Raw genomic sequence first — 69,186 nt, 5'->3', positions numbered from 1 at the left:
TGCTCTGCCCTGAGGGCATAAATAAACAAATCAGAAGGAAGCAGCATAAGGAAGCAAAACGAACGGACTGGTCCTGCATGCAACTTTTTCATATGGGCATAATTGCAAGACGTTGTGTAGAACACCAAATTACAGTAGACTCATTAATTCAAACCCCAGGTCATTACATATTTTTGTTCAAATTGTCATAAATTACTCCAAATATATGTTGCAGCTCACATTTTTTTGCCTTTCCTCTGAAGAAGTGCTATTATGAGTGGGGACACAAAAAAGCAGGCATAAGTTAACGAATGCAACAACTCAGGGAAAAAGGCGCTGATGCCAGGAATCGAACTTGGGTCTTCTGATTTCCGGTCAGAAATGCTAACCACTACACCACACCAGCACGACATTTCCCTTTAGCCATTGAGTGATTTCTGGGCGTTACGTGTTTGTGTCGTCCCTAAGTGTGGTCTGCCTCGGCCAAATCTCGTTGTTTACGTCGTTAATAAGTTAACAACTGCAGAGATATTCAAAAGAAGCATGTCGATGGTTACTAGCTTAACACGTCAGTCCTCAAAACTAAATGTCTGATGTCAGCTAAAGCCCAAGCAGTAAGGGTGACATTCCTTAGGAGACTGGCATCTGTAGGTGTTCAAAGGAGGGTGTCTCAAGAGATGGCGTCAGCAACATGCGGAAGCCATCTTCTGCCCGTAGGAGCGTTTCACAAGGGAATGAAAAATGTTGAATAGGCAAAAATGCCATTCAGTTAATAAGCTTTTCAATACACTGAAAACTGTGGGCTAAACATGGAGGTGACATGAAGTTTGTGTGAAGTATGCAAAAGTATGAATTGTCGTAGCTCGAAGTAATGAGAGAACACCTACATTAAAATGTAGCAGGTACCCGACAAGTTTTTGTCGGTTGTTTGAGGTCTATCTTATTAACTGCCGTGAACTTGCCTGGGCTATGCTTGTATGGCATTAGCACCAGACATCATAAAACGCAATATATTTTCTCTTTCTTGTGCAATGATGCCCCGCTTAAAGACATGTCCTGAAACTCACTAACACAACTGTTACCTGATAGCCATAGTACTGTACATGTTCATTGCATTGCCCTTGGTGGTTTGTTTTTCTCTTTGTTTGCCTTCTTTGCTGGGAATAGCAACCCGCCATGGTGCAAGCTAACCTTTCCCTCCTATTTTTTACATACTACATAATAAAGATATCCCTCCCACCCACCCTGGTGACCTTATACGACTAACCAATAGATGTCTGTGTTGTTGAGGCTGTGTTCTTCGAGTTTCCCCTACAATCTGAACGTTATAGCAGTGAGTGGGACCAGGAATTCATCAAAACCATGCTCTTAAGCACAGAAAAATCAACACTTTTAAAAAAAATCTCATCGATTTAAAGCTTTCTGGCAGGTGTTTGCACAGCCTACAGGAAAACCAAAAAGTTGTAACTTTAGTGATACGGTGCTACCATAATTGATATGTGGTTTGTGCACAGCAAACTGAAATATTAAAAGGCCATTATTAGCGGGAAAACATGGGGAATACAGTTGTAATGTTTCTGTACTACACGGAATTAGGGACTTCACTGTTGCCGTCTAACTACAACGACATGCATGAAGCCCAAGCAAGTAATTTATCCTGCAACATATGGGGGTTTCGTGGAAACGACATTGCTGTGTGACATTGCAAGTATTGCTCTAGTGACATGAATAAATTTATTTTGTTTGCTTGTAATGAAAAAAGAAGAGAAATTGAACATGTCTCCCAACTTGTTCTGCTGCTCCTAACATAATCCCCCCCCCCCCCACACACGCACACACTCCCTAAAAATACTGCTCATGTGCTCTGCTCGCAAGTTCGGTATTCACTATGCACATGTTCGCTGTTCAGAAGTCCACTAGCCATATGTTCACTAGCAGTTCACTATTCACAATTATCCCAGGATCATGCATAGAGAATCCTAAGGTTGTATCCATCCCACAGCTCTGAACACAAATGCCGCCAAGGCATCATCCCTAGTGTTCGGTGCCCAAAGTCCACCACACCTTCACTATATTGAAGACACTGCTGTCTAGTCGAGCCCTTTTTGTTTTATAACCTGGGAGTGCATGCTACTGTTTTATAGAGCTGCAGTGCCTTTGCATTTGTGAGCAACATGTTGTACTTAAAGCTCAATTTATGTGCATACATACATATGGCATGTGATGGTATGGGTATGATCAAGATTGGGTCAAGTGGGTGCAAACACTGGCACTGTATTTTTTTTAGTTGACCCTTGCCTTGATCAGTAAACATGTGAACCTAGACACCTTCCCGTCTTGATAAGTTAACCAGCTTCTAAGCTTGCTAGATACCCCTTTGTAGAAACAGTTGTATGAGAGGTTTCCTAAATAATAAAAACAAGAGAAATGTGCCATGTGTTAGTTGCCAAAACAGAGGGCTCCCAGTACTACCCAACCAGCAGTGGCCCCAGCCAAAAATGAAAAGCAAATTGTAGTCTCATGACCATGTCAAATACATCTTGTCACTATTCCTAACCAAAGTAATTTAGACATGTTTTTCTGGAGCTACAATTCTAGTTATGACTGGTAATGATCAATGGTTGTCTCCATTGAACAATTCTGTGGTGTATCTGATATGTGAATGTGGTATGAGAGAGCAGGGTTCTTAGTTTTCGGGTTAAACCCAATTTTTCACAATAGTTCCCCCCCCCGCACAAGTTTTCAAGAGTCCGGGTAAAACCCGATATCTACCCGAAATGCTCGGGTTCCTTCATCTTGTCGTCCTCGGTAAACTGTCCGAAAAGTGAATCATAACATCAGCAAAGACAGCTATTTGTGACAACCTATTTGTCCTAATATAAAGATTCTTGTTTCTCGTCCACGTGTAAAGCAATGGCTTGTTTCATATGGCTTTCGTTTCACCCGAAAATTCCCCGATGACATATCAAATAGAGATCGTAGCGCCCGATTTCTGCCCGAATTCTCGTGTGTAAATAGCGCCCGATTTTTACCCCCCGAATTTGAAACCCGAAACTGAAAAATCATAAAACCCGAAAACAAAGAACCCTATGCATGAGGTATTGCATAAACAGGTGCCTGGTGAAACTGATCATCTTTCGTCCTGAGGTGATAACCACTATTGTCTCTTTGTCCATTACCATCACAGTCATGAGCAGAGATGAGAGTTGACCATGAGACCCAGAGACTATCATAGCCATAGGATACAGAGTGAAAAATAAAATCAGATAACATAATTTACACCACAAATGACGATTTCAATATTGCTCATGGAACGTGCAATGTGGGCATTTGCTAAGTCACAAAGTTACAAAAGTAATGTCTTGCTGAGCTGCGTAGTAATGAACAAGTAACGTAACAGAAGCGTATACGAAGAGGGGAGTCAAGTCCTGTAGATCACATAAACAAAATACAGAAGCCGACACTGAAGATTTTTGTTTAAGTTTAATTTGTACAAGCTTTCGCGTGGAGGTCCACACTTCCTCAGGTACCGTACCTGAGGAAGCGTGGACCTCCACCTGATGCAGTGATACTGACTTCATTATTGTTTTTGCTTTTACTGGTAGCTTTTGTAGAAGTGCGCTTTTCATTCATTTTAGTCTTTCTATTTTGGTGCACTTGCTATCTTTAGGTATGCACGTGTACATTATGCATAATGTTTTCTCACGTTCAGGCCACAGCTCCCTGTTAGCAGTCAGAAACGCTGAATAAAAGACAAAATATAGCAATATAAAAACCTGCGTACATTCTTTGTCATACTGTGTACATTTATCCACAACATTTAGTAATGAAAAGAAAGTGTAATCGACTTTTTGCCAACATGTAACCACAAAAGTAAGCTGCATCAACACTGTGGTCATAAAAGCTTGTAAATATTGGTCAGAAATATATGTGAAGTGCACTGAAATGCATCATAAATACAGCCTGATTACGTGTTATACCCGATTCCACCCCAGAACCTGAAGAGTTCCTGTTAAACCAAGTATCGCCCCAAATTCAATCACGTTTCAATCATGAACTAAACTGGGTGCACATTATTTGGATTTGACACCCAAGACCACTACATGTAACCTTCTCTTCGAGGGAAAAAAAGACAAAAGGAATGTAACCTGAAAACGTCAGAACTCTAGTCACTATTAGTGACTCTAGTCGGAACTACACACAGTCTTTGTGCACGCGCTACGCACAGACTTCACTACGGCGCCTTTGCTTTTGCAGATTCACTTCAAACTTCTCTACACGCCACAAGGACCCATTTTCAGTTTCTGTCCCACTTTCACACTCGAAGATTTTCAACTTCCATGCCGTGTATTAATGGCAACGACCACCCAAACAGAAGCACAACATCGCTCTCATACACTGAAAACACCGGCTCTCTGTGGACTCACGCTTTCAAACACAAGGAGCATAAATGTTGGAAGAACTTGCGCGTAATCTCAAGGCACGTCAACCAGCAAGCCAAATCTATCTGTTTCCTTTCGCTCAACCCATCTGTCCCAACCCAACACCACAAAACGTAACACTGCCTACAGCCGCCATTATGTCAGCAGCAGCGTCTTGCGCCAACGCGACGCATAGGGTTTTCAGGGTTTTCTGCCGCTCTTCTGTATCGGTCAGGGTTTCGAAATACGCCTCCTCGGGATGGTGCTACCCGGCCTCGTTACTCAGGGTTCACCGAGGACCTCCGGAGTTCACCGGAGTTGACTGGACGTTGGAGCTCGGACGGCTCCGGAGAATCTGGACGTCACAAGGTTGGACCAGGCTCGCCAGTACCACCGTCGACGTTGGACTACGGCGTTGGTGGCCTCGTCCTTCGACGGACTCACCCGCTTAGTGATGCGTCACGAGGCTTTGCAGCTTCACTTGCAGATAGGTGGGATGGCCCGTTCGAGGTAAGTGCGTGCTCCTACGGCCTCACTTACAGGCTTCGTCGCTGCGACACCGGCGAAGACACTGGGCCAGTTCACATCTCGGACCCATAGCTGGGCGAACTCACTCATGAGGGCCCTCATGAGTGCCCCTCACCCTCACCTCACGCCTTTGAGGTGAGGGTGAGTGAAGGCAAGCCCGCGGTCAGGCCATCTGTGAGTGCACTCATGAGGTTCTTACCCTCATGAGGTCTCCTGTGAGTGCACTCATGAGGTCTGAGGGGCGACAGGTCTGTGTGAGTGAAGTCACTGGTGAGGCCTCAAGGGTGTAAGGTCAGTATGAGTGCATTCAGAAATGAGGTTAAATGACGCTTACGAGACGTGGGCAAATTATGAAGGCTCTAGTGATATGGTTCCAGCGATCCAGCTACTGGCCCTTGCAGATGTTCCCGTTTATAGGAATTTCGCTACGTCGCGCTGGGAACACAGCCAAGCGTCCTGAACTGACGGGTTAGTTGGTGATATGGTTACAGCGACCTAACTACACGCAGTGTGCACTTTAAAGAGCTGATGTGCCCATTTTTAGCAATTTCGTCTACGTCGCGCTGGGAACACTGCCAAGCGTCCTGAACTGACGGGTTAGTTGGTGATATGGTTACAGCGACCTAGCTACACGCACTGTGCACTTTAAAGGGCTGATGTGCCCGTTTTTAGCAATTTCGTCTACGTCGCGCTGGAAACACAGCAAAGCGTCCTGAACTGACGGGTTAGTTGGTGATATGGTTACAGCGACCTAACTACACGCAGTGTGCACTTTAAAGGGCTGATGTGCCCGTTTTTGGCAATTTCGTCTACGTCGCGCTGGAAACACAGCAAAGCGTCCTGAACTGACGGATTAGTTGGTGATATGGTTCCAGCGACCTAACTACACGCAGTGTGCACTTTAAAGGGCTGATGTGCCCGTTTTTGGCAATTTCGTCTACGTCGCGCTGGAAACACAGCCAAGCGTCCTGAACTGACGGGTTAGTTGGTGATATGGTTACAGCGACCTAACTACACGCAGTGTGCACTTTAAAGGGCTGATGTGCCCGTTTTTGGCAATTTCGTCTACGTCGCGCTGGAAACACAGCAAAGCGTCCTGAACTGACGGGTTAGTTGGTGATATGGTTACAGCGACCTAACTACACGCAGTGTGCACTTTAAAGGGCAGATGTTCCCGTTTATAGGAATTTCGCCTACGTCGCGCTCGGAACACAGCCAAGCGTCCTGAACTGACGGGTTAGTTGGTGATATGGTTACAGCGACCTAACTACACGCAGTGTGCACTTTAAAGGGCTGATGTGCCCGTTTTTGGCAATTTCGTCTACGTCGCGCTGGAAACACAGCAAAGCGTCCTGAACTGACGGGTTAGTTGGTGATATGGTTACAGCGACCTAACTACACGCAGTGTGCACTTTAAAGGGCTGATGTGCCCGTTTTTGGCAATTTCGTCTACGTCGCGCTGGAAACACAGCAAAGCGTCCTGAACTGACGGGTTAGTTGGTGATATGGTTACAGCGACCTAACTACACGCAGTGTGCACTTTAAAGGGCAGATGTTCCCGTTTATAGGAATTTCGCCTACGTCGCGCTGGGAACACAGCCAAGCGTCCTGAACTGACGGGTTAGTTGGTGATATGGTTACAGCGACCTAACTACACGCAGTGTGCACTTTAAAGGGCTGATGTGCCCGTTTTTGGCAATTTCGTCTACGTCGCGCTGGAAACACAGCAAAGCGTCCTGAACTGACGGATTAGTTGGTGATATGGTTCCAGCGACCTAACTACACGCAGTGTGCACTTTAAAGGGCTGATGTGCCCGTTTTTAGCAATTTCGTCTACGTCGCGCTGGGAACACAGCCAAGCGTCCTGAACTGACGGGTTAGTTGGTGATATGGTTCCATCGCCCCACCTACACACAGTGCGCTTTAAAGGGCTGGTGTGCCCGTTTTTAGCAATTTCGTCTATGTCGCGCCGGGAACAGAGCAAAGCGTCTTGGCTGACTGATTACTTCATGATATGGTTCCAGCGACCCAGCTACCAGCAGGGTGCACTTTAAAGGGCTGGTGGCCCGTTTTTAGCAATGTCGTCTACGTCGCTCTGGGAACTCAGCCACGCGTCCTGAGCTGACTAATTACTTGGTGATATGGTTCCATCGACCCACCTACACGCAGTGTGCGCTTTAAAGGGCTGGTGTGCCCGCTTTTAGCAGTTTCGTATATGTCGCGCTGGGAACAGAGCAAAGCGTCTTGGCTGACTGATTAATTGGTGACATGGTTCCAGCCACCCAACTACCGGCAGGGTGCACTTTAAAGGGCTGGTGTGCTCGTTTTTAGCAATTTCGTCTACGGCGCGCTGGGAACACAGCCAAGTGTCCTGGGCTTTGTTGTGTTCCCAGCGCGATATAGACGAAATTGCTAAGAACTGGCGCACCTGCCCTTTACCCGCACCCTCAGGACTTGCGTTTGTGAGTGCCTGTGCTCGTGAGGGCGATTGAGGGCATGTGTCTGTGAGGACCGTGAGGGTGAGTGAGGGCCTGTGCTCGTGAGGGCATGTACCCGTGAGGGCGAGTGAGGTTTCACCAAAATGCCCACCTATGCTCGGACCTGAAGTCTTGACCCGGACGGAGAGGAGCCCGATTTGCAACCTGCCTCCCTCCAGGACCTGAACCCAGATCCCGTTCCCGGACCTGCCTCTCCGCAGGCGGCGCACGTACCATCACTATCTCCATCGCCAAGCATAGTGCCTTATTAGTGTGGTTTCTGTTGCACAGTTTTCCGCTGTTTGTCCTAGGGAGTGCCCTTCCGGCACTCGCGGCTTGGGGATACCCTCTTACCGTGTTCCATTTTTCTCTCCTCTCATTCAGATGCGTCGACGTTCCCGGCCCTGCCAGCCCTGGAAGAACCCGGGGTACTGCGCACAGTCCCCCCGGACAGACTCCCGCTCACAAGGAAGTTCCGCACGCGCACCTGGTCCTGCCTTCCCCCAGTGCCACTCCGTGGACCATCCTTGCAGACGGGCAGCCAGTATCTTCGGCATCCTGATAGCGTTGGACCAGCCAGCTGCGGCCTCTCCGAGGTGATGAGTTGGCCCTTACTCAGACTCCCTTTTGAGGCCACACCCTGACTGAGCGGCACCCCGCGGACCCACTCCAGCCACTCGCGGCAGATGAGCGACGACTGCTCTGCCCAACCTGCCACGTTCCAGAGTTGCCACCCATCGCAGGGGCACCCTCCACCTCACCCGAGCAGCCGATATCAGCGCGGCCCTATCAACACTGAGACGACTCAAGCCAGAACTGCTGGCAGAAGCAAGGCCTCCTCAGACCGCAGCCACCATTTGACGACGGAGTCTTAGAACTGTAGGACCCTCTAAGGGGAAGGGAGGTATCGGATACCCTCCGACAGAGGGCCCGTTATCCGAGGGGGCCTTTTTTGGGATGGCCTGCTGCCGAACGTACAGCCAGACGAGAAGTTGTGTTGACTTTTGTGCTGCTGCTTCCTTCACGTGCGGAATGGACGGGCTGACACCCCAAGGTTGTAGGAACTTAGGTTTCCACAATGTGTTGAATGGAATGTATCTCTCAGCGCAAGAGATACATGTATCTTCGGTACTGCCCATGACTGTTTGAGTGTAACTGTTGGACTTTTTCTTTTTTTTCTTCTGAGGCGCAGAGTTCAGGCGTCGAGGCGAGGTGCTTCGCGCGGTCGAGTAAGGTGTTTATCACGCTTTGTTTATGCTCGGGGGGAATGGTGGGAACTCGAGTGCAAGAAATTCCCTCTCTCACAGGGTTTGCGATGTACGGTTATCTCGGTGGTGCATATTCATGGCATATATCTAGATGGTCTCGTATTCGCACGGTATTCGGATATTTTCCTTTTTTGTTACGTCAACACTCCGGGTGAACCAATAAAAAAAAACACCAAACAGCATTCAATTAAATATCCCGTAACCCGTAAGGAGGCCCATTATCTAGAATATGTTGTCACGTCGTATTCAACGGGGACAAAGTTGACGCGCAAAGAAGCGCTGACCTGACACCCCCTACAAGTCGTCTGCTCACTTCAAGGCTGCACTCAGCTACCCCACCTGCTTTTCACGTCACAGCCAGCTTCGTACGTGCGGTGGTAGCGTCGAAGCCTTTTTTGGTTCGTACTCCACACGGAGAATGGACCAGCGGCTAGGAACACTCGCAGAGATTCTTCATTGAGTGTAGCCCTGCAGGCTGGGGGGTGATCACAGTGGCATTCCCCGAAGGAAATATTTTGCATTCCTGAAGGTACACGACGCAGTAAGAGAATATATGTTCCTTCCATCCTCCTCTACAAGACATTGCTACAAGAAGTATGTGACGAAGGTTCGAGAAAAACAACTTTACTAAAATGCTATGCTTAGTAATGATGCATTCGCCTGGCTGGTAGAACATGAACAAGAGATGCGTCGATGTCCTGCAAAAGAGAGAAGAGTAGGTCCTTTTGTCCAAAAACACTGTCTGAAGGGGAACTCAGTAACAGGGCACACAACACAAGTACCTACAGAAACATTTTAAATGCACTAGTAACACTCTACAACCAATGATGCTCTATTACGACGACGTGTCAATGTAAGATGCAATTGCTAGTGCAGATGGCATACCAAATGTCAAACCGTTCGTCCCTGGAATGAGTGAGAGGAATGAGTGGGCCTCGTTGTTGATAATGAAGTATAATATCGTGTGATCATCCATTATTTGGTACATGAATTCGAGATAGCGAGTTTTACGTCTACTCTGTAGTTGTGGTAATCCCATGCGCACTGAGGATTGTTGGTGAATCAGAGAAGCGGTATTTGTTATATACTGGCTGTGTGCTACGGGCCGGGCTGAGACTGGGCCGGAGTACACAGCCACTAACAAGACCGGGCTGGGTCGGGGGCCCGTGCAGGGCTGTATGGAGCACTGCTTCCAACTGTGGAACATTTTTGTCCAGCATTGCATAGATAATAGGGATGGAACAATATCGATATTCCTATCAACCTTATCAATATTTTATGCCCGCAATATTATCGATGATTTTAAAATATCAATATTTATTGGTTAAAATAGATATTCACATTAATATGAACATCGATATTGCATTGAAGATATTGTCACGAAGCGAAATGGGTCGGCGAGTCATCGAATAGACAGCGAACGGTTTATTAGACTACTTGGTAGCATAACACAAGAGTGATAGCTCTCTGAACACAACTGAGTCCAAAGAATGAATGCTCCAGCTTGGAGCGCACAAGCATTTAAGCGTCGCGCCGAAAAGTCTAGAAACAGCACGTGCGTTTGCCAGAGAGCAGGCGATGTGTCTGGAAGCTTCTTGCTTCTTCTTCAGCATGCGCCGGGATGAGACGTACCGTTTCGTGCCTGCCCTGGAAGTTTCGCGATGATGATTCGTGGTAATATCACTATGCATGTTGATAGAAATATCAGTAATTTGGCAGCTTCTGCATGCGGACAGGATATGAAAGGACCAGGTCAACGAGTCTATGAACCAAACTTGACAGCTTTTATCCCACTCTCCCTCTTCATTTGGTTTTGCGACACAATGGCAATATTTCCTGTAACGACGCGATGCAAGTTAGGGGAAAACTTTGTGGATTGTCAAAGGCTGCATTTCATGCTGAACGAATTCACAGAGCGTGCGACATACATCGCAGTCAAAACCGAGTATTTGCTCCATATTTGCAAACCTCTATTCCTCGAGGAACAAAGAAAGAGAAGGTATGCAACCTAGTGTGGATCACCCTCCGCACTCACCTAAATTCTTGCACTAATTATTCCCCAATCTTTTGTCACAATTATTGAGGACATATCCTCCGTGGTTCTCATAACAGGGAAGGATAACGGACATACGAGGGTGGTTCCGTAAGTTTCCGGCCTGAGGTGCGCGTGAATTTGAAAATGCAATTAAGGACGCGTGGCGCCATCTGTTGGAGGGCAGGAGCACCACCCTCTACCCTCTCCATGCTTTTGTCGGTTGGAGAGCGGCATTTCAAACAACCAGGGTGCACTCTTCAGTTAAAATGGAAAAAAATCGAGTACCGCGCTGTGATAAAATTATTGACAAAAGAGGGACTTTTACCTAACGAAATTAAAGCGCGACTGGACAACGTGTACAGGGAAGCCTCTCCGTCGTACACAACTGTAAAAGACTGGGCTAAGCAGCTTCGACTGCGGCCAGAGTCCATTGAAGATGATCGACGCGATGGTCGTCCAGTGGAAGTGGTGACACAAGAAAATTTGTCTCTTGTCGAGGAGGAAGTGCTGAGCGACAGGTGTCTGAAGGTGAAGGAAATCTCAGAAAGGCTGGGGCTTTCCAAAACAACAGTTTTTCGCATCATCGGCGAGGGCCTTCACATGAAAAAGGTCAGTGCGAGATGGGTGCCACGACTTCTCTCGTCAGTTCAAAAGAAACAGCGCGTCGTCTGTGCCAAAGTGTTTTTGGAGCTCTGTCAAGAGAACGAAGTAGAAATATTGAAGTCAGTTGTCACAGGGGATGAGACTATGGTGTTCTACTATGATCCCCTTTCGAAAAAGGAGTCGATGGAATGGCGCAAGCCAGGAGAAGCACCCCCAAGAAAAGCCAAGGTCACACAATCCACAAAGATCATCATGGCAACAATATTTTGGGATTGTCACAGGATCGTCCTCATTGACTTCAAAGAGAGGAACACCACAGTGAATGCAACTTATTATGCTTCACTCCTGCACCGACTGCGAGACGTCATCAACGAAAAGAGGCGCGGCAGGTTGAATCGAGGTGTCCGGTTGCTCCAGGACAATGCCCCTGTCCACACGGCTTCTGTTGCCAAGGCTGCACTGAAGGAGTGCGGCTTCGAAGAAATCTACCGCCCACCCTACAGTCCAGACTTGGCACCGAGTGACTACTTCCTGTTTTCAAACTTGAATAGGGATCTTAGAGGACGGAGATTTCAAAACGATAGTGAGGTGCAAGAGACAGTTTTCCAGCATTTTGCGGACAAAACTTCGGACTATTTTTTCGAGGGTATAAGAATGCTGGTTGAAAGGTGTCAAAAGTGCATCGAAGTTAAGGGTGACTATGTCGAAAAGTGATACACTTGTTTCGTCTCTATTAATATTAAAAGTTGGTTGGGCCGGAAACTTATGGAACCACCCTCGTATTTTCGTTACCGTTTCCATTATCGTTACCGTTCCATTTTCGTTTCCGTTATCCGTTTCCGATACCACCTTTTAATTTTGTTTCTGTTAACAGGGGTGTGATTCGACTTTGCAGTTTTAGAGCAGAAATACAGAGCGGAGAAAATGCCTGTTTGGAGCAACAAAAAGTGGTTTGGGAGCAGCTCCATAAACCGACAAAAGTGCAGTGAGGATAATGTTTCACTAAACGGTTAATAATGAACACTTTGTTAAAGCGGCATACAATGGAGAAACTGCTTAAAACAATAAAATCTAGTAATCAAGTGCCTCGGAAGTGCCTCAGTGGCTATCTCTATTGCACTACGCCTTTCTGTCCCTTTCTTGATCTGCCGGGTCTACTACAAGCTTCGTTCTGCTTTGTGATAGGAGGATCTGCACGCTCTTATGTCTCTAAAGATTGTTGATTTCATACCGTTTGGGACCCTCGGCATGACATGACATTCTTCTTGCATTTTCGATGTCATCCCTCAGTTTTCGCTCCATATGTTTTCTCATTTGTACCACTTCATAGTAAACAATTAGGATACTGAAAGTGAATTTTAAGGACAAATGCACAGCTTAAAGCACAGTGACACAACTGCCTTTGATTTTGTTTGAATTGATGAAAACAAAACGATCTAGCAATCTGCAGAATGACATGAATTGAGCGTGCATTTTTTAACAAATACAAGTACTAAACAATATGAGTATGAATGCAACCTACATCTATGTAAACAATTTTATGCAAGGACATGATTTTTAAGCAGAAGCAGACCAATCGAAAAACCCTTCCGTAAAAAATTATTTTGTGCAATGAGGTTCTAATACTGAACTGCTGTAAGCCCTCGAAAATAAGTTGATTGTGCTAGAAAAAAAAGTGCGACCGAGAGACGCACAGCATGTATTGATGGAGGAGACTCTACTGGGGATACGGCTGTAATATCAGCTATTAAGGTAGCTGCTAAAGTGTAGTAGTGTGCGTGTGTAAGTCTCACGTATTCATGTCATGTAGCCTGTTGCGCTGGGCCAGGTGGCGCAGCAAACCTTGTGTGTCAGCGCCGCTAGTGGCGACCTTTTCAACAGATGGCCGCTCCCTAGCAGACGACACTCAGTCTACGCTGACTAACTTGGTGTGGTGTTATCGTTTATCATCTGTTTTCCGGATAGAAAAAAGTCAAAAGGATCGACAAATTCTTTATAAAAAATCGCTGAAACATGTGTACAAGGCGCGGCACGATGTACATATGCAGAACGCGTGTATGTCGCGGATGACGCTGTTTGTTAGGGTGTTTAGTGTGCTTCTCTGGTGCACTGGGGGTGCCAAAGTATAAATTTCATCCTGAGAAAAATCAGGCTTAACAAGAACGTGGCAAAGATTAATTCGCAGAATGCTCATCGAATTCAATGGGGACTTAACAAAACGCTCGCCGTTATAATGAACGGGACATCTAAAAGAAACAAATTGCTTTGTGGTTCAACACCCAAATAGCTTATCTTTCCTGGGACCTCTGAGCGAACTTCTTGACTATTTAGATTTGGAATCAGCTATCATACGTCCCCCTCGTTCAAACAGACGTCTAACGGAAACTAAGGTTGTGCACATATACAGGAGGCTATAGTATATTGTATATGTATATGCTTGTAAGAGCTCCAAAGAGCTCCAGCTATATTTTTTCCTTGTATATATGGAGTTTCTGGTGACGACGACCCAGTGAAAGAATTGATAAAAACAAGTCAGCTGGTGAGTGTAATTCATGACAGTAACACCTGGAGACTAGGGACGACGAAAACAGACACATACAGATGTCTCCAAACTCTGTCTGTGTCGTCCCCAGACTAGAGATCTTACTGTCACACAGCGACAATTATCCGAAGCATCGGCTGCACAGCCGACTTTAATATAAAAAGCAGAAAACTGCAAAGCAAATACAAGAAAACGAAAAGTATATCGGGTCAAAGTCTTTGCGTTCTATTTCATTAGAACGGATGCCGATATTTGTCTACTGCAATAATTATACGAAGGCAGAAAAATAGGCGATGTCAAGTCGCCGGTGAAGAGTAGATCAAAGAGTGATATTAAACGGTAGGAGCAACATATTTATTTACACATGGTAACGAGTCTTTCGTGCACGAGACTGCACTTCTTCAGGTTACACAATAATAATTATACCTGGATATTACATAGCCGCAATGTAAGTCTATGACTGAAAACGGTAAACGGCGGCAGCAGTCAGGAATAATTATTTCAGGGATTCATATTTTAAGAATTACCTAGTTCAGGAGTACAAAAGATAATACAGCCGCCTGCATATCGCCGGCAGCCGGAATAGCGCTGCCAGTCGGGGACATCTTTTTCGAGGACTTTTCTTGGGCGGGCAAGCTTTTGCCGTAGCCATCTTCTTGCTGCTATGCGTACGACACAACAGCAGTTTGCAATTTTTAGTAGAGTTCGATTTCGAAAAAAAAAAAAAAAAAAAAACGGCGCACTCTTTGACGCGTCCTACCCGTTGCTATCAGTTATGCATACGGACGAGAGCGGCCGCGTGTCGTAGCATTCCGACGGTAGGGGTGAGTGTGGCGCTCCAGTCGCCCTCCTCAAACTTTAGTGCAACAGCCCTATAGGTAATGTCATGAGCAGGGAAGCAAGTGATGCATCCTGGATATCTGTCGTGTAATACTTAGAGCATTACAGAGGAATGGAGACAAAAGTAAAATGAAAAGTCACTGAAATGTCATCGCACAACAGTAATAGTCGTTACCCGGATTCAATATAGGATGATAATTTTCGTTTCCGTTTCTCTTTCCGATAATGGAGGACAGTGGTATGCATTTCCGTTATCGTTACCATCGCCCAATTTCTGTAATATACTGTTTCTGTCTCCGTTATCATTAATGTTACCGTAACCCTTCTCTGCCTCATAATGCACGTTGTGCCTCATTTGTAATATGCGTGGAAGATACTAAAACTTTTTTCTATCGTTACGGAAAGTTTTGCAATGGCTTTTCAAACATTGATATATCAATATTTGAATCCATTTTATCCATTTGCTTACAATGTTGATATTTATTGACATTGAAAATAATACAAATACTCAAAAGTATTACTATTACTGCCCATCCCTGCTGTGTTTGCATATTTTGTCAGCCCAGGTCTGGTCCCACATGAGGCACACAGCCAATTACAAGCCCAGCCTGCAGGCCGGTTCAAGGGCTCGTGTGGGGCCCTAATGGCTGTGTTTGAAAGTGAGATACCACTAAGCCGTGCGCATGAAATGCACATTCTAGCGACGGTTACCCAAAATTCTACAGTGGGTACAGTGGGGTACAAAGGTGGGTAATTTCATTTTAAATCGACAAACGTCTGCCAGTGACATTTTTTGATTTCAGTGAAAAAAAAAAAATATGTTGTAAATGACCTTAAGTGAAGACAAAAGCTTCCTACGGTCAACCAGTGCACAGATGGAGAGGGGGTAAGGTGGCGCTGTCTTCACGTCACAGCCCTTATAGCTAGCACACGTAAAGTATGGGCACTCTAGTATACCTGTACGGAGTGAAAATGGCGTCACTTTAAAGGGACGCTTAAGGAAAAATGTCAGCAGATATGACAAAAATTGCACGTATTCTAGCGCTCATTGCTCCTCGACAGCAAGTCACATATTCATGAATGACGTACGCTTTTAATGCGTACTCTATCGTTCAATACATAGCAATAATATCAAAACCATTCTAACCCGTTTCATTGCTGAAAGAGATGTCAGTCAAGTTAGGTGAGAGCAGAAAATTGGCGATGCTTGGTACGGCATACCTCAGCCCATGCAATACTTATTCCAATAATTTTGCGGTTAGTGAAAGGCACACATATCCCCTAAATCCAGCTGCAAAAATATGTTGCACTAATTGATATTAACATTGCCTTGAGTTTGAGGGGAAAAACACAGGACGAGATGAACAGATAGACTCACGAACCAGCAATAAAGCTTTAATACACAAAGGGCAGGGAGGAACAGGATAAAAAGAGAGAGTACACTCCGGCGTCTCAGCGTAGGTGAATATGAGGTCTTAACGGTCGGTGGTAGCTTCGATAACTGCATAAGGGAACGTGTGTGCTTGCAGAGAATGGAAAGATATTCCAAAGCAGTACAGATTGCAAAAAGGACGATAAAAAGTAAAAATATTGGTAACATAGTACAATATATAAAAATATAAACATACAAACAAAACTCAGAAGTGAATAAGGTACGGAATAAAATTAGTCAAGATTAAAAAAGTTATCCGGGGCTAGCAGAGCTAAGGAGAGTGACCAAGCCTTCTGGGATGACAATGCTAGGTTGGCTCCTTTTGTAGTTGCTATTAGAGAGGATTCTAGTAGAGTGCGGGACAGTCTGTCATTGCAGGAGATTAAACAGTTGGTTCCGGGAAGGCCTGCCGAACAACCAGAACAGCCCTCCAGATGTTTAGAAGTACTTGATTTGTTTTTGACATTATTAGCATGTTCCCAAAGTCTATCGTTCAGGCAACGGCCACTCTGGCCAGTGTAGGAACCCCCACACCGAAGGGGTATACGGTACACGCACGACTTTTTGCAGTCTACGAACTTTTTTGTGTGGGATGTGGTGCATCGCTGGTGTTGACCAGATTTCAAGAAAGGTGGACAGCTTGTTGTGAACAGAGTAGGCTACTCTGATTCCTTGCGAGGTTGCAAATTTTCCTAAGGCATAAGAAATACCGTGGTAAAACGGTAGGACCACACGGCGGTTCAGTGGGCGTTCAGGGTTTGTGGGGATTCAGGAGATTTTGCAGGTGTGTATAGAGGGTGTCCCAGAAAACGTGTCATTGAATTATAATAAAAAAACTACACCACCTAGAGTCATGCGGTCAGCGGCGTTTGTTCTTACTGGGTTTTTGCCACCTCCTCATGTGAATGTTCTGTAACGTAAGTTTAATTATGTAAATTTTTGCGAGCTTAAGTCGCAGATTTGCCCAGTAAAGGTCACTTTTTTACCCCACCAATGTGAAGAGCGTGTCTAATTTAGTCAAATTAATTATAATTGACAGGGATATTCAGGAGCCATTCCATCTGAAAAAATAGCCGAACATCATGCTCTACGGAGGTCGCACAGAATAGCCCGCAATGAATTTTTCAGCGCAATCTTTGTCAGTCCGACGAAAGGAGGTTGGAAACCCAGCCCTTTCCGACATTCGCAGAAAGAGATAACACAGGCACAGCTTATCACGTCCGACTTTCGCTGTGATAATGCTTTCCCTCTCCCAATTTTAGGAACTGTTACTTTTTCTACTATCACTCTGTGGGCTGGCTTCGCAACCTCCTTTCGTCGCACTGGGAGCGATTGCGCTCAAAAAGTCATCGCGCGCTATTGTGCGGTGCTCCGAAAAGCATGATATTCGGCTATTTTTTCCGATGGGATATCTCGTGAATATCACTGTGAATTATCATGGATTTGAGTGAATTTGGCAAGCTCTTCATATTGGTGGGGTAAAAAAGTGACCTTTACTTGGCAAATTTCCGAGTTCAGTTCGCAAATATTTACATAATTAAACTTTGAGTACACGACATTCACATTAGGAGGTGGCAAAAACCTAATAAGAACAAATGCTGTTGACCGCATGATTCTAGGTGGCGTAGTTTTTTTATTATAATTCAATGACACGTTTTCTGGGACACCCTGTATATTGCATCCGACTGGAAGCCAGCTTCTTTGATGCGGCTGATTTGTTGGGACACAGCGGTAGGGACTTTATGGATACATGATTTTTTAACAGCAGAACCCAAGACAGAATTCATTACACCTGACTTTACGGCTTTGGGATGGCAGCTCCACCTTGACAGTAGCGGTTTCGGGTCAGTACGGCCATACTCCCAACACAAAGTTGGACTAAGGATGAAGGTTACGTCTAGGAAACGTAGACGGCCGTTTGAGGGGACTTCTGAGGTAAAGACGAATTCAGGACAAGTCTTTTGAGCACAGGCCACGAGTTCAGTTATGGAGTCTGAATGAGAGGCTAAAATAATTATATCATCAACGTATCGTCGGACAAGAGTTGTGCCATGACATGATTTGGAACAGGAGGATAGGGATCGGTCGAGTGCGGAAAGGTCAATCTCGCTAAGCTTAGGTGCGACAGAAGAACCAATGCAAATTCCCTTTGATTGTGTGAAAAGACTATCGTTGAAGTTGACAACTGTAGACGAAAGGTAAAGTTTGACAAGTTCTAGAAAGGAGGAAAGTGGGATTTGTTTGAAAACAAACCAAATTCTTCTCAATGATGTCCCGTAATCTGGAAAATAGGATTGCGGTGTCGAGGGAGAAATAGAGGTCTTTGATATCAAGTGACATACAGTGGAAAGTTTGTGTGTGATAAGGCACAATGTCATCAAGGAGATCCTCAGAATTTCGAATACTGATAGAGTCTGGCATGAAAATGCATCTCAAAGAATTTTCAATATAGTCGGAGATAACCTTCTGCCAAGTGCCGTTCTCATTTACAATGACTCGAAGCGGTTGAGAAGGTTTACGATCCTTAACTACAAATTTTACGGAAAAGGTATCAGCTGAGGCACTGGAAATCTTTGTAATTGTTGAGGGTTTGAAGTGCAGGAATCGTAAAAGATCTAAGGCTTTTCGTTTAGCAAGTTTGAGGTTGTCCTCAAAAGGCTTTAGTACCGAAGAGATTGCGGCAAGAGCTTTCTCATTAAAGCTTGACTGAGGTAAGACAAAGAACTTGGAACCCCTTCGAAAGAACCCCTTCGGTGTGGGGGTTCCTACACTGGCCAGAGTGGCCGTTGCCTGAACGATAGACTTTGGGAACATGCTAATAATGTGAAAAACAAATCAAGTACTTGTAAACATCTGGAGGGCTGTTCTGGTTGGCCTTCCCGGAACCAACTGTTTAATCTCCTGCAATGACAGACTGTCCCGCACTCTACTAGAATCCTCTCTAATAGCAACTACAAAAGGAGCCAACCTAGCAGAAGGCTTGGTCACTCTCCTTAGCTCTGCTAGCCGCGGATAACTTTTTTAGTCTTGACTAATTTTATTCCGTACCTTATTCACTTCTGAGTTTTGTTTGTATGTTTATATTTTTATATATTGTACTATGTTACCAATATTTTTACTTTTTATCGTCCTTTTTGCAATCTGTACTGCTTTGGAATATCTTTCCATTCTTTGCAAGCACACACGTTCCCTTATGCAGTTATCGAAGCTACCACCGACCGTTAAGACCTCATATTCACCTACGCTGAGACGCCGGAGTGTACTCTCTCTTTTTATCCTGTTCCTCCCTGCCCTTTGTGTATTAAAGCTTCATTGTTGGTTCGTGAGTCTATCTGTTCATCTCGTCCTGTGTTTTTCCCCTCAAACTCAAGGCAATGTTAATATCAATTCAACACCAGCTAGCTTGCCTCCTCCTGCTATGTTCATGTTGCACTATTTTAGTAGGGTGAACGCAGCGAATTTTTCTCTGTACCCAGGTCTCGCCGTTGCGGCCTTCGCTCAGACTCCACTTTCGAGTGCCATCGCGCGTTACCCATTTCACAGGACCTTCGATCTCCCGCCGGCGGACATGTCCACGTCGGCATTTTTATTTACGTGCAACCCTTTTATATCTTGTTGCTAGACCAACTGATGTCATCTGTCTATTATACCGCAGTGACTGAGAGTGGAGTACTGACTTACGTTATGTAGCTGAGTACAGCAACAACTTTTGAAACCGTTTCGTCAATGCTGCATGAGGTGTGAGTCTGTAAATTAAATTAAAATTTGGGAAGCGCAGCGAGTGGCTGACTGCTGGAGGTGCCGTCTTTATTACAGCCGCAAAAAGAAGTAACACATTGCATAGGTATCATGCCTTTCTGCGATGGAAATTATCCTGACAGCCACTTGTGACATATATTAATAAAAAAAGTGTGAAGGACGCGTTCTCACGACAAGGGTTCGCCTTGTCTGGCGTGGTGCAACCTTCCTCTTTATTGACCAAATCCTGTCTTGAAAGGGCTCGGGGGATGCATATGCAATGTAGCCTGACCAGTTTTTGTTACTTCCTTTTGCAGCTGTAATAAAGATGGCACCTCCAGCAATAAGGCACTTGGTAGCACTTCCCCGTACAGCGACTATAGACTATTCGCGTTTCTCAAAATGGCGTCGGATCGCAGAGTTGTTGTGTTCTATCCATATGCGTAGTTGTTTCGCTGGCTTGCGTTCAGTGGCATGACGTAAAACCTGAAAAGAAGTGGCTGAGAGCTTACTTCAAGTGCTATTTTCGCTCACATATGTGATAACGATTCGACCGAATCAGGATACGTTCTACGAAGACAGGCATGGATGTGCAGCTCTACATAGCTTTGCGCAAGAAAAGATGCTTTCATCCAACCATGGAGGCTAACCTGAGGACCACCCACACGAACGATACTGACAGTGCGAATAGTCAAGTCTTCATCAATAACATATTATCTTACTTGGTATCTAGTGTTGTAAATAAAGTTTTCTATCAAGTAGCATTTTACGACATTGGTCATTTTAAAATTTATATATGCTCACTACAAGAGGCAGCAACCTCTGTCTGTTACGTTTATGGGAGTAATGTTGCCAAACAACAACTTTATTGCAAGATGATGGATGGGGAGTTTCATCGCCGAGGACGATACCCGCCAGAACTGCAATGCAATGCCAGATCTGCAATGCCAAAGGAACAACAACAAATAAATCATGACTATGATCTGGGGTGATTCACCACTGGAGAGCATTACACTACCCCATTACACACCAAAGGAGTCTCTATGTCAAGTCACGATATCTGTCTCTTTATTCGAAGGTTGAAGCGCAGCTCATAGCTGTTAACAGGGATGACCAATACATTACTGAAATGACCAGAAGGTGATGCTGTATGTACTCCTCTGACATTCTCCCTCACGTGTCATTATTTTAGGTGTCACAGGTACTGCGCGAATACAATACCAAACAACAGTTTTTAGGTCTTATACAAACATTGTGTGTGTGTGAGATGTGAGAATTACCACTGCAATGTTTTCGATTATTTATTCGAGTCACCAGTGCACCAGGGCTTCATATAGTTATTCTGAGAAGTGCAATATTTTGTTGTAGCTTGCTTCGCAAATAAATTCGGAATATTTTAGCAGCTCTTTATATTGTGCAAAAAGAAAAACTCTGTGGCTTTTTGTGTGACTGATGAAGAAAGCATAAACTTGTTTCGCAATGTTTATGCGTATTTTTGTTTTTGTTAAGCACTATCTACACATTATGCACATCTAACGAACGCCAGCAGAAATGTCAAATGACACAGAGGCGATAAAAATACGAAAAGCAACAGAATGGATTTATTTGCAAATAAGCTATAGTTTTTGCAGTACGTGGGTACGGGGAATGTCTTCATTTTAGCTCCTGACGAACGCAATGCTTCTGTTGCAACATGCACCGTCTACTTAAGCTTTTAATAACTTAGCTGTAAATAAACAACCCATTCTCTTACGATTTGTACCTTGTGCTGATCGGTTCACGTGCGAACTAGCGTAAACTGATCTCTTTCAACAACGGCGCAGTTGTGGACACATCTTCCGGCTTTTAACCGACAGTTATTATTATTATTCATTTTTTCCTTATTGTCCGGCTTCTTCTCCTCTTTTTTCGTTAGTCTAGCGCAATATTGCTTTCAACAAGAACTATGTGGCTGGAGTAGAGCCGTGGACGCAAGTTAGGATCGCCTCGAATGCAAGCTTGAAGCGAGAGTCACCGCTCGTTAATAAGAATGCCGATGTCGACATGTCCACAAATAGGTGTCATCGGCGTGAGATCGAAGGCCCTGTGAAATGGGAAACGCGCGATGGCATGCCACTCGAAAGTGTAGTCGTGAACGGCGAGACCTGGGCACAGAGAAAAATTCGCTGCTTTCACCCTACTAAAATAGTGCAACATATTTTTGCAGCTGCATTAATGGGATACGTTGTCCTTTCAGTAACCGCAAAATTATTGGAATAAGTATTGCATGGGCTGAGGTGTGCCATACCAAACATCGGCAATTTTCTGCTCTCACCTAACTTTACTGACATCTCTTTCGGCAACAAAACACATTAGAATGGTTTTCTATATATATTGAACAATAGAGGAAAGATTGCGCATTAAAAGCATAATTCATTCATGAATATGTGACTTGCTGTCAAGGAGCAATGAGCGCTAGAAAACGTGCAATTTTTGTCATATCTGCTGACTTTGGCATTTTTCCTTAAGCGTCCCTTCAAAGTGACACAGTTTTCACTCCGTACAGGTATACTAGAGTGCCCATATTTTACGTGTGCTAGCTCTGAGGTTTGTGATGCGAATCAAGTGTCATCAGTATGGCTGCAAAATCGCGAGAAAAAATTACGTCACCTTACCCCCTCTCCATCTGTGGACTGGTTGACCGTAGGAAGCTTTTGTCTTCACTTAAGGTCATTTACAACATATATTTTTTTCACTGAAATCAAAAAATGTCATTGGCAGACGTTTGTCGATTTAAAATGGAATTACCCACCTTTGTACCCCACTGTACCCACTGTAGAATTTTGGGTAACCGTCGCTAGAATGTGCATTTCATGCGCACGGCTTAGTGGTATCTCACTTTCAAACACAGCCATTAGGGCCCCACACGAGCCCTTGAACCGGCCTGCAGGCTGGGCTTGTAATTGGCTGTGTGCCTCATGCGGGACCAGACCTGGGCTGACAAAATATGCAAACACAGCAGGGATGGGCAGTAATAGTAATACGTTTGAGTATTTGTATTATAATATTCATTTTTGAAATGTATTTGTATCTGTATTATAATACACAAAACCAGGTATTACGTGTATTATAATACTTTTGAAGGTGTAATATTTCCCCAGAGGTCGTAAGTTGGACCTGCAAAGTGTCACCGGTGCACTTTATCAGTAATTTTTCGTGTCCCACAGACATCTGAACACAAACAAGGCTCCTATTACAGTGTTCCACTGCCCCAAATTCTCCTAAAGCAAGTGACTTTGGAGGAGGTTTCCTCACATTCCTTCCACTTCAGTGCAGTCAGTCGCGGTTGCACTAGGACAGTCACAGGGTTTTACTGTCCAGAGTGGATGAAATCAGGGCTCCGCCACAGTGAGAGCACTACGATCCAGCGCTATCTGATCTATTCGGAAAGATCAGGCCATGTGCAAAAAAAAAAGTCTGCCTGTCCATGGGCTCTAGCAGCCATTCCCAGGCCTCTGAGATGTAAGGTTTCATGCTGCAACTTCCTATTTTGATGTGTGGGACATCCTGGGTGGTCATAGATATCAGTTGTCATTTGGCAGCCATAACTTCCTGGAATTTGGAAGGATGACAAGGAGAACTGGCCACTACTGGAGCAGGACTGAGAGATGTACACAACACATAAGTGCAACATATACAGGGGGTTTCACCTAAGGTCATAAAAAACCTGCTACGTACTCACCGGAGGACTGTCCAACCTTCTGGAAAGTTTTGCCACCATTGTAGAAGGCTTTCAACTATTTTTAATTGTGGGAAATTTATTTTTTCAATTGAGCTTTGAAAATTGCCGAGCGAACCTTACTTTTTTTTACAGAAATATGAAATCCTCCACGGATAACCACATACCCAACCAAGACTATGCACAGTATCGCAACCGAAATAGTGGAAAAAAATTAGTACAAATTCGGCTTTAGCCCCGTCTGCTTGATTGACTCAAAGAAAAGCGCACGGTGGGGGAGGAGGAAGTGTCCCCTTGTTTTACCTTTCTTTGTGCTGCGTTGGCCATGATGCTGGTGACAAGCGACTTATCACAGAGAAAACAAAACAACCGCCTTATCACAAAGAAGAAAAACCAAATGAAGACCGGTACACTTCCTCCTCTCCCCGCAAATACAGTGCACTTTTCTTTGCGACAATCAAGCCGGTGGGGCTAAAGCCCAATTTTTATTAATTTTTTTCGACTATTTCTGTTGCGATACTGTGCATAGTCTTGGTTGGGTATGTGGTTATCCCTGGAGGACATCATATTTCTGTAAAAAAAAAAAAGTGAGGTTCGCTTGGCAATTTTTAAAGTTCAATTGAACAAAAGAAATTTCCACCAATTAAAAGTTGCCTCAATGGTGGCAAAAATTTCCAGAAGGTAAATGCCACTTATAATTTTTTATCACGTTAGGTGAAACACCCTGTATGTATTACCTTTGTGTTCTGTACACCTCTACAGGACTGGAAGGGCGGGACATTCTTGACAGTGCTGTTGTTGGAACACACTGTATAGGTGGCAACCAACCAACCAATTTCGCAAAATTCGTCAACGAAATATGTAAGAAACTTGAATAAGAAACTTGACCCAGGATGCTGAGACAACTTATGTACTCAGTTCATTATGCTATTACATTGTGTTGCCTCGCAAAGTGATGTTGACATCCTATCAATAGAGTTCTTGTAAGCCCAGATCAAGCAAGCAAACTTGTATGAGTTTAAGCACACTGCCACATGCCTTTGTAAAAGTTGCTACATCACTATTGAGTGCGACTGGTACCTGCTCGACGCAATAGCAAGGATGACGGAAGACAGGACAATTTGGCGGCCCGGACGAGAGAGGACTTCCTAACCGCAGCTCTGCGAGTCAGTATGGCTCAAAGGGAAGACAAATGCAATAGGTTACTACCTAGTTGCAATACATTTTGTCAACCCCTAAGGCACCTGACAGTACCGCAAATACTTGCATGATCCTGGCTCCTCGCAAATTCAACCACTTATACCATAGTACAAAATGCAAAGCTGTGAATGTAACAATCATGTAACCCTCCTATGTACACAAGTACAGCAGAAACGGAGATTCATACATTCCAACTTTGTGTGTCGGAACGGTTGTCGCACAATCGTACCTTGAGCGTACAAGTGCGCACGTGCTTATTAGGATGGTGGCATTCATTTTTGCCAAAAAGGTGGCAGATCTACTTTTACCACTTACCACTTAAGCTCACTAGCTCAATCCAACTTTTTGCGGACGATTGTGTTCCAGCATGTTACGTCACCCACTGATCAAGAAACTCTGACCCCTACAAAGCATCTGAATAGTCCAGCAGATGGCTTATTTCAATATATGATACAAAATCCAAAGTAGTGTCTCTTTTCTGCAATATCACTAACCCTCCTCCATCTTATTGGAAGCACAACTCTCATGAGCTTCGTCATACATATACCTTGGTCTGAATTTTATACCTGACATAAGCTGGTCACTTGACATGGAAAATATTTTTCAGACTCCAACAGGGTGCCTACCTACGACGCTCTTGCACTCCCTCCCCACCTTTCCTACATCGAGGGCACTTAATTAGAGCCATAGAACCGGTACAAAACAAAGCCGCACATTTCATCGCATCCAATTATTCCCAACATTCGAGTGTCTCTGCACTTAACAGGGCGTACAACCTGCGGAGCTCCACGTATTTTCTATAGGAGAAAGCTCGGTTTATTGCGAGGTAATGAGTGGTCCGATTTTGTGTTTGAAAGCTTTCTGAAAGCATGTTGGGAAATTGAATTGAAACAGTGAGTATTTAAAGCTGTCTTTTCCAAAGCAGAGTCGAAATGACTGGGAAAAAGAGTAAAAATAAGACATCTGAAAGTTCTAGTGTTATGCCACACAGATAAAATGTCAAATGTCATTTTTGCTCAAATATTACACCGTCACCCGATATGTGAAGGTATGTCAAATGTTCTCTCGTGGACACATTTTCAATGGCACACTGGCCACATATCACGGGCAGTTGAAGTCAGGGTGTCGGAGTAAACCGAAAACCAGCACCAAAAAAAAAAAAAAGAAAACACACACACTATTTTGGTGTGAACCGGAACCGAATCGAAAATGTTTTGGTTTGTTTTTTTCTCAGGAGGGAAACTGAAAAATTTATTTAACGGTCCAAGAGAAAAACTTTGCCGGTTTCGACTACGAATAGGCGAATGAAACTGACGTTGTGTGCTCCGAAGTCATGTCATGGACACTTTACAAAGGTTACGGTCACGGTGGAATGTATGTCGGTATACCATGACCCTTAGGCTACCTTTGTAACATTTTATCGTTTGCGCAAAAAAGACTTAGAGGTACATGTGACCAGTTGTGGCTCTCTACGAATGTGCCGTAGTGTTCGTTTTAATTTCATCCGCCCACACTCTTCTCAACTAAACAGCAACCAAGGGGTCTGCATTAGAGCCCTGCGCGGATGAGGTTTTTGGCATCCGCATCCGACCCGCATCCGCGCACACGTTACCGCATCCGATCCGCATCCGCACCATACACAACAGTTTACATCCGCATCCGATCCGCTGAGCAAAACGCACCATCCGCATCCGATCCGCAAAAATCCGCACGCTTCGAAAGACGCGTAAAGACCGCCGGAAGCATGTTGGTATAATTTCGGATGCCTCCATGCTGTCACGGAAGGACTCAGTCATGGCGACAAGCAAAGGTAAACCTTTCAACAAACGCGATATAGACTTCTGGAACGCGTCGAACGCTACCTCGTCGGCGCTCGCGCGGTTCGAGACGCCTGAATGCCTTCTCTCCCGTCTTGGCGCCGTGCATGGTCAAAGGTCATGGTGAAGGTCAGAGCATGCGCTCGCTGTCGGCTGTCGGCGCGCAATACAAATAAATTGCGGGTGGAAAAATGACAGCACGCGGTATATCCGCATCCGATCCGCTACCGATCCAATGCCTTCGTATCCGCATCCGACCTCGAGCCATCCGCATCCGACCGCACACCGCAGCAAGTGCTAAATTTTCATCCGAATCCGCAAGTATATTGCGGATATCCGCGGATATCCGCTTCCATCCGCGGATGGTGCAGGGCTCTAGTCTGCATAATGGCTTCTCTATCGGTAATGTCGCGCAATGCGTCCTTTGTTTGAGAGCAGCCAAGTTGAATACATTTACGTATCCGCGAGGGCAAGCGCGTGTGGCAACTCTTTTGTGGACCGGACACGAAGAAAAGAAAAAGGAGCCGTCAAGCGAGTTTGTGAGTGAAGGTGCTCCTCGATTTGTGTCATACTCGTGCAGTGGTGCCTACTGGCTCGGAAGCAGCAACAGACCGCATTATAAGTGATCCCGCACAGTAAGCGGTTACATTATAAGTGTTCTCCATTGTAGAACCGGAATGAAAACCAAACGAAAACCAAGCAGAACCGGAACGAAAAACGTCTCGTTTCGACACCTTGGTTGAAGTAGCTATCAGTCCACCACCCTATTTTAGCAGCCTATCTTAAAGTTGCCTGCCCCGTCGAACGGATTACGGACGAACGAAGCCTGACTGAACCACGGAGCATTACTCGAAAGGAAACAACAGAGAAGGACAACAGGAGAGCTTTGTCTTCTGTGGTGCCTGAAAAGGGATGTCCAGTCATTCTTTGCCTATGCTGGGAATGTCATGATGCAGGTTTGAGAGCCGTCCTTTCAGGCAGTTCATGTACCCCTTGTATTTACACATCATCATCTAGGTTTCATGCATTACATAAATTGAAATAATTGCAACCAGAAAACAGTGTCGCATTCCTTTCACGTTATTCCAACAACAATTATTGTTATCAATGTCGTTATAACCCCACTGTAGCATCAAATGATGTCCGCCCATTTCATCGAATACCATTTTATCAAGAACCATTTCATCGGGCAGCTGCCTATGAAAGGCCTGCATCTGGTGGGAACCAGGTCTTGTTTGCTAAGGCTACGCATACGCCAGGCAAAAAGTAGGTAAAAAATCATTGGTGAATTGCAATATTGTAGCCCCCGCAGATTACCATAAGTAGGTGCCAAATAAAAAAGTTGCGTAACTTAATGACGTCCGGTGAGCAGGTCATCAGGAATTGGTCTCCTTTCTACACTCACTCGCCCAGTGAATATGCGAGATACAGGAGAGATACACACACACAAAGTAATGTGTAGATTATACTTTTGACACAACAGATTAAATGAGTGATTACAAATAAAAAACATCTAGCACTAAAGATTTACATTTTCAGTCTATGATACCTCGTGCGTGATGTATCCGTGTGCTGAGGTGTAGATAAATCTGTTGTAAAACATCTATGGTTCCTGCCTTGTAGAGTTGGCTCCAGTCGCTCATCACCGGACCACAAAATTTGTTGCGCCTTTTCATATTGCTATTGAGCCATGCTCAGAACGAACACAGTCCAAAAGTAACACATTCAGAATGCATGTCACAATAGAAAATCTGTGGTCAGCAAAAAAAGCCGAGAGAATGCAGGACAAACAAAGTACTTGATGCTTGCCCTCCCTTTTATTATTCTCTCTAGGTGCTCTTATCTGGATGGCATGACGGAAGGAAATTGGAGTGTTTGGAGCTTTTCCATTCCTGTATCAGCCGCTCGCTCCCTTGCTGTGACACACTGCAACAAGTTCCCTGCTGCACACAGGATGGCTAGAAAGTTTGTTTGTCGGAACAAGAGAAAGGGCAGTTATCTAATTCCAAACTGGCAGCACTTGAGCAACTAATGAAACGCGGCTCTGGTGTGGAGAAACAAAATGTATTACCATTGAAGGGACGTGTGGCAGAAGCGGCTGTGACTACGACGCGCTCCATGAGAGTCGCAGTCAACGTGAAAGCATTTGTGCATCAATCATGTTGGCCGTGAGATGTCAAATGCAAAGCTCACTTCATTACACAAGAACGCAAAAGGAGGGCGAGTGATAGTACTTAGTCGGCTATGATTTATTTCGTAAACTGCCCACGACGCTCCTGCATTTTATGGGTGCCCTTTCCCCCTGCGCAACAGGAGACTCTTTTTCGGAGATTTTTGGAACGATTCGCGTGCTCGGACTGATTTTATATACAACACATTCCATTTACAACCGCATAGCCACTGTCTACACAAATTATAACCACACAATCGACGGGTGCCAACAGTAGCGCCAGCACCATGATGGAATGCAAGCCATAAACATTGAGTGCATCAAGTGCGCTGCTGCATTTTTTGTAAATGTACAATATTATTTTTTATTTTCGGTACATATGTACCATCAAATATTACACACAGGACTTGTTGTGCTTCCTGCTCAGCGTTTGTGTATTGTTTGGCAATGTACCAGTTCACCCTTGCCCTGATGCCACACTTTCTCTGTCAGTACACCTCAATATGAACACATTAGCAAAAGCTCTCCGTCCATAAAAATGACTCAAGTGTAAGAACCCTGAGCAAAAAAAAAATAGAAATCCTTTGCATATCAGTAAACTGCCTGTCACCTTTAATCGGGCCTTTAGTTGTTTACCTCTAGCACAGTGGCCCCATGACTATAGGTTGGTCAAGCAAACTCATTACGATTGAGGTGTATACAAATAAATGAGGGCGAAAAAAAATAACGCACAGAGTATGCCATCCAAAATATGGAATTAATAAAACCGAGGCAACACAGCCCAGACAAGTGTGTAGGTGCAACCCACAAAAGCACAATGAAGACCAATGTGCCTGCACCAAGGACCTCTTTTATTCTTTAGCTGAGTTAGCATTGGCAACCCTAAGGACAGAATGCGTGGTTCCCACATCTCAAAAGCTGCAGATGTCAAGCATGCTTATGGATCCCACAATTCCACAGAGGAATTAGCTACTCAAAACAAGGGATTACGGCATTCCCCCGATGGAAACCCAGATGTGGCGCCACCTACAAGGCTGACCTTCGTTTTGGACCTCTTTCCAACCAATGCACGGGTGTCTTTTTTCCACAAAACACAGGGTGTTTCACTTAAGAATGACCCCTAAAAAATGTACTCGAGATAAAAATTAGAAACCTTCTGCGTCATACCTGTCAAGCTTTTTGCCCCCCAAAGCGGTGGTTTCAATCAGTGTACCTCATTAATTTGTCTAATTAGCTTAACTGAACTCAAAAAATTCCCATGGAAAGGTAATTTTTTTGTGCTAACTAGAAAGCCCATGGCCACAACACCCTATTTCAGTCACAATTCCAGGATCCTTCACGATCTTTCCACAAAACTTGCCATCTTTGCAAGCGCGCTTTCGGATTTCACGGCACCAGAAGTATCTCCCACTCCCACTGCGCATGGAAACAGCATGAGAAAACAAAAGAAAAACGGAGGGCAGGGACATGATGCAATCACGTATTTTGCCTTCACAAGCTTATCTGTTCGCAGCCATGAGTTACTGATAATCACCCAAGTCCTTCTGGGTGTTTTTCCTCCTCCCCATACTTGGCGGGGCAATTTGGCCGTCAGTTTTTTGGATGTGTTTTTGTGGAAAGATCGTGAAAGGTCCTGTAATTGTGACTAAAGTGCTGTGCTGTGGCCATGGGCTTTCTAATTAGCGCAAAAAATGTTACCTTTCCTTGGGAATTTTTTGAGTTCAATTAAGCTAATTAGACACATTAATGAGGTACACTGATGGTGATGATGATGATTCCAGTTTTTATGGTGCACAGACAACTAAGATCATAGGGGTACACTGATGGAAACCATCTGTTTGGGCAGCAAAAGTCTTCACAAGTATGATGCAGATCTCAAGTACTTTTTTCTTTTTAGTAATTAGGTGTCACTCTTAAGTGAAACACCCTGCATAGTATCAGCAGACTGTAGCAGCAGACTGTATCTCACCACTTCATGACTGTATACATAAGTTAAAGTGACCACTATGTCGTACAACCACTTTTCAGAAATCTTTCCTCCCAGGATCAATTAATGACTGGAACCTCCTTCCATTGTCCACACAACTTTAAGACGTCACTTTTCCAACACTCACCCCCTCGGTGACCACCTCACAATGCTGTTATTTCCTCGGAATCACTTTTGTTTTTATTTTCTATCAACTGTGCATAGTTGAGTTTAAATCTGGACTACTGTTCTCTATTTGTACTAACTGCAGTACTAACCACATATGTCCCCCAGTAATGTCATGCGGGAATCTTGATGAAAGTACGGACCTCGGTTTGGTCCGGATTTCAATAGGAGATTTGCGAAATAGCTCCATCTGTCGCCGACCGCCATGGCTAGGGCAGACCTCTCACGAGCTGCGTCGGTCGAGTACAGAACATTTCGGCAGGTTGTATGAATGACAAACTGTTCAGAAATAGTCCTACAGTTTTCCACTTGATTCCATTTTCAGCGAGATCTCACGTGGTATTTATCATCACTTTTTAGTTTTAGCTGCTATTGTGATTGTAAGATTAAATGAGATACTGGTCTTATAAAAGGGAATATTTTGATGCAGGAGTTTTTCATACCATTTGCCATACTGTGCCGAGCAATCTCTTCCTTAATGTTTTGAGATTCTTGGAACCACGCCACGGTTGCAGTGCTGCTGCATTTGGTAGTTGTAATATATAATTAGACTAGGTACTAGGTTTGAGATTTAGATGTTGCGAGGTATCTGGTTCTATCATTGCTGCTGGCTCTCCTTTTATCAAACATGTGACTGCATGACCAATATTTATTTATGTTATTTAATAAATAAATATTGGATCAACATAAATGCCATGATCCTGAACCTGTAATAAGTTATCTTCCTTTTAACATACACAAAAACACAAATAAGATTGAAAAACAAATATTCATAGATAATGTCCTATTCTCATGTTCTGGCTTATTTAGTGGCTCGACTAATTTCTTTTCTTACTTTCCCTTATGCACGAGAAACTGGAACACAGTAGAGAACACATGTAGAGACCGCAAATTATTTTGCACATGCTTATTTGGAGTTAGGATGTACATCAAGAGAGCGCACTAGGTACATAAGCAAAACAATATTCACATTTGACGATTCACCTGCGGGTTATAATATAATTCACCATAAGTTGAGTGGTTTTACAAAAAGAGTCAAATCAGGAACACTCATATCACATTATGGGTCTGCCTCTCAGGTGGTGCATAAACGAGGGTAAATGTTTTATTCTAAAGTGACTGCATGCTCCTATTAATTCTGAATCATCGAGAATGTTAAGGTTTACTCGTTAAGCTTTAGGCTGGTCCAATAGTAGCCTCAACTCCCTAGTGCTCAGTTATTGCGATTCATGAACCCTTTGTCGTTGCATTCCTCTCTGCTAATACAGCTTGGTGCAGCAGTGTGATGGCACCTTCATCATTACTAAATAACACTGCATTTTTGGTCTTCAGGGTTTCAACATATACAGTCCTTTTCACGACAAAAAGTTGTGGTAATCAGATGATTCTTTACTAATCAGAACGGAAAGCTTGCAGTGCCGTTCACACTGTGCTGCCGTCTGCTGCCTTGCTGCACAACAAACTTTTCCTAACACAGTGGTACATGTGGTGCTTAGAATGACGAAAACAACACAAGTCCTCTTCAACTGCCACTATTCAGTCAAACTTACTCAGGGGCAACGGAACGGCAGAGCCAAGCTTTCCATGCATCGCCTCACCGAAAATGGCGCGAGTGCATTTTCGCTAACGGGCAAGAGAGGGCACTTCATTTCACATATCTCCTATTAAAAAAATAGATGAGTTGAGAAAATCCCAGTGCGCTTGCTGAGCAGGGGAATGAAGAATAATCCTTCACATTTCACTTTCGCCGACCCTGACACGTCGTGGACAATGGATCGGTAGGGGAGAAATAGGAACTGTTTGGAGGCCATCCGTTTCTTTCGTATTAGTAAACTCCAGGGATGGGCAGTATTTAAATACATTGTATTTAAACTAGTATTTAAAATATAAATACATGTATTTAAAATACGTATTTAAATACAGGCAAGAAAAATCTATTTATATTTATATTTAAATACCGTTTTAGGCGTATTTATATTTAAAATACACTTAAATACACATATCTCATCCTCCTGTATTTGTGGGCTTCTCTCGAGTTCCACATCGTTAGCCTCCAGCGATGAAGGATAGCTTTGTTAGAGGCTACAGGTCACTCATCCCGTGTGTTCAGGGATTTCCGTCCTTCTAGAAAACACCACAATGCGCGAATGAGGGCATCGCCACCCCCGTTGCAGAGGGAGGAACTGGACAGGGCAGACAGACGGGACAAGAACTTACAACGACGACTCAAAACCGGCAAATAAACACTTTATTCAACATACAGAAAGTGGATGATGCTATAACGGGTTCATTAGCTGGTTTTGAGTCGTTGTCGGTTCTCCCGTTACCGTCCTAACACCCCCCTCGCTGCTCCTGAGACTCAAGGTGATGTTTCCGTTCAATGGAAAGTCGGTCCACGCAAGATGCTAAAATCATCACACTGCATCACGGAAAAATAAATATGTGGGCATTGTGTGCAGCAGAGATGCATCCATAGGTGGCTCCATTTATACACTAATTTAAAAGAATAATGTGCCTAGACGGCTCAAAGTATTTACGGAAGTAGTTACAGTATTTAAATACTGTCTTATTGTATTTATATTTTGTATTTAATTACTTTCAGCATAAAGTATTTATAAGCAGTATTTAAATACATGAAAACATGTAGTATTTTGTATTTATATTTAAATACCCGAAAAGTGTATTTATGCCCATCCCTGGTAAACTCCCACAGTTCAAAGTGCCCCTAAGCACTCTGGGATTTTCTCAACTCATTTATTGTCTGTATGCAATAGATTATGCGTCGATGATGTATGTAGGAATTGCTGTTGAAAGCACCCACCTTTGTCGATGTGCTGCTTGCATCAGATGCTGAGGAAGAAAAAGAGAATAGAATTTTTCATTTAAGGTTGAGAAATGTTGGTACCTAAAGTAATTAATAATTGGGTGTTTACGTCGCGAGACAACTGAGATCATGAGCGACGCCACAGCGGTCGGTCTGTGGATTCCTTTTGCACACCTGAGGGTTCTTTAACGTGCGATGAAAGCTCATCACACGGCACCCCGTATTTAACGTCCCTCGCGGAAGACGGCGTGTCTATGCAACTTGTACCCTGCCACCAAGTTGCTGGCGCCCTCGGCCGGGTTCGAACCCGCGATCTCGGGATCAGAAGGCGAACACGCTACCGACTGAGCCACCGAGGCCGGAGCTACCTAAAGTGAAAACTACATGACACGTGCAGCAGGGTGGTACTCATCATTCCAGTACTGTTTGTGGCAGGGGCTAGTGTTCTGGGTTTCTGCAATTTGTTATTTTTCAATCATTTCGAACTTTGTCATCTAAGCACTTTTACGACAGAGTTAATGTAAAAAATGTACAGAACAGTGATGCCCGTGAATTAACATTGTTGGGTGCAGAGCATCTTGGCGCATTTCACCGGCGACTTTCACTGTGCACGGCTTCTACTGAAACAGTCGTTTCCCCTTATTTTTTTAGCTGACCACTGCTGCTGATAAGCTCATCTAAATCTATTCGGTGAACATACCATTGTACGAGGGTTGATCATAAAGGTCCTGGACTAGCCCTATAAAAAAGCAACCCGGTCATTTCTTTCCTATCCTCCTTCAAAGTAGTCCCCTTTGGCACCTACAGATCGCTCCCAGCGCCGGTCGGAACACTTCCTGTAAGTCTTGTTCTTTCAGCTGCTGAAGCACCTTCCGAGATTCCAACTGGACCATTCGAACGTCGTCAAATCGGCGGCCCTTCAGCCGCAAGTTCAGTTTAGTGAACAGGAAGAAATCGCAGGAGGCGAATACAGGGGGTGGGAAGCAACAATCATGCTGTTACGTGCAAGGAACTCCCATGTTTACAATGACGAGGGAACATTGTCGTGGTGGAGCACCCAATTTTGTTTCCCGCCACAGTTCTGGACGTTTTCGCCGCCACCAGGTGAATCAAAATTCTGCAGTACCGTAGTTCAGGGTTCACAGTGTGGCCAGCAGGGACGAATTCCTGGTGCAATACAGTGAATGTCGAAGCAAACGAACAAAATGCGATAGTTTCCGCCGTGCTACTTGTGGATGGTCTTCCTAACCCATCACTATCGTCCAGAGAAGTACTGCCACTTCTAAAATGTACATGCCCCTCAAAACACGTTGTCCGGTTCACTGATTAATCGCCATAGGTCTGCCGAATCATCTCAAAAGTCTCCGGTGCAGATTTCTCAAGTTTCACACAAAACTTGATGTTTGTTCTCTGCTCATGTTTGATGTTCATGATGAAATTGTAGATGGGGTCCTGTCTGTGACCAGAAAATTGCTAATAACTCTGGTACCAGAGCAGATCGGGTGACACCACGCAGCATGCTGATTGGTCACGGCCACATCTCCCAGATGGGGCCACCGCACCCTCGTGCTGCACTCTGTGAGTCAAAATCAGACTGGGAACTTTTTGATCAACCCTCATATGTTGCAATGCCTGCAGGCTCTTATGTGGCACAAAGCGTGCATGTTCATCATCTCATGGTAAAGCTACAGACAAGGTCAGTTATGTTGACTTTTCCATGTACGTTATGTCTTATGCTCAGAATCATAAAACCCTCCAGTCATCCCAAGATGATCATTGCATGTTTGATTTCTGTTTACTTTTGTCGTACATCCCATTAGAAGTATATGCATCCTATTTGTGTTGGGCACTACTACCACCAGAGCAATGCAGCAATATCGTCAGCACAGGCCGGGCAGGACAAAAACAAGATGGCTTGGTCAACTTCCTGTCAAGTCCTACTTTGTTTCCTTGAATAAACCATTCCAATACAGCTGCCACATTTCTTTCTGCTTCAACAACTGGCCAGCAAGCAGTGAGATAGAACAGCCCATTACAGGGCCTTCTACGAAGCTAACAGCATATGTGCCTAGGGACTCTTTGTGTCGATTGCGTGAGTGGCTCATTTGTTTGGAGCATGCCAAATCAGAGCTTGTTAGGCTTCTGGTTAGGCTTTTACTGATGCTATAGATTAACTCACGCCATCAATTTGAAATTTTTGCTCAAAGCGGGCCTCTCGTTATTGAATGAGGAATTGGGGACAAAGGCAGAGCTTATCACTGCTATTGAAATTGCAGAAAAGCAGGAAGATGAGCTTTCTGAATGTTGGAAGTATGTTGAGGACGAAAATGGCAAAAGAAACTTCGGCAGGTGCAAAACAGGAGGAGGTTGAAATTTCGGAACGGCAGTAGAGAATGAAAATTTAAGCTGAGCATGAAGTGAGCAAAGCCGGGAAAATGGAAATTGATCATGAAAATAGCAAAGGTGATCATGAGCTTGAGCGAAGCAGGGTCAAGGTAGAAGCTAAGCTCTTGGAAACGCTTTTGAGTGAGCATAGCTTTGTTGACCCTGAGAAGCTCAAGGTTTCTAAACTTTTGGAACAGTACAAAGCTGAGGACAATATTGGCTCCTCTTTGTCAATTTTGAAAGAACCTGCGAGAAAATCAATACTCCTGAGAATTTGTGATCCCAGTGTTTTGACTGTCCTGCCTTGCGAGTATGTTAACGCTCTGGATATGACACTTCCGAGAGCAGTCCCCGTGTGTCAGTCAATCACCTATATGACAAATGCCCTTAGAACGAAAAGACCGTTGTAACAAAGGTTGTTCACAGTCAGGGGTCCATAGGGTTCACTGTATACTTCAGACACTTATAACGAATGTACCGATTTAACGCAGTGATTTTAAAGACGTGGGGTGAAATTCATGACCTTTACAATGAAGTTTTGCCAGCAAATGTCGCACTGCAAACTTCTCGAGGGTGTTTCTTATTTCGACGGTGCGCGCTCGGCAACACAGATGACGGTTCCGCTGGGGGTCATAAAAGGCTGGGACAGGTGTTCCTCCTTTTGTCCTGTTTCTTGTGGGCAGGCTGTAAGGAGCGTATGAGGTCATTGTCTTTCCAGGAAGCGTCTGTGCTGTACATGAAGGCATTCGTCTGCACTAGACAGGTCACTGAGGCGCTACTGTAGAATCTCGATGACACGAATTGCATGGGGTAGCGGAAAAAGTTTGCATCATCAGACACTTGTATAAAAACTTTTAAACCAAAATAAAAATTGAGGCAAGAAAATAGAGAGTGAGTGCTCATTTTCCATTACTGTCAGTGAAAGAGGCCGGTCGTAACGCTTTTGTGTGTTCGTTTTTGGACTATGCTGCCGAAATTCGCGAGATGATTCAAAAGGCCCAGCACATGCCTTCCACCCGCGAGTCGCGCGGTCGTGAAGTGAGCTTCTCCTCAAGCACACAGGCATTAGGTGAAGATGACTTGCGGAATGATGACGCATAATGTTGCCAGAACCTGTCCTGGTATGTTCTCTCCATGTGTTCTGGTTGCTACTTTTGTCACGCAGCTTCACGGTTTATTGTTGCGAGGGAGTAAAAACTACTACAGGACTACTACAGGACTCTACGGGACTACTAGACTACAGGCCAAAGCGAACAGGAACTCTACTGCCGCTCAAAAGGAATGCCGCTCCGGAATACGCAAAATAAATAATCCAGGAAACCGATGAGACCTGGCTGCCTGGTTTCACGTGGGATCGGACAAGTGTGGTTAAGCTAAGGGCATCAGAATGGACATTTTCATATTAAAAGTGCTAAAAGTTATCCTACCTGTGTGCTTCATGACAAATGGCTTGGATGGGGTGAATTTGTTTGGAGCCACCTGAAATCACAAAAGCCACGTGAGCAATAAAACCATTGACCACCAACTAGTAAAGGAACACCCCTATCCTGGTTCAATTTTGCACATTATGGAATTGACTCACTGGACCGCAGCTTGTAAGACATTGATTCCAACCCGATTCAATTAACTGAAACAGCAACACGAACGTCAGTCTACACGTTGTGTGCACAGAGCATGAGAACAGTAACGTTGAGGCACAAATGGTTTATAGCACTTTGTGACAACACAACACAGAATTACTAAAAGCAACCCAAACACAGAAATGCATCTTCTAAAGCAAGGAACGGGAACTAAAGCAAGGAACTGTGTAAAGCAAGGTTCCCGATTCCGAACCGATGTTACGGCGGAGAAAACTCCCAGAGCGTCGCGGCGGTTACGACTTTGAAGGAAATACGGGACTTATATATATTCACAAGAATTCACTTACAGAAATTATGAAGCAACTTAGGGTTGAAAGTAGTCAGTATTTTGCTCTTGCAACTGTTTCCTTTAGCGGGACTGTTAGCATCGCTTTTGATTCGAACACAAGTAGCGTGGCATCCGCATTTTTCTCTGAAGAAAAATGGTGCACTGTCATACCCAGCGCCGATGCTACATTACATGCACTTGGTAAAGGCACTCGATCGCGAGACTGGCTTGGGTCGCTTGAATCTTCGTCGCTACACTCCGTACGGTCCCCTGGTCTAGTTTGACTGGCGCACGCGGCATCGATGATGTCCGCGTCAGTTAAGAGCCCAGTCTCGACGCCGTCGTCTCTGCTGACATGGTGCAAGTTAGGGAAATAAACGATGACAGTGAACGGGTTGTAGAACGATATTGACAGTCGCGAAGTCATAAAAATGAGTGACGGCACGCGAACACACCTCCTCCACCCTTGACGGCCTCAAGAGGAAGAGAGAGAAAGAGGAGAGGGACAAAAGGAGAAGAAGAGAGAGCGTCCTTGAACAGCTCAAAACGCGGAAAGAGGACGGGAAGCGTACGGAAGGTCAATAACCAGGGAGATATGGGGTGCTGTTGGTTCGAATTATGTGGAGTATACGCTCGCCTGTTTGAATTACCGGGAGTGTCTCACCATTGAAATACATGTGGTTTGGACGGGACTCGGACGAGAGTTGGAATTATCCGGAGGTTCGAATTAACGAGAATCTACTGTACTTTGAAGTTTCTAAATCATCCGATTTAATGCATCATGATCTCCTTTTATGCAAGTTAGCATCATACGGTGCTTGTGAATCTTTGGTACACTTCTTTTATTCGTATTTACGTCGTTGCTCCCATTCTGTCTGCTTCGATGGCATGTATTCAAATGTGTACCTGCCCACCTCTGGGTTACCTCAGTGATCAAATCCTGAACCGTTACTGTTCAATATATTTGTAAATGATATTGTATCACGTATTAAGCATTCCACGTTACTGTAGTATGCTAATGATCTTAAAGTAATGAAAGTTGTATCATATCACTCTGACTGTGTACTGCTACAAGCGGACCTTTTTTCACAATGACCTACGCGCATGTGTATGACCCTGAGGCGCCAGGGAGTATTAGATGGCGCAGTATGGGAACGACAGAAGTGGGGACCAATGAGGAGCAATGCACTCGGGACCGGTTTTGGTCCTTGTGCTATCCACACACGCCGAGTACGACATACGACGTGTATGTGAAAAAGGTCCATCATCATAAAATTGCTTTGTTCGCTGGTCAAATTAATGTTACTATCTTTTCGTACTCATGCATTGATGAGGTATGTCGTGTGAACACTATTCATGATCTTGGCGTAACTTTGGCCCCAAACTGCATTTCCACCAAACATGTCACTGAGGTTAGATCCTCAGTGCTACGGGTTCTGGGTCTTTTAACTTATAAGTGCAAAATGTATGAATCTCCTAGTACCCGTGTTTCACTTTATAGATCTTGTGTTCTTCCTATACTCCAGTATGCATCACTTCTATGCCTGACGTCAATCGCCTTCAAGTGACAGAAGAGAGCTCTTCACATCATCATTCATTATTTCTTGCCTATGGCACATTCCAGCTTTTAAGTTATATGACAACAATGGTTTGTTAAAGCATTTCAAGTTGACCTCACCGAATTCACGGCGTAGTATTGCTGACGCTTTATTCATCTACAAATGTGAGCATTCACTTGTTGACTCTTCTTTCTTATTAAGACGCCTATGCTTTTGTCCTCCTTGAGCTGCGTTTTGCAACCCACATTCATTTTATGTACATAGATTCTATAGATTTGCTGGACTTGATTTCAAAGTCCCGTGACAATTCTTCTCCTTCCAACATGCCCTTCAAAACAGATGTAACCGAGTGTCTGTCGTAATGTCAAATATTTTTTTTTTGTAATTTGCCTGTTGTCTATTTCTGTTTTTATATTTTAACCATAGAAATCTTACAGAGAGAGGCTAGAAGGAAAGGCGGGGAGGAGGATCGGAGGAGAGCAAACGACTTGAACGGAGCTCTTCCCTCTCTCAGTGTATGCACTTGGAGGCAGCCATATTGAATCAGCAACACTTTCAACACTTGCTCAGTTGCTCCTCTGCTTTTGTCGGCTACGTATTTTGTCAGTGTCCACCCCTATCCAGGTTTGTAGACAAGGCTGGTTGTCCCCATGTGGCGTCCATATTTGTTTCTTCGTGTGTGTATGTGTGTGTGTTTTATGTGTATGTGTGTGTGACAGCTTTATCTAAGGAGGATACTGCTGATCGCCGCAAGACACCCCTTTACCCTTCTGCTGCTTCTTTAGCAGCCAGCACGACGGAAGCAAGTCTAAGGAGCATTCGCTAGAAGCTTGTACAGCCCCACTGAGCGCAGCGGACAAGAGGAGCTTATTGCATCGGGAAGGACGTTGCTTTCTGTGTGGCAAGCGGTCACATTTGTCCAAGAATTGTCGCGTCTGCTACCGACTTGGTTGCCAAAATTGCAATAGGCGGCATCTCACACAGTTGTGTCTGGAGGGACTTCCCGCTTCGTCGTCCAATGTCGCTGTTACTCCAGACATCGTCACGACATCTCCTGCTCCGTCGTCGAGCGCTGCAGTGGTTCAGGACATCGTCACGACCATGTCCTCTGCCCCACAGGCTCACAAAGTGCAGCCTGAACGGGAAATTCTTTTGCAAACAGCAAAAGTGTGGGCACAGGGCGAGAATGGCCAATGACGCCTGGTGTGAGTTCTGCTCGATGGCGGCAGCCAGTGCAGTTTTATCCGCAAGGATGTCTCGGCAAGATTGGATGCACTGCGTTGCATACTGAGGACTTGCATATTCACACCCTTGGAAATGTCACTCCCTCACGTACTACATACCGTTGCGTACAAGTAGTACTGTGTAACCAATTCACTTCTCCTGACCGGGGCCCTGCAGTTACAATCGAGGCACTTGAATACGAGCTACCAGCCCTTAATGAAGATCTCTCAAGGCAGCTGAAAGCCATGGGTCTTGACATTGCTGACGAACCCACGAAAGCCATCTCTGACGTTTCGCTGCTAATCGACAGTGATTTTTACTGGAAGATCGTCACCGGCGCTTCCGTTCGGTTATCAGAACAGCTAGTAGCTGTCGAAACGCTTTTCGGGTGGATGCTACAAGGCCTGTCTGCGAACGCCTCAAAGCAAGACTTCTATTGGAGTAATGCAGATTGGGATACAATCTGGAGACACTGTCAGCGATATTGACTCCTAGCTGCGTGCTTTCTGGGAACTAGAGCGTATGGGCATTGTCCACCGCGAAGAGTCTAACCCAGATGACGACACTGTGCTCCAGCGATTTCGTTCCTCGGCATCATTCGAAGATGGTCTGTACGTAGTACGTCTGCCATGGGAAGAAGAAAAACTGCATTCGCTGGGTGACAACAAGGCCTTAGCAGTGCAGCGCCTCCAGGCCATCACAAAGAAGTTGTTGCGGGACGAGTCACTGCTACAGGAGTACGATCAGACTATACGGGAGTACAGTCGCCGACCGATTTTTCGGACGTGCTCGATTATTCGGACGCATTCGCGGAACGGCCACGAGCCCCATAGAGTTAATGTATAAGAACGTCCGAAATTTTGGACGTCGTAAAGCCCCGCTGTTCGATATTTCGGACTCCGTTTGCACAGCTAGAGTCACTAAATAAGCTTATTTAGTGACTCCATGCACAGCCAGTGAGCGTCACAAATCGTCAGCAGGTCACCACGTGCGCTTGACACAATGCGGAGGTCAAGGAAAAACCCGGCCATTACTCATTCCTTTCAAGGTGGAGCCAGTGACCCACTTTAACCGGACCTCAAATAAAGAGTGAAACGGGTTCAAAGGGGCTTATATACGTTCTTCCTTTCTACATCTGGAAACAAACATATGCTGCACCTGCCGCGGTAGCGAGCAGTCGTCATACGTACAGTATACTCCCGTTAAGATGAACTCTCTTAAGATGAATTCTCGGTTATGATGAACAAGGTACAGGTGTTTGGTTGGTTTCCCATAAACTCAATGTAAAAAATATACGTTTAGCATGAACTAGTACCGTGGGCGACTTCGGATAGCGCGAACTTTTCGATCATCGCGTTCCTCCGAACTCCCGCAAATGCCGACGGGCAGGCACGCACGTGTCACGTGCAAGACGTCGAAAACACGAAAATGACGTCATGCGTCCACTATTGGCTACAGCTGTGGGCCAACCGACCAATGCCGGGCAGCGCTTGACGTCTCTCTTGCCTGTCACTGACACCGAGAAATGTGACTTCGCCATTTTCATTTACCATCGTGAGTGCTGGGTGCCATTTTCGTTCGTCATTTTTCGCAGTGTTACAGTTGGATTCCACTTCTGCCATTGACGTGAAACGTAACTGCCATGTCAAAGCGGACGTCCCAGGCGCTTTCACTCGCAAAGAAGGTGGAAATCTTGCAAGAAGTGGAAGATGGAAAGTTGTTGAAGACGGAAATTGCAAGGAAATTTGGTATAGCGAAAAGCACAGTGTGTGGGATAGTGAAAAATCGCCAGAAAATAATGGACGCTTTTAGCGGCAGTGAGTTCGCACCAAAGAGAAAAAGAATGCGAACAGCCGCGCATAAGGATCTTGAAGACGTGCTTCTTGCGTGGATTCGTCAAGCAAGAAGCTCGAACTTGCCAGTAAGTGGTGTTGTTTTACGTGCGAAAGCCGAAGAAATAGCCCTCCGGCTGCACGTGGAGGGATTTTCGTGCAGCGACGGTTGGTTGGATCAGTTTAGAAAGCGTCATGGACTTGTGTTCCGTTCTATCGTCGGGGAGTCTGCCGACGTAGATGACGCTGCCTGCACTGACTGGAGGTCATCCAGATTAAAGGACCTCATGGAGGAATATGATGCGGTCGACATCTACAACGTAGATGAAACCGCGCTGTACTATCAGCTCCTCCCACAGAAGACATTGACATTTTCTGGGGATGCCTGCACCGGAGGCAAACACAGCAAGATACGTGTGACTGTTCTGGTTGGAGCCAACATGACCGGAACTGACAAGCTCAAGCTTCTCGTCATCGGCAAGTCGAAATCGCCGCGTTGTTTTAAGAATGTCAGGACCTTGCCTGCGACGTACGCGGCAAACTCCAAGGCCTGGATGACGCAGGCACTCTTTGAGCAGTGGCTACGCGACATGGACCGCTGGTTTGCAAGGCAGAAGAGGAATGTGTTGTTTCTTGTTGACAACTGCCCTGGGCACGGGAAAGTCAGCGGACTGGCAGCTATCCGGCTCGAGTTCCTGCCACCCAACACAACCGCGAAATTACAGCCAATGGACCAGGGAGTCATCAGTAGTCTAAAAAGGCACTACAGACGCTCGCTGCTGCAGCGTATGCTGCTCTGTATGGAAAACGGGAAGCAATACGAAGTGAATCTCCTGAGTGCTGTGCACCTTCTGTCCCACGCATGGGAACAGGTGACCGAAGCCACCATCGCGAACTCCTTTCGGCACGCGGGATTCGTGAGGGATAGCTGCCCCCCAGAAGTCTTTGTGAATGAATGCGAGAACTCTGAAGACAACAATCTTTGCTCAACACTCAGTGCAACCCTTGGTGCCCCTCTGGACTTAGCAGCGTATGCCGCAGTTGATGACAACATAGCTACCTGCAGAGCAGACACCATGGATGACATCATCAGTGAGGTACTGGATGCTGAGGCTGCTTCAGATACAGAGGAAGACTGTGAGCCTACTGAAGTGGATGTGCCACAAGTGACCTGTGAAGCAGCTGATGCTGCTCTTCAAGTGCTTTCCCAATTTTTTGAAAGTCATGAACACACTGAGGGGTTCCTCAGAAGCATTGGGCAGATGTCATCCTTTATAACTGCATCCCAGCTCAAGCAACAGAAGCAGAAAAAAATCACAGATTGGTTCAGTGTGCCACGGTGAATGTTAAATAAATACTCTACCTTTCCATATCTTCATTGTGAGTTGTTTTTACACTGTGTTCAGCATACAGCAACAGCATAAGTCTTTCTGATGCAGAATTTTTTTACCCTTCTCTTAAGCTGAACTTCTGATAAGACGAACAGATCTTCCTGGTCCCTTTGAGTTCGTGTTAAAGGGAGTTTACCGTAGTTTGTTGCACGCCAGTGCGAGTGGTTCTTGGGTGAAGTCGTTTGCTGCCGGTGCGAAATGGCACCAGTTTCGTCTTTGCCATCTCCTTCGAGGAAGAACGCCAAAAAACGTGGCACGTATTCGACCATGACGATGGAAAAGGCTATCATCAGGCAAGTCCAAGATGGTCGGTCCCAAGCGGAGGTTGCGCGAGAGTTTGGGATATCGAAGCAGACCGTGTCGGATTACGTCAAGAACAAGATCCAAGCAGCATGTGAGAAGGCAAGTGGATGCAAGCAAAAAAACATCAGCAAAGGTAGTCACCCACAGCTTGAAGAAGCCCTTTACATGTGACTGAGCGCTACGGTAGCAAAAAGGGTCCCCGTGTCCAGCGACTTGTTGAAGAAAAAGGCTGAGAACTTCGCCCTCCAAATGGGAATTGAGGGATTCAAGTGCAGCGACGGGTGGCTCCAAAATTTCAAAAGGCGGCATGACCTCGCGTTCAAGAAAATGTGCGGCGAAAGAGGTGCGGTGGATCAGACAATTGTCAGTGGCTACACTGACAGACTTCACTCGCTGTTGCGCCGGTACTCTCCGGAGGATGTTTTCAAGTGCGACGAGACTGGTTTATTCTAAAAGATGATGCCAGAAAGAACCCTGGCTTTGTCTGGTGACACGATGGAAAGCACAGCAAGGAACGCATTACGGTCCTCGTTGGGAGCAACATGTCCGGAACAGAGAAGCTGCCCCTGCTGGTGATTGGGAAGTCCAAAAATCCCAGGTGCTTTAAAGGCATCAAGTCTTTGCCAGTTTGGTACGAGGCCAACAAAAAAGCTTGGGTTACCCAAGAACTGTTCGAACGATACATACGCAGGCTGGACCGTAAGATGAGGCTAAGATACTAAGGCTACACTACTACAGTAGAATCTCGATGATACGATCACGGATGATACGAATTCTTCTCCGATCCCGGCCGGAATGCCTATTCTTCTCATGTATTAGAGTTCGGATGATATGAACGCGTTATCTTGCCTTTACGGATGATACGAATGAGCCGAGGATGCGACAGAGGTCGTTCCCCCGTGACGCGAGAGCGCGCGAGTCATGCTGCTGTGTCTTTCGAAAAGGGAGGGCGATCCTCACCACGAACTCCCTTACATCATGTAGCGCAATGCAAGCAATGACTTTCCTTTTGGTGGTGGTGGTGGAGATAAGATCAAAGAGATTGAATGGCCCCGAACCTTATCACCTTATCTCTGTTATGACCTTTTTACCCCCCTCGCAACAATAAACCACGAAGCTGCGTGACATTGCTCTGGCGGAAAACAACGACCAGAACCCCAGAACACGTGGAGGGAACATATCAGGACAACTTGTGGCAACATTACGCGTCACCATTCCGCAAGTCGGCTTCACCTAATGCCTGCATGCTTTAAGAGAAGCTCGCTTTAGAATACTGCCGCGCGACTTGCGGGTGAAAAGCATGTGCTACGTCTTTTGAATCATCTCGCGTATTTGGGCAGCATTGGCCAAAAACGGAGACACAAAAGCGTTACAACCGACCTCTTTCATTGAGAGTAACGGAAAATGAACAGTCACTGTCTATTTTCTTGCCTCACTTTTTATTTTGGTTTAATTCGTTTGATACGAATTTCGGATAATACGAATTTTTTCCGCGACCCCGTGAGATTCGTATCATCGAGATTCTACTGTACTAAGGCTACACAGGCTAAGATACTGCTTCAGCGTCTGTGGCTCGCAAAGCTGTCATGGGATGAAAAGCTCCCGGACTAGTTGCTGCATGTTTGGTACAAGTGGTGCAATGAAGCGCATACACTTTCTCGTATCAGGATTCCGCGAAGATTCATTGCTACGCTTGCTTTCTCTACGGCGGCAAAGACATTGCATGTCTCTTGCGACGTGCGGCTTTGGGAAAGGTTGATCCGCAGCGTCAAGACCTCCCTCTGCAAGGTTTTGGGAAAGAGCACGCTGAGGTTCGAGGATTTAGCGACGGTTGTTACTCAGGTGGAAGCTGTCATCAATTAGACCCCTCACCTACATCTCTGAAGATCCAAGCGACTCCGAAGCGCTTTCACCTGCTCACTTCTTGGTGGGGAAAAGACTCACAGCCCTTCCAGCACCCTGCCCATTGGATGCGGAACTCGACGTCGGGTAATCTCCGAAGATGCTGGGCTTACCAAGAAAACCTGACTGCTGTTCTTTGTGCAAAATGGACCATTTTGTGCTTGCGATCGGCGAATGTCTGTCCGCCATGCTCTTCGACTGGCATCAAGGTTGAGCATATCGTACTCCTTGCTAAGGAAAATGTATCCAGAGTAGCGTGGCCTCTGGGTCGAGTCAAAGAAGTATTCGTCAGCGCAGACGGCAGGGTACGGTCATGCCGTGCAAGGTTGGCGGACGGGAGGATGTTGACCCGACCAATTCAGCTGCTTTACAGGCTGGAGGGCGATACCGCGTGAGCTTCGGAATTGTTTCGCGGGAAAGTGTGTTGAGGAAGACGACACAATGACGTCACTACGCATCATCCTCGTGATCACGCTTGAGCGAGGGTTTTTCATTCCACTTGAGTTTGTTGCATTAAACGGACATCTCTTCTGTCACCTCTGTGGCGTCTTGGCTTTATTCCACAAGTGATATACAGGGTGTCCCACCGAAAGAGGGCCAGGGGCTAAAAAAAAAACGGAGTGCTTTACACAAATCCAACCAACTGTACATGCTTGGCAGTTGTGTGGTCTATCAAAAAAAAATTTTTCATCGCCCCTTGTCAATTAATTAGCGGTAATTAATTTTCCAACTTTTTAATCATCGGTTTTAGCTCTCAGATGTCAATGAGGAGGTTGTAGTAGATGTCGAAAGAGACACAATTGAAGTGGTTTGAGGTCGCTATGGCTTGTGGTTTCGTTTTTTCCGAGCTTAAAAGTCCGGCAATCTGGCACCCGCGCGCGACGATTCCAGCGCCCTCCGGCGTACATTGACTTTGATATTAGCACTTGGAGACCATCCTTGGGCCACTTCACACAAGAGGAAGATATTTCACCTGTTTCACGGCACGCCTATCAGAGTGCACTGCAATCGTCGCACGCGGGCGCCGAATTATGGGAAGCGCTCTGTGGTGCGCGCGGCTTCAGAAACCAATTTTTAAACCCGGGAAAAAACTAAACCACAAGCCATAGCAACCTCGAAACACTTCAGTTGCGTCTTTTTCGACATGTACTACAACTTCCTCATTGACATCTGAGAGCTAAAACCGATAATTAAAAAGTTGGAAAATTAATTACCGCTAATTAATTGACAAGGGGTGATGAAAAATATATTTTTGGATAGACCACACAACAGCCAAGCACGTACAGTTGGTTCCATTTGTGTAGATCACTCTGTTTTTTCATTAGCCCCTGGCCCTTTTTCGGTGGGACACCCTGTATGTGGCCAAGTAAAACTAACTGTTCAACTACAACCAAATTATCTCAGAATTTCAAATGTAAAGCACAGTAAAAGGAAAGTCATTCACTCATAAAACATTCATACAGCCAAACCAAAGCTAATATATAAATAATGCCAAGAAGGATACTGCAGTCATTATAAAAGGGGGCGAGGGAAAGGTGTGTAATTCTATCCAAAGTGTACAGTTCCAAATGAAAGCATAGTATACCTTAAGGGGAAGTCCCTTATTGGATGATTGGTACTTCTTTGCTCCAATGAGACAGGATGAAGAGGACACCGGATGATGAAATTCTGCTCGTGTCACAAGCTGGATTCCAGATAATGCCTGCAAAGTTCCAGGGCAAAAATATGCAATAGGAATGAGACAAGCTTACAACAGACCACTTTTTCCTGGTGCTCTATCGTGCTTCTCTAATGAAACATGTGTCCATGCAAGTGTTGAAACAACAGTCGTCAACACTGCAATGCATATAACTCTAAAAACAAACGTCACAAGCAAACATATACAGTGTACATTTTGCACCAAATACATGTAATCGAATGAGGGGTAATGATGTCCTTCCCAATGCTGAGGAGGTAAGAGGAAATACTAGTGATGTTACAAAACTATCGAGATTCAATTTTGCAAAAGTTGTTGAAATCTGAATTATTATTCCGAGGATTCAAAAAGAGATTTGGTTTTTATTGTGCACGCAGATCAATCTTCTTCGCAGAAGCAAACTACAGTGCAACCTGTAATGATATTGGCAGTCATCGCTAGTTTAATCGTTATATGGGGGATATTGCTACAGGTGGACTGTTCCAAGGCCAGCTCCATCTGACGAAAGTCACACGAAAACAGCTCATTTGCTTTGACTGCTCTTGGTTGCCGTGTAGATATGTACAACGTCACGTTCAACTGCGCCGAGGTGTGCTATGTAATGATCTGGCAGCACCTGCTCCATGATAAAATTCTTGAGAACGCTGACACTTACACATCAGTCCAACTTTTTCGTGCGCATGCTCTCGGACACTTTTGTGCTTCACACCTGTGATGTTGACTGTGACGGGCTGTACATACACACATAGATTGAAAAGTTGCCCATCAAGAAGAACTCGTTACAAGTTAAGTTGCTGTGTGAAAAATTTAACTACGTTAATAACAAAGTTCTTCAGCCTGAAAAAGAATGAGTTACTTCCAAGTTACTTCGGACACAAAATAGCATTACGTAGGTGCAGCGTGCGTGAGCAGTTGCGTTGGAGCTTGAGTTACCTGCGGAGGAGTGCAACACGCTTACATTGTTTTTGTTTATGTGCAACGATAGACCTCACTCTGTTTGTGAGCAAATGATGTCATAGTGTTCGACAGGAGCTCAAAAATGCAGCAAAAACGCCCTCTACGGCGCAGGATGGCACAGCACTTCCAACACTGCTTTTACTTAACTAATTTTTTAGTTGAATTAATGGAACCTGTTACATGAGGGACTGTTCCATTTATCAGTGTGAAGAACAAGATGCTATATAGTAGCGCAAGAGTTTGTCTAAAAAGTTGTCCCACGTGAACATTGCCTACGAGTAACAAGAGAGGCCACAAACCTTCGCAGATGCCTGCTTCTGAGGTTTCACTGCTTGAACGAGGGGTGGCACAGGGTTTTCGTGGATATACTGAAACAGATTAATACGGGTTAGCACGGGTCTTGTTCCGAAAATGAAATTGCAAATCACAATATCTGTAACTGGCATTTATAACATTCTACATGTTGGTGAGTGCTGCGCCAACGCTACTCATGGAGGCAGAATGAACGCCTCCATGATTGCAACTTAAACTCATAGGATCCAAAGGGCCTGTAAAGTGAAATATAACCGTCACGTAGAGCTTGGCCGCGTGGTGACACACAAAAGTCGTAATTTTCGGTACCAATTTTGAACGCTTCCAGAAGGTGGCCCCGATGGGTGGCCAGATCTCACGTGAAAGTACTGCTTAACAATTTTGAGAAATGTTACTAAGTACTGTTAGGCCTGTTTCGGAGAACAGCAGCAATGCCTGAGATGGTTTAACTGTCATAACCGGTGAGAAATGTGTGTGCAATGTGCACAGTCTGTTGGCCTTCCCATCCGTCTGCACCTCTGTGTCATCTGCTCCTCCGCCATTACCTACTGCGGGAGCAGAGCAACCGGAAGACAAAAAGCTGCTAAAGCGCAAAAAAGTGCAAAACCTTGCCATTTCTACACATGTCTCGTTTACTTTCGCATGTTCCAGGGTGTTTGACAACGAAACACGACAACCTACAAGATGGCTAGCCTAGTTGCTTGTGTTTTTAAAGCTGGATTCACACTTGCGCGCTCTGAGACTGCGCGATAGCTGTCGTGCGGAGTTTCCAGGCGGTTTTTGAGAACCAGTCCGTGCCGCATGTCCACAGCGCTGTTCCACAAACACTTTTTCATCCAGCCAATCGGAGCGTTCGGATGGGTGGAAGTGGCTTATTTTCGCGCCAATGGGCAACGGCGGACCTCCCGATACCGCACTGGGATCTTTTGTCATTTGTGTGTGTGTGTGTGCTTGGTGCTACCATGTGAGTAAATTCTTTGTCACCAATAGTTTGTGGTCTGAGCTGTCAACGATGAGCTGGGAATTTACGCAAACCACGGAATCGAGGAAAATAAATACGACTTGTGTGCGACCGTGTGTTGGTCGTTGGTAGGTAAACATGTGTCTCGCTTCTCCTGCCGTTCATTCTCTGCATCCGTGCTATATTATGTCGTTCCAACAACTGATAATTCCAACAGAAATGCTTCACGATAATGGTAAAATAGTAAGTTTGGAGGAAGAGAGCTGGAAGTGTCGGTACAATCTTGACGTAGCAACAACAACAATGAAGCGTGTTTGCAGTATGGTGGCTCTGCTATGTGTGACAGGCCCCCTCGGCAGCGCCAAGAACACTGAGGCTTTTTGAAACGCATGTGTGAATGAGCCTTAATGGATGGCGCCGCTCAAGTCGCCTCAGGATCTTAGAGTCTGCAAGTTTTACTTGGTGCAGTAATCGGAGCTATTAGGTATCCCAACTGTCCAAGATGTGCTTTTAGAAAGGCGCACAGTTCCTAGAGGTTGTGACTAAACACTTTCTGTGCTCCTCCAATATTTTCTAAAGAGAAATTTACTAGTTTCGGACACACGCCACCGTTAATTTTTGCTATACTCACTGGCAATAGCGATTGCAATGCTTTGTGTCGATTTAAACTATGGACGCATTTGCATATTTGTTTCGATGAACTTTACGCTCCAAAAATGAACCAGGATGGCATACCAAATTGGGTTTTCCGCAAATTGCACATCTATCACGCTGTAGTTAATGATGCTCATATGGCATGACATGGCACACAAAGCACTCGGAACATCACTGAGTTGTGCAGATTAGATTCAGCAGTACAAAGGACATCAAACATTAAGAGCATTTGCATTCTCGCTACACTTAAGTAATTAATCTAGTATACGCTGCACAGACAGACAAGTATAACATACTTTTGCCACTGGGCTCTCTACTGTCCATGGCGATGTCTTCATTTTTCCTCTCCTGGCTGGGGATTTTTCGAAGGGTGTCAACATTTTTGACACTCCTTTCTCGCTGCTTGGAGTCCTAAAGAGCTTGGCTGACCTCACAGGAACACGAGTTTTTACGCTCGCGGATGATCCTTGCGCCTCTTTCACATTTTCAGCCAAGCCGACGCTGCTCGTCGCTGAGCGTTGCTTCTGTACAAATCGATTCACTGGGGTAACAGGGGGCTTCCACATGGACGGCAGAAAGCAAAACGACGTCTGGCAACTTTGTTCAGTGGCTACCTTGGCAGAGTCCATTGCAGTGTCTGATGAGAGAGGTGTGATTTGCATATCTGAGCTCATCTCGGAAGCAATGCCAGAAGGTTGCGCAGTAGCGTCCGTTATGCTTGTTAACGCTTCACATTTCATCGCTATACAAGGGCTTACGTTAATCCCACCACCATTCAGACTAGTTTCTTCCAATACATCTGGCAAAGCTTTGACACCATTGTTGACACACAATTTGGTGTCTTCTGTAATACCAGGTTGATCCTCTTGACAATTTCCAGCAGAAAGGGAAGGATCTTGAGTAGCAATTTCATCATCCCTTGAGGGAGCTGCAGCTAGAGTGCAAGTTTCATTGAACGCTGTTATGAGCTGTGTGACTGCATTTGCAGCACCACCAACAAATCCTTCTTCAGTAAGAGATTCTCTGTCCTGCAAATGACTGAAACAATCGCTTCCTCTATCGGCTTCATTCAAGTTACCACTTGTGCCACTCCCTGTGCTACAAATGGAATCATCTTTATCAATCCTGGCAGGACAACAGTGGGGTGTAGAACGGGCTATGCAGGGAACCCCACATTTTTTAAGCTTATCCAAGTTGATAGAAATCTCGTCCTCTTCCTCGTCTATGTAGAAGCTGTAGTGTGTGGCGTCCATTACTGCATTGAGAAACGGGAACAATTAGATAAATGACATTCTTCATTTCCTGACTGCGACAAAGCTGTTACAAGGCACTTGGTATTCATGAAATTATTTTTGGAATGGTGCTGCAATACGCAACCACCTTCTCTCCTTATCTTTGCAGTCAGACCTGATTCTTCCCCAGAATGGGAACAATTTGGGTTAAATCCCATTCTACCCAGATTCCAATCAGGTTCTGTCATGCATCACACACATTATTTTCTAGGAATTTATATGAATGTATCATGTAGATATTATTTGAGTGCAGCACTAACCATGCAAAGCACATTTGATGTCATAACATGTGGTGCCAGTCCCTATAAATCATGAGACAGGCATGCATTTATGTCTGAGCAATATGCACACTTCAACCACGGGCAGCTTGCTGGAGAGAAAAAGAAATAACCCAATCACACAAATATACAAGTACCACCTGTTTTCCCCTTGGATAACAGGTTTAAAAATGACGGCTGATTTTTACCTTCTCAATATGCTAGAGGCACTCAACCCAAAGAAGCCAGACCCAAAGTATGATGGTTCTCTGTTAAACACTGATAACAATATGTTATCTCGACATCTGGATAGTTTATAGTTGATCATTGGACAATTTCAGTGGTGGAACAGACAGCTGGCCGTTTGTAGCAGCTCCCGTAGCAGGAAAAATGCAGTTTTGTAGCAGGCATTACTGCTTTTGGAGAAGAGAACAACGATGGTTGCTCTGCTGGTGCCATTACAGAGCGGTATATAGACACGCTGACAGGACCAGTGTAGATGATACAGTCACTAAAAGTATATAATTAATTATATATATAATTATAATACTTTTTCAGGTTAAATGCCTTTCTTAGGAGGTAAAAATGGGGCGCTATTTTTAAATCTGGCTAGAATTGTGCCTTCGGGTGTTCTTTGAAGTCTTTTCCTAGCTTTTTTTCTTTTTCTGGGTGACATACTAGCGCTAATACCTGAAGGCATAGACAGTGCTGACACACGTGGGTACGTTTCTGGGAATGTACGAGGGGCGTTCAAGTCAAACCGGGACTTTCTGTCTCCTGAGTGTACAAATGATTCCCGCTACTTCTTTTTCGTCATTGTCACACGCGACAGGCCTCCGCGTTCACCACGTAGTGATCCAAAGTTTGTGCGAAACAGAAGACACGTGCTAGACAAGATGGCCGACAACGAGGTGAGCGCGCACATCGAACAGCGAATTGTCATGAGGTTTCTCGTGAATGAAGGCGTAAAGTCATGTGGAATTCACAGAAGACTTCAGGCCCAGTATGGCCACGATACACTTAGCCGCAGCAAAGCGTTTTAGTGGTGTAAACGGTTCCGAGACGGCAGTACATCAGTGCAGGACGGTCCTGGCCGGGGCGGATCAGAGCCCAGTGTCAGAGTTCCTGAGGACATCCAACTTGTGGAGCGCCGGATCCTCAAGGACAGATGGATAACATGTATTGAACTGGCTCGAAAGACGGACCTTTCTGTGGGAAGAATGAACACCATCATTCATGAACACCTTTAGTTTCGGAGAGCCGGGCCTCATCACCAAAGGAGTCCTCTCCTCCTACAGGACAATGCACGCTCACATACTGCGCATCTCACGACACGCACCTTACAGGAACTTGGCTGGGAGTTGCTGCCACATCCCCCTTACAGTCCACCCCCAGCGATTTCCATCTCTTCGGGCCACTGAAGGCGTTCCTTGGGGGCCGCCACTTCAGCTGCAACGACGAGGTCAAGAATGCGGTCCGATCATGGCTGCTACGGATTTCTACGCTGCTGGCATCCAAGTCCTCGTGAAACACTGGGACAAGTGCATTAGTGCAGCTGGTGATTACGGTGAAAAATAAAACTAATTTCTCGCCTGTAAGTTCATTTTACTTTTGCGAAAAATGAAAAGTCCCGGTTTGACTTGAACGCCCCTCGTACGTGACCCATTTTTACATGTGTTAACACATGACAACCTTTGTTCGTGTTCAGTGGAAACGTCACTTGAGGACTTCATAGTGACTGGAATTCAGGGAGAAATCGGGTTTAACCCGAATTGGTTGGAGGTCAGTTTGGGGGGAATAACCAAGTGGAATCGGGTTTAACCCAAAAAAGTGACCCCCTATATATAATGCAGTTAGAAGCGAGATTGGCTTCTGACACAAGCCTGGAGTGTTGCTTCTCTTCAGGTATAAACTAGGACAATGCAGCTTCTCTGTCAGCACAGATCCCCATGCTTTCTTTCAAGTTTTCTGACAGGTTTATGTCAACAGGCTTCAATGACACACCAGACATGTCTCAGTAAGCTTCTGCGCAGGTAAAAAAAAATACACATACACACACAGATGCATAATCATTTCTACGAGGTTTTCCATTTGAGAGAAAAGCATGCGTAGCAGAAGAGCTGGGAATCCCACAAAAATGTCTGCACAATTGTGTAGAAGAAGCAACTTTGCCATGAACTTGTTGTCGTTCAAGGACTGTCTCCGACAATTGTATAACGCACCAGATAGAGACCTCCAATTAGACAGTAATACTTCTTTCAGCACTGAACGCTGTTGCATCAAGAGCTGGACCAAGTGTCAGGCAGCCCAAAATTGCATGGCGATGAAAGATGATTTGCGGTACACCAAATGCATTCTGACTGAACTTGAAACATACTCGGAGTAGTGATAACAACTGAGAAGAGCAGTTTCCGCATGGTAAAATGCGGTAAGTCTACAATCGAAAGGATCATACGCCTCATGCAAAACAGCAAAATGCAAAGGATTCAGTTCTTCCTCAAGCCGCTTCAGGCTCAAGCATGTAAATCCAACAACCAAACAGAAAAATACCGAATCAGAGTAAACAAAGCAGTTACTTCTGGCCTCAAACATTCATGTTATTATATCGACACTGAATGCAACCAGAAATTTAAAACATAGTTCCCATCATCAGGCTGCGAGTGGGCCCACAGGGCTTCCTCTAGAACCCTTAATATCCCCAAAACGGAGAATCAAATCTGTCGAATCAAACAACCACGTTTGTTCATTTCTTTTTCAAACTGGTGCCTCCAGAGCCCACTGAAAGGCTCATTGGCCGACTGGTGTTTCCTTGTTTGTTTGTTTACATTGCTCTGGACTGAAAGAGTTCCGGCAGGAACTGTTATATTCCAAGTTTAAAAGTAATATGGTTGTGCTTTTGATTGTTGCTTAGTTTTATGGAAATAATTCAGACTCCAGAATTTATGTATTTCTTGTAGTCGATGATGTATGTCTTGTAGTCAGAAAACGTGTCATTGAATTATAATAAAAAAACTACACCACCTAGAGCGGTCAACAGAATTTGTTCTTACTTGGGTTTTTGCCACCTCCTCATGTGTATGTCATGCAACGTAAGTTTATTTTGTAAATTTTTGCGAGCTTAAGTTGGAAATTTGCCAAGTAGAGGTCCCTTTTTTACCCCATCAATGTGAGGAGCGTGTCTAATTTACACAAATTAATGATAATTGACAGGATATTCAGGAGCTATCCCATCGAAAAAAATAGCCGAACATCATGCACTACGAAGCTCTCACAGGATAGCGCTTTCGTGGTTTTGATTTCGGACCACTCGCACAAAAAGTTGGCTCTACTGCTGCTCCGTGGCCATAAAAAGCACGACCTCTAGTCTGAGCACGAGGCTTATAGGGGCTCCACTAAACAGTTCGAGAGATGGAACACCACTTTGATGTGCCTTACCCAGGAGGATCCGATTGTAAAATACCCGGTCTCAAAATTCACGTTCTCCAAAAAAGGAAAATCGAGCAAAAGCTCCCTCCAAAAAGCTTGTTTTTTAGTAAAATAAATTATTTGAAGGCCTCAATATCTTTAAATAGTTATCGAGGAAAATCAAGGAGAAGTGTCGATTGTAGCAATCGATACTTCTCTTGGATTTTCCTCGTAATATGATGCGCCACGTTTAAAAACATTTACATGTCACTATTTAAGCACACAAAATCACTAGCTTTCGATTTCTGTTTAAGTAAGTCTAGCGAATGAAAGTCACATTTTAACGGCCATTACGCTTAGAAAGGCGGACAAGACGGTCAGTTGCCATTTGTACATCCATGTTAGACAAAGTTCGCCGTTGGCCACTCTCGACTGCGCATGTTATAGAATGTATTCACCTATATCACGTGATATGGCATGCTCCCCCACTGGTGGTCACTTTTCCAGCAGGGTTGCCAGATTGGGCTACTTGCATTTTCGTTTGGCGTCTTAAAAATAGAGTTGGCAACTTTGCTAGTTTTTTGTCTACTCTTTGGAGCATAGCGTGAGGAAATAATATTTGCAGGTTTTAGAAGCACACTTTCTCAAGAGTGCTCAACATACTTCATCTCAGTCTGCTTCCTCCCCCACAAACAAAAAAAAAGGGGGCATCTGCACTACTTCCATTTCAAACTCAGTGCGACGATGGCCTCCCGGCAAGTTCAGCAGGGGACAGAGAGTGCAGCATGAAACTGGAGGAACACAGTAATGATTGGAGCCACCCTCTTTTGCATTTCATTATCTCTATACTAAATGATACCTCACGTCATCTGCATGTTATATATAGGGAGTGACTTTTTCAGGTTAAATGCCTTTCTCAGATTCGGGGGGTAAAAATTGGGCACTATTTTTAAATCTGTAATTTGGGGAGAAATCGGGCGATAATTGTGCTTCGGGTGTTATCGGATGTTTTTGCTTCTGCTCTTGTGTATTAAGTCCTTTCCTAATCTCTCCCGTTAGGTCTCCCGTATTAAGTCCTTTCCTAATCTTTGTTCGTTTGTTTGCCACCTTACAATGCTAATCCCCAAAGGCATACACAGTGTTGACACATATGGGTGTATTGCTGGGAACGTAAGTGACCCATTCTTTCATATGTTACACTTGGCGACCTTTGTTCGTCTTCAGTGGAAACGTCACTTGAGGATTTCATAGTGACTGGAATTCGGGGAGAAATCGGGTTTAACCCGAATTGGTCGGAGGACAGTTTGGGGGGCAATAACCGGGTGGAATCGGGTTTAACCCGAAAAAGTCGCTCCCTAGTTATACAGGGTGTCCCAGAAAACGTGTCATTGAATTATAATAAAAAACTACACCACCTAGAGTCATGCGGTCAATGGCATTTGTTCTTACTGGGTTTTTGCCACCTCCTCATGTGAATGTCGTGTAACAAAAGTTTAATTATGTAAATTTTTGCGAGCTTAAGTCGGAAAGTTGCCTAGTAAAGGTCACTTTTTTACCCCATCAATGTGAAGAGCGTGTCTAATTTACTCAAATTAATGATAATTGACAGGGATATTCAGGAGCTATCCCATCGGAAAAAATAGCCGAACATCATGCTCTACGGAGGTCGCACAGAATAGCGCACGATTAATTTTTCAGCGCAATCTTTGTCAGTCCGACGAAAGGAGGTTGGAAACCCAGCCCTCCCCGACATCGCAGAAACAGATAAAACAGAAACGGCTTATCACGTCCCACTTTAGCTGGGATAATGCTTTCCCTCTCCCAATTTTAAAAACTGTTACTTTTTCTACTATCACTCTGTGGGCTGGCTTCGGAACCTCCTAACGTCGCACTGAGAGCGATTGCGCTCAAAAAGTCATCGTGCGCTATGGTCCGGTGCTCCGAAAAGCATGATATTCGGCTATTTTTTCCAATGGGATAGCTCGTGAATATCGCTGTGAATTATCATGAATTTGAGTGAATTAGCCACGCTCCTCATATTGGTGGGGTAAAAAAGTGACCTTTACTTGGCAAATTTCGGAGTTCAGTTCGCAAATATTTACATAATTAAACTTGGAGTACAAGACATTCACATTAGGAGGTGGCAAAAACCTAATAAGAACAAATGCTGTTGACCGCATGATTCTAGGTTGCGTAGTTTTTTTATTATAATTCAATGACACTGGGACACCCTGTACACAACATCACATCATATGTACTATGTGCAGTAAATTCCATAATTCCATATAGCGCACATTCCCTGTCTACAGTTCGGGAGAAAAGTTTCCTCCAACTGGTGGGGCTTGATTAGCACAACTACTAGGAACGTGCCTCAATGAGCAGCCCTCGGAAACATTTCTGGCAGGTGGTCAGCCAAACTCGCCACGAGAGGCATAGTGAAAAAGCAAAGGTAGACGTCGTGGACCGTTGGCTACTTCTTTTACTACAAAAAATATCCCTGATTGGCTATATTTTGGCTACCTGAGCTAAAAATTTGGTTACGTGCAGCTTTTGCTATCTGGCATGGCAACCCTGTTTTCGAGTGGTAGCGACGTTGAAAGATGACAAACTGCATGACTTTTCAATGCGGCAGTCGTAGTTGCGTGATTTTTTGTGCGGCAATCATACGGCGACGGTGTCGAACCATACGGTGACGAAGTGTCTTCGGGATAAAAGGGGATGGACGGTACCGGATTTCATAACACCATTCTAGGCTTCGTTTTCTAGCAAACGCTACATCATCTCGGCAGCTGCGCTGAAAAAGTAACCACGACCATGGCGGCCAAACTAAACGCGTTTATTTGACGTCATGTGAATACTAGTTTATTTTGCAACATGGAGTTCGATCACATTATTTCGAGGCGCACCAGAGTCCTTTGTTCATGATATATTGTGTCATGTAAACGACTGCATATCCATATATCCATCCCCAGTGATTGCCGTTGTCGTAAGGACAAAACAGCGACCCTTTCTGCAATCGCTCTTCAATGTAACGGGTGCAGCACAATGCAATGCTGCTTCGAAATATCGTCGCCAACCGACCTTAGGTTCCAAAACAGTGGATAGCACACATTCTCAGCAGCTTTAAAGAGCTACAACCCATCAACTGTCAAGCTAGAACATACGAGAAACACTACTCACTTTTTCTCAACGGTCTTTTACTTGTTCTGATCAGCCGCCAAAACACATGACATGTCTAGACTTGTCTGCTAGACTTGACACGCAAAGTGGCCCAAAATTAGTCTGTTTTTTTTATAGCATGTGCAAATAAACTCAAATCGCACAAAAAAACGTGTTAATTTTATAAAACTGTTCTAAACATTATAGAGAAAGGGGACTAAAGTCGTAACTGTCATGAGTCATGACGGCGTTGGCTGCGAGCAGCGCCACACTCCACACTCTTTGCCCTCCAGGTCCCCCAAGGTCGCCATTTTCCCATGTATTTGTTCCTATCCCGATGCGTGCAATGCCGGAGGCCGCCCTTAGATACCCCATTGTTACCAGACGTTGGCTTGCGTTTGATTGTAGCGCGCTAAAGATCCAGTTGAAGCACAATCCAAGCCAGGCCAAGTCACCGAAGGAGAAATGGACGACTGCGCCTGCGGCGCCTGGTGTACGACAGGTACGCTATGTGATGCACGCAGCCGTGCACTAGATCCTTCCGATCGTTCAACACGTTCAAAAACGGGACCAAAAATGAAACACGACACAGAAAGTTGTTATACACGTTGTATTTGGACATATAAAGACTAGATTCATTCGCAGAAACAACAAAAACATTTTGCCGCTAAACTTAGCGCGCTGAAGTGATCCGGAACGGCAACAGTGGGGTATCTAGTGGCGGCCTTCTTCGTTGCACGCTTTTCCGAGGTGAGTTTGGGGGACCTGTTGCCCTCTTTGCACATTGGCTATTTTTTGTCTGTTTGTTTGTTATATGTGTGTCGATGCGCGGTATATTCGGAGTGCCGGAAGATTCTGCATTGCGTTTATTATTTATTTATTCTTAATGGAAATACAGTGAAGCACTTTGCGGTTGTGTTGAGAGTGCGCGCTGTGTAAAGGCTTTGCTGATTTGTGCGTGTTCTTGATAGTGTACGCTGGACACCGGTAAGTTGTTTGTCCGTTCGCCATATATCAAAGTTTCAGGAACAGTGCATGTCTATTTGCGATGGTTTATTATGTACACGATCAGGAAAAACCTTTCCTGTCGAATAAACGAACGTCTTCTGGCCAGTTTTGAGTGCCGCATATCCCAGTGTACTCACCGCCCACCCAGTCATGCGGGGGTATCCCGTATCCCATCCCCGAAACGTTAGAGGCATTAGAGGCCGATGCGATGCCGTTTTGTTGGCGGTGCCTTGGTAGGGAGCCCCCAGGTCCCCCAAGGTCGCCATTTTCCCATGTATTTGTTCCTATCCCGATGCGTGCAATGCCGGAGGCCGCCCTTAGATACCCCATTGTTACCAGACGTTGGCTTGCGTTTGATTGTAGCGCGCTAAAGATCCAGTTGAAGCACAATCCAAGCCAGGCCAAGTCACCGAAGGAGAAACGGACGACTGCGTCTGCGGCGCCACTGGCGGCGCCTGGTACGACAGGTACGCTATGTGATGCACGCAGCCGTGCACTAGATCCTTCCGATCGCTCAACACGTTTAAAAACGCGACCAAAAAGTGAAACACGACACAGAAAGTTGTTATACGCGTTTTATTTGGACATATAAAGACTAGATTCATTCGCAGAAACAACAAAAACATTTTGCCGCTAAACTTAGCGCGCTGAAGTGATCCGGAACGGCAACAGTGGGGTATCTAGTGGCGGCCTTCTTCGTTGCACGCTTTTCCGAGGTGAGTTTGGGGGACCTGGGAGCCCCTATGTGTGTTCCTTGTTAGGGAGGCGACAACTCCGTCGTCTGCTACGAGCGCCGCCATCTTGACTCCCAGACCCCTTCGCGCGCCAGCGGCTCAGCTTGAGTTTTTACATTTTGGTGCAATAAAAACAATGGAAAACCAGAAGAACGGCTTGCAACTCATCAAGATTGGCACAATCACTAACATTCAGATATAAATGGGGAGATTTGTGTCGTCAATGGAGAACTATTGCGCGTATTTGTTCTTCAAAAGGTCGATTTCAGATATTGCCCTTGTGCTCCGCACGGGGGCCCTCCGTCGCGCAAGTCACGCGCATCGTGCAATGCGTTGTGGGAAATGATTTGCATTCGTGCTCGTCTGCCTGTTTCTTCAAGGTGCGGGAGGTGAAGGAGAAAGGAAACCGAAACCGTGTGCGCTCTTCTTCTTCTCTCTGACTCATGAACACTAAATCCCAAGGTACAGTGGCTAGAAGGAGAAGTGTGCCGGGCGCCATATACACGCCATGCGATAGGGAAGCGCAAACCGCAATGACAAACTCTGGCGTCACAGAGGGCGCTGCAACCACTAGGCGAGTCGGGTCGCGGGGAGCAGACGCTTACTTGTCAACTCAACGTGTGACGTTTCGAGCATTTGTTTGTTCAATTTGTGTCTCTTTGGGCGCTTTTGTGTGTCACTTAGCGGAGTCTGGGTATCCAGTCTTCACGACATGGTCCATGCCACCGTGAGGACGAACATGAGGTTCTCCTGTTCCGATCATCGAAAGAAACTATCCGTAGAGAAGAGTAGACGCGTAACGTAAAGCGCGGATAAAGGACTAACAATTGATTGCGTTGTGTGTGAACGGTAATTCGAGGAAGGGTATACCATGAGGATTCTTCGGCACATCATTGGCGACGAAAACGTCGAAATTCTGAGGGACAGGTCGCTGCTAACGGACGATGCCGTTCCAACCCTGTTCCGGACGCGCCGAAGTATTTCACGAAGAAAGTGCACCCATCAAAATAAACCTGGGTTCTGGTGCGCAGGTGCACAACTTCAACCAGTTGTGCATCAACAGTGATGGAAACGATTTTGCAATCTCTGTCAACGTACGGCACATGAAAGAATGGTCAATGACATGACGCATCAGGAAAAAAATCAAATGGAATTCCGTGTCCAAAATTCCCTTTTTGCTACACACAGATTTAGTCTGAACTGGTTACAAAACGGAAAAATTGCCGTATAAAAGCTGTATGCAGTGTGCTTTATACAGAATTTGATAAGGGCTGGTTAGAAAATGTATACAGTGCGCATAATAAACCCTGTACGCACCTTTATTCAGGTTTCTGTCTGCTAGATTGGGAACGAATAGGCTGGATAGGCCATGGTTATAAGAGCTATATATAAACTAAGAGATCATTTTCATAAGCCGCACAGATCCAAGAAAGTGAGTTCACCAGCTGCTTCGACGTCTACTATATCCTGGCCATGGACTGGCCAAGCTCATTTCAGTGCTGGAAGCAGCATTTACGTTATATTTTTCCACTCAGAAGCTCTACGCCCGCAGTATCTTTGACTTTATGGAAGTCCTTGACCAATCTAAAGCTTGAACAAATTGGCTGTGACGTGCACTGCAATGAACTGATTAGACGTGTTCTTCAGATCTTTTTAGTCACACGACTGCATTCTCTTACAAAGTCTCTTTTTTTTCTTTCTCTCTCAGATTTTCTTGAATAAGGAGAATGTGTCAAAAAGAGCGCGACGGGAGCATTTGAAAATACGATTGAACGGAAATCAAGGAGATGTTTCCGTTCAATCGTACGTGTATACACCAGCTCGCTTGTCCCCTCAATTATGTTCAACGAAAATACGCTATTTTTGCTTGAAAATATGCCATTTAAAAATATTCGCTATGACGTCTCGGTAAAATATAAATGTGTTCAGTACTGTACCCATCATGGCTCTATTTTTTTTCTTCTTTCTTTGTTTAAAAATTGCGCATGCTCGTGTTCTCGTAGTTATCGCTGCATAATCAAGAGGACATGAATCAAGCACCAACAAGATTCCTTTTCAAGCTAACGTGAAATCCTCGGGTTTAGTGCCGAACTCCGCAACTTTCCACGTCGGGGCCCTTCGGGAGGTAACTCGCCTACTGCGACCAGCGCCAGCTGGACCTTTCATTGGAGTTTTGTGCGCTTATTTCCCGGCGCCCGGCACACTTCTCCTTCTAGCCACTGTACCCAAGGTGCAGCGGGGCTTTCGCAACACGGCGCTCTCTGGTGGGCCATTCATGCAATTTCTGAAATCGTCAGAACTCCTTTCCTCCACACAGGAGGCTGCGCTAGCAACTTGGAATTAACTTGCGGCAGTATTAGCGCTAACTCGGATTTCTGTACTCACTGCACCTTACTAAGGTATATATATAAGTGAGGATTTACACTGGACAAGGAGGTAAACTCGTGGCCCTCACAACAAGCGAGTTGGACAGACTTGGACTAGTGTAATGAGAATCCTGGAGTATTTTGCTTTTTCTATGTGATAGACCTCAATAGAATAGTGTACAAACCTTTCTCTCTGAATTTCTCCTTTGATCAGCAATGCCAGTTTTGAGTACAAATGACACAAGTCAACTATCAAGAACATTATTTATCTCACAAAATAATAAACTGTGGATATCATCATTCAGTAACTGTTGCGCAGCATCACTGAAGGTGAACACCTGCTGTCCTTTTGCTTGAAAATACAGCTGTAGTGTGTTTGGCTGTTAGTCGCACATTCACTCTTAGACGCAGCCGCACAAATTTGTCCACCAGGATCTTATATAACAGTGCTCTGTGGAGGTCACATGCGGGAAGTTCATTTGACACCTCCTCCTTAAAGAAGAGGCTCTCTAGTCGGCGGCGGCGGTGGGCCCATTTGGGGCCGGCGGCGGCGTGAATCGGCGCGCTGGCGGCATCATCATCGGCGGCAGTGTTCAGCGCAAACCACTGATCTCGATTGTAAAAGGCTGGATCGCGGATAGGGAGCGCGAGCGTGAAGAAACCGGCCGCCATCTTACTGTACCCACAACAGTCGCCGCAGCGATCATGGCAACTTCTTGCAATTACGGTCGTACCAACCGTACTGGCAAGGTTACAGAACCTAAATTTATACAGGTGAGTCACTCTTCATCAAGGAATAAATAGGCGTCCATTCTGTATATTTAGTTGACCATTATGAAGTGTTTTTTTTTTTTGCCCAAAACGAGCACTGGATGCAGGTTGCTTGATCGCTCTTCCGACGTTCAATCGAGCACACTTGCATTTTACCCGGCGGCAAATACAGTTTGAGTGCATAATATGCTTGAAAGAACACGTTACACTACACAGGTAGTGTTGTCATCAATATATGTGCGAGCACTCGAGCGCTTTTTTGCATGCATTGCTAGCATGGTACACCGTGTTCTCTGCGGAAGCAAGTACCACATTCATTTCTTTGAATTACCTTCACGCACAAGTTCGGTATTACGTCATAATGAGACCACGATTGTCACCTTTTTTCATGTATTGGTATTGTTTTGTGCCTTGGTTTGGTTTGTGACAAAGAATCCTACGTAACGGTGGTGTGGCGCGACTTGAATAACGCCTTTGTGTCTGAGCTGTATCGTCAGCTTGTTACGGTAGTAATAATTTGTAGCGTGTCGTGCTATTTGTAGCAGCTTTTAAGGCAAAAGTGGTCTCTCAATACAGGTTTCGTCATGAGGGCTACCCAGTGAATAATCTGTGCGGTGTCATACGGCTGGGTGTACAGGTAAGTATCACGCTCCTCATCCACTGGTTTCTATTTTACAGGAACGAACAACCTCAGTGCACGCACTGTAGTTAGCCTCTCTCAGTTTTGCATATTTTCTTACATGTTCACCATCAGAAACACACCTTACACTTTAGGCTCCTTCACCCAGCAATATAATAATTAGAGATTATAATTCTTTTTAGAAGAGTTCCCCATATTCTTTTTAGAAGAGTTTTTAATCTTTTTAATTTTTAGAAGATACAGGGATTGTAAACCATGTTTTAAACTGATGTTTTAACATTTGTCCAATGCATTTATTAAACAACATATTCATTTTTAACTGGTTGCACCCAAACCAATGTTCTGATGTATTATTTCCTTTGTTGTCGATGCACCATAAAAATTGGAATAATCATCATCAATGCAGGTTACTTCACAGCTGCCTCGACATACTCAAGAATTGGGTGCAGAACCTGCGTAATGCCCACAAACTTTGACTACCGCAGCACCTCCAGAAAGTAAAGGCATATGTGTCACATGGGATTTTTAAAGGCATTCGCAGTACCTTGTATGAACTGTTGTAGATCTAAGCAGCCTCTACAGTACACTCTCAGAAATTAAAACTTGTCAGGGAACTGTGATAATTGTTTCAGTTAATAGGCATGCACATATACGCTATAAGAAGAACATTATTTATTGAGAATGCACTTCTCAGGCTACTCATGTTGTTTACATCTACTGTTGATCACATTCATTTATCACATATTATATTCTTATATATTATTATTATATTACCACATATTCGATCACATTAAATTTAAAATTTAGCATACATGAGAAAATATCAGGAGGGAAGTTGCTATTCATTGCTCATTCCAACCTAAAATTGAGTGCTACAAATTTAGAGAAACGTACCTGACCATTGTCATTCCTAAAATATATATTGCCATTGTAGCAAGCTCACAAAACAATAAATGTAGTCTTTTGCGACCTCCCTGCACGTTCATTGTATCCTGAAACGCATAAGTGCAAGAGATAAATCTTGAACTTGAATAAACTTGATGTTGTATAAACTTGACATAAAATGTTGAATAATATAATGAATGATATAAAATATTGAATAAACTTGAACTCGTATATTCTCTTTACTCATCATCAGTGATCTTCATTACAAAAGCATATCGTGTTAGACTTTTTTGTTTGCGTTTCACAGACTGGGTACACGAGGGCCAAAATGACAAAATCACAACTGTTTCAAGCTCCAAATAGTCCCGTTGCAATTTGAAGACCATACGTGAAGCTGCATTTTTTGGAACATGCTCCACATAACAAGCATGACAAAGTCAGCACTGGATAGCAGGACCCCGTCCCCAAGCAGCTTTTCTCACGCTGCAGTTGTATTCAACAAAAGCATGTGAGTCCTGGAGAAGGACATTCAGTTTGGCACAACCGTGCCTGCAAATAATCAGAACAAATAAAGGAAGAAGCAAACAAACATAGAAGGGCTGTACTTCAAACAGTCCTGTGTCTCAATGAGGTGTTACCACTTTCTAAGTAACTTAACTGATTAAGCTTACATCACTACCTGATTAACTGTCCTAACGAGTGTGATCTAATTGCGTGAAGTAATTATTTGGGCTGCTTCGGTGTATCCATATTTGCGAGGCAAAGCACCGCTGTCGTTTACTAAAAGACTCTTTCTAAGGCAATGCTTGATATAAATCATACTAAACGTAGACACGGCTAAAACAACAGCTGTGATTCTACAGAACGATCTCTTTCTGCCATGCGAGTATATCTTTTCCCGGACCGTTCTTTATGGAACAATTTTTGTCCAGAACGCAGTACGGGATATTATATACATGGTTGTTGTTGACCTCAAGTCGTTTCTTATTGAAATATTGGCTGGGAAACGTGCTGTAGTACAATCCCCAGCGCTGCATTGCAGTGACGGTCCAGTTTCGGAATGCAAAACATAACGTAATTAAGAATCGAACGGCAGGACACCTGTGAAACACTGTTAGGATACATCAGTATACTGGCACCTTACAAAATTGTGTGATGACAAACAACGATCAATGCTAGCAGCGCAATAAATACTCACAATCTCTGTTGCCTCCCATTGTTTTCTATGGGCACACACAGCACTTTAGGGCCCACCAACATGGCGGTCTCTCTCCCACGAGCCCCTCTCCCATGCGCTATCCAGCCTTTATACATAGAGATCAGTGGCGCAAACCGGCGGCGTGCTCATCCGCTCGTTACCGAACCTCACCGTTTACCTCACGATGGTTTCCGTTTTAGTTTCTTTCCTCTGTATCAGTGCGCGCATTTGGGACAAGGAATTAGTAACGTAACGCTTAAAAAGCAAACGAGCTGATGTCATACACCAAATGGTTCGTAATTCACCGTGAACACTGATTAGAAGATGGAGATTGTTTTGGAAAAGGCAGTGTCTAGGGGTCCGATACGCCACCCCACGGGTCCTTCCAGCGGTCTACACGCTCCCAAATGAGCGTATATCGGATGTTTGCTTGCTGCTTAATGACAAATGTGTGTATATTGCGTACGATTTCGACACTTCATTTGCGGGAAGGTAAAAGTGTCTGTCACATCCTTCCAGGACAAAACGTGAAAGCGTGCGACGTACCTTAATTTACGTCGTATAGGTGACTAAGAAGCGGCGCCACAACACAGTACATAGAAAGTGAGCAAAGTGACCTTTTTTGAGCATATGATACATGTGTAAAAGTGTTTCTAGGCTACGCAGTACAGTGCACAGACACAAATGAATTATTATTATTTACTGTGGGCCTTTAAAGGGCTGCAGTTTTAATATTCAAATTTTCAAGTAACATATGATACACTATTGAATTCCACATCTGTCTGTATTTAAAACACTTAGCGAAGGAGTACTACACTATGGTGTTGTTACTATACCAGACTGTGCAATTATGTTCCCAAAGAGATCTTGCACAACATTTTTACTATGACTGACTCCGTAGGTAGCATGACTACACTACAGTAAACAAAGTAGAATAAATGAGATATTGCACTACATTTTGACTATGACTGACTCCGTAGCTAGCATGACTACATAAACGAATAAATAACATTCAGTTCACTTCATACTTGCAAAAAAATATGAATCTTTAATGAACAGCATGGTATATAACACGATGTAGCAGATATCAAATGACTAGATACAAAGACCTGACAAACTAGAGTTACAGGACATGGATACAGAATCTATGAAAAGAATAAGTGTAGAGACTAGCAAAGTGGTGTCAGTGAACACAGAAATAATAAGTGACTGACAGGTGACTAAATCTCAACCAAACTGGTGTTGATGAGCAAACATAGATCTATAAGGCAGCTATCAAACATGTAACTCAATGAGCGAAAATAGGTAGGTAAATTACTGATGCGGGCAGATTCGGCACTTCTTACAGAACCATGGTGCACGTTTCAGTACAGACCTTGGTACTTCTGCACACGCCTGGTGATGCCACATAAGGCACAAGTCACATATGACAGAGGGCTGTTCCCCTAAGCCAGCAGTGCAGGTGTTACACTTCCATATCATGTGGCCCCTTTTTGTCTTAGCTGTGGACTGCACAACTAACCAGGCGTCTTCAGTGAAGTACTTTAGCTTGTTGATCACAAAACAGACTCTGGTACTTTGTCAGGTAGTGTTTCCACAGCGTCCTCATCTGGAAGTAAAATGCTTTTGAAGTCACCTAACATATGTGTAGGGCTCTTGATTTTGTAAAGCTGAAAAGAAAGTGTAATTAAAACATCTCCCAGTAAGTACATTGCACATTTCTGTTTATATGGCAAGCCCTGAATCTGGTGCTTTCGTTTACGAAAAACCTGAGTAGTGTTGTTTCTCATGATATTACAGGGTGTCCCAGAAAATGTGTCATTGAATTTTAATATAAAAAAAAACTACGGCACGTAGCTTAACTAGACATAGCTTCCTGCTTGGGCCCGTACCTTCCCTCTCCCAATTTTCGGAACTGTCACTCTGTGGGCTGGGTTTCAAACCTCCTTTTGTCGCACTGACAGTGATGCGCTCAAAAACTCATCGCGCGTTATACTCAAGTGCCCCGTAGAGCATAATTTTTGGCTATTTTTCTCGATGCGATAGCTCCTCAATATTCCTGTCACTTGCCATTAATCTGAGTAAATTTGGCACGCACTTCACATTGGTGGTGTAAAAAAGTGACCTTTACTTGGCAAATTGCTGAGTTCAGTTCGCAAAAATTTACATAATTAAACTTAGGTTACATGACATGCACATCAGGAGATGGCAAAAATGTAGTAAGAACAAATGCCGTTGACCGCATGATTCTATGTGGTGTAGTTTTTTTATTAAAATTCAATGACACGTTTTCTGGAGCACCCTGTATATAAATTTAAATAATTTTGTTTTCAGATCAAAAAGTTAATGCCTCAAGTATTTTGTTCTGGGTATTGTTTGTGCCAGAAAATAACAAGGAGATGCATGGAACTCTATGCTCGTTGGCTTTTTGTTTGAGCACTTCATGCAGATAGCCGAAACAAGCGCGCAGGCACGGCTTGACCGGAGGTGGTTGACGTGCCTACATAACCACTGATCAGGTTCTATCAGTGGTGTCCACTTCTGTAGCATAGTAATGTGTCTCGTGTTTCACTAAATCTCTTAATCCAGTGATGCCGTAATGCAAAAGAAAAGCCCCAGATTTCAGATGCTACCAGCAAAAGT

General features: G+C 44.7%; 1 protein-coding gene and 1 non-coding gene across 4 annotated transcripts; both read right to left on the bottom strand.

Moving 5' to 3' along the window:
- Window positions 1-313: 313 nt before the first annotated feature.
- Trnas-gga (transfer RNA serine (anticodon GGA)) lies at window positions 314-385 on the bottom strand. Its single transcript has one exon. It is a non-coding gene; the product is annotated as a tRNA-Ser (tRNA).
- Window positions 386-9,268: 8,883 nt separating this feature from the next.
- Window positions 9,269-59,139, bottom strand: LOC135374355 (uncharacterized). Of its 3 annotated transcripts, none has more exons than XM_064607346.1 (8): window positions 58,963-59,139; window positions 51,125-52,083; window positions 49,201-49,269; window positions 47,834-47,950; window positions 37,712-37,756; window positions 37,557-37,608; window positions 33,742-33,770; window positions 9,269-9,371 (listed from the first exon to the last, which is right to left on the bottom strand). In XM_064607346.1, the coding sequence occupies exons 2-8, from the start codon at window positions 52,079-52,081 to the stop codon at window positions 9,315-9,317; spliced, it is 1,326 nt and encodes a 441-aa protein (XP_064463416.1). In that variant the 5' UTR covers window positions 52,082-52,083; window positions 58,963-59,139; the 3' UTR covers window positions 9,269-9,314. The 3 variants fall into 3 exon arrangements, with proteins under 3 accessions (XP_064463416.1, XP_064463417.1, XP_064463418.1); XM_064607347.1 differs by lacking the exon at window positions 58,963-59,139 and adding an exon at window positions 53,717-53,832; XM_064607348.1 differs by lacking the exon at window positions 37,712-37,756 and having other exon boundaries at window positions 58,963-59,135.
- Between the last annotated feature and the right edge of the window lie 10,047 nt (window positions 59,140-69,186).

Source organism: Ornithodoros turicata, unplaced genomic scaffold (genome assembly GCF_037126465.1).
Source record: "Ornithodoros turicata isolate Travis unplaced genomic scaffold, ASM3712646v1 Chromosome54, whole genome shotgun sequence".
Lineage (NCBI taxonomy): Eukaryota > Metazoa > Arthropoda > Arachnida > Ixodida > Argasidae > Ornithodoros > Ornithodoros turicata.
The sequence above is the reverse complement of the archived record's forward strand: the minus strand, read 5'-3'. Positions and strand labels throughout refer to the sequence as shown.

Excerpts from the sequence above, each read along its gene's own strand:
- LOC135374355 (XM_064607346.1), bottom strand. The coding sequence starts at position 52,081 with ATGGACGCCACACACTACAGCTTCTACATAGACGAGGAAGAGGACGAG. Across the intron at positions 37,757-47,833 it reads ATAAGGGACTTCCCCTTAAG|TTAATTGAATCGGGTTGGAA; the intron begins GTATACTATGCT and ends TTGCTGTTTCAG. Across the intron at positions 9,372-33,741 it reads CAAGCAGCACATCGACAAAG|GACATCGACGCATCTCTTGT; the intron begins GTGGGTGCTTTC and ends TCTCTTTTGCAG.